The sequence below is a fragment of the Heterodontus francisci genome, chromosome 36, assembly GCF_036365525.1.
Source record: "Heterodontus francisci isolate sHetFra1 chromosome 36, sHetFra1.hap1, whole genome shotgun sequence".
Taxonomy (NCBI): Eukaryota; Metazoa; Chordata; class Chondrichthyes; order Heterodontiformes; family Heterodontidae; genus Heterodontus; species Heterodontus francisci.
Genome location: NC_090406.1, coordinates 55,862,457 through 55,934,545, shown reverse-complemented (window position 1 = coordinate 55,934,545; position 72,089 = coordinate 55,862,457).

The window sequence follows — 72,089 nt, the reverse complement described above, 5'->3', positions numbered from 1 at the left end:
ATCAGTACTGAAGGAACACTGCACTGTGAAATGATCAGTACTGATTGAGCTCTGCAATGTGAAATGATCAGTACTGAAGGAACACTGCACTGTCAAATGATCAGTACTGAAGGAACACTGCACTGTGAAATGATCAGTACTGATGGAGCTCTGCAATGTGAAATGATCAGTTCTGATGGAGCACTGCAATGTGAAATGATCAGTACTGATGGAGCACTGCAATGTCAAATGATCAGTACTGAAGGAGCACTGCACTGTGAAATGATCAGTACTGATGGAGCTCTGCAATGTGAAATGATCAGTTCTGATGGAGCACTGCAATGTGAAATGATCAGCACTAATGGAACACTGCAATGTGAAATGATCAGTAATGAAGGAACACTGCACTGTGAAATGATCAGTACTGAAGGAACACTGCACTGTGAAATGATCAGTACTGATTGAGCTCTGCAATGTGAAATGATCAGTTCTGATGGAGCACTGCAATGTGAAATGATCAGCACTGATGGAACACTGCAATGTGAAATGATCAGTAATGAAGGAACACTGCAATGTGAAATGATCAGTACTAATGGAGCACTGCACTGTGAAAGGATCAGTACTGATGGAGCACTGCATTGTGAAATGATCAGTACTGATGGAGCACTGCAATGTGAAATGATCAGTACTGATGGAGCACTGCAATGTGAAATGATCAGTAATGAAGGAACACTGCAATGTCAAATGATCAGTACTGAAGGAACACTGCACTGTGAAATGATCAGTACAGATGGAGCACTGCGATGTGAAATGATCAGTACTGATGGAGCACTGCAGTGTGAAATGATCAGCACTGATAGAGCACTGCAATGTGAAATGATCAGTAATGAAGGAACACTGCAATGTGAATTGATCAGCACTGATGGAGCACTGCAATGTGAAATGATCAGTACTGATGGAGCACTGCAATGTGAAATGATCAGTACTGATGGAGCACTGCACTGTGAAATGATCAGTACTGAAGGAACACTGCACTGTGAAATGATCAGTACTAATGGAGCTCTGCAATGTGAAATGATCAGTACTGATGGAGCACTGCACTGTGAAATGATCAGTACTGAATGAACACTGCACTGTGAAATGATCAGTACTGATGGAGCTCTGCAATGTGAAATGATCAGTACTGATGGAGCACTGCAATGTGAATTGATCAGTACTGATGGAGCACTGCAATGTGAAATGATAAGTACTGATGGAGCACTGCAATGTGAAATGATCAGTACTGATGGAGCACTGCAATGTGAAATGATCAGTACTGATGGAGCTCTGCAATGTGAAATTATCAGTACTGATGGAGCACTGCAATGTGAAATGATAAGTACTGATGGAGCTCTGCAATGTGAAATTATCAGTACAGATGGAGCACTGCAGTGTGAAATGATCAGTAATGAAGGAACACTGCAATGTGAAATGATCAGTACTGAAGGAACACTGCACTGTGAAATGATCAGTACTGATGGAGCACTGCAATGTGAAATGATCAGTACTGATGGAGCTCTGCAATGTGAAATTATCAGTACAGATGGAGCACTGCAATGTGAAATGATCAGTAATGAAGGAACACTGCAATGTGAAATGATCAGTACTGAAGGAACACTGCACTGTGAAATGATCAGTACTGATGGAGCACTGCAATGTGAAATGATCAGTACTGAAGGAACACTGCACTGTGAAATGATCAGTACTGATGGAGCACTGCAATGTGAAATGATCAGTACTGATGGAGCTCTGCAATGTGAAATTATCAGTACTGATGGAGCACTGCAATGTGAAATGATAAGTACTGATGGAGCACTGCAATGTGAAATGATCAGTACTGATGGAGCTCTGCAATGTGAAATTATCAGTACAGATGGAGCACTGCAATGTGAAATGATCAGTAATGAAGGAACACTGCAATGTGAAATGATCAGTACTGAAGGAACACTGCACTGTGAAATGATCAGTACTGATGGAGCACTGCAATGTGAAATGATCATTACTGATGGAGCACTGCACTGTGAAATGATCAGTACTGAAGGAACACTGCACTGTGAAATGATCAGTACTAATGGAGCTCTGCAATGTGAAATGATCAGTACTGATGGAGCACTGCACTGTGAAATGATCAGTACTGAAGGAGCACTGCAATGTGAAATGATCATTACTGATGGAGCACTGCACTGTGAAATGATCAGTACTGAAGGAACACTGCACTGTGAAATGATCAGTACTAATGGAGCTCTGCAATGTGAAATGATCAGTACTGATGGAGCTCTGCAATGTGAAATGCCCAGTACTGAAGGAGCACTGCAATGTGAAATGATCAGTACTGATGGAGCACTGCAAAGTGAAATGATCAGTACTGATGGAGCACTGCAATGTGAATTGATCAGTACTGATGGAGCACTGCAATGTGAAATGATCAGTACTGATGGAGCTCTGCAATGTGAAATGATCAGTACTGATGGAGCACTGCAATGTGAAATGATCAGTACTGATGGAGCACTGCAATGTGAAATGATCAGTACTGATGGAGCTCTGCAATGTGAAATTATCAGTACTGATGGAGCACTGCAATGTGAAATGATAAGTACTGATGGAGCACTGCAATGTGAAATTATCAGTACAGATGGAGCACTGCAATGTGAAATGATCAGTAATGAAGGAACACTGCAATGTGAAATGATCAGTACTGAAGGAACACTGCACTGTGAAATGATCAGTACTGAAGGAACACTGCACTGTGAAATGATCAGTACTGATGGAGCTCAGCAATGTGAAATGATCAGTACTGATGGAGCACTGCAATGTGAATTGATCAGTACTGATGGAGCACTGCAATGTGAAATGATAAGTACTGATGGAGCACTGCAATGTGAAATGATCAGTACTGATGGAGCACTGCAATGTGAAATGATCAGTACTGATGGAGCTCTGCAATGTGAAATTATCAGTACTGATGGAGCACTGCAATGTGAAATGATAAGTACTGATGGAGCTCTGCAATGTGAAATTATCAGTACAGATGGAGCACTGCAATGTGAAATGATCAGTAATGAAGGAACAATGCAATGTGAAATGATCAGTACTGAAGGAACACTGCACTGTGAAATGATCAGTACTGATGGAGCACTGCAATGTGAAATGATCAGTACTGATGGAGCTCTGCAATGTGAAATTATCAGTACAGATGGAGCACTGCAATGTGAAATGATCAGTAATGAAGGAACACTGCAATGTGAAATGATCAGTACTGAAGGAACACTGCACTGTGAAATGATCAGTACTGATGGAGCACTGCAATGTGAAATGATCAGTACTGATGGAGCTCTGCAATGTGAAATTATCAGTACTGATGGAGCACTGCAATGTGAAATGATAAGTACTGATGGAGCACTGCAATGTGAAATGATCAGTACTGATGGAGCTCTGCAATGTGAAATTATCAGTACAGATGGAGCACTGCAATGTGAAATGATCAGTAATGAAGGAACACTGCAATGTGAAATGATCAGTACTGAAGGAACACTGCACTGTGAAATGATCAGTACTGATGGAGCACTGCAATGTGAAATGATCAGTACTGATGGAGCTCTGCAATGTGAAATGATCAGTACAGATGGAGCACTGCAATGTGAAATGATCAGTACTGATGGAGCTCTGCAATGTGAAATTATCAGTACTGATGGAGCACTGCAATGTGAAATGACAAGTACTGATGGAGCACTGCAATGTGAAATGATCAGTACTGATGGAGCTCTGCAATGTGAAATTATCAGTACAGATGGAGCACTGCAATGTGAAATGATCAGTAATGAAGTAACACTGCAATGTGAAATGATCAGTACTGAAGGAACACTGCAATGTGAAATGATCAGCACTGATGGAGCACTGCACTGTGAAATGATCAGTACTGATGGAGCACTGCAATGTGAAATGATCAGTACTGATGGAGCTCTGCAATGTGAAATGATCAGTACTGATGGAGCTCTGCAATGTGAAATTATCAGTACAGATGGAGCACTGCAATGTGAAATGATCAGTAATGAAGGAACACTGCAATGTGAAATGATCAGTACTGAAGGAACACTGCACTGTGAAATGATCAGTACTGATGGAGCACTGCAATGTGAAATGAAAAGTACTGATGGAGCACTGCAATGTGAAATGATCAGTAATGAAGGAACACTGCAATGTGAAATGATCAGTACTGAAGGAACACTGCACTGTGAAATGATCAGTACTGATGGAGCACTGCAATGTGAAATGATCAGTAATGAAGGAACACTGCACTGTGAAATGATCAGCACTGATGGAGCTCTGCAATGTGAAATGATCAGTACTGACTGAGCTCTGCAATGTGAAATGATCAGTACTGAAGGAACACTGCACTGTCAAATGATCAGTACTGAAGGAACACTGCACTGTGAAATGATCAGTACTGATGGAGCTCTGCAATGTGAAATGATCAGTTCTGATGGAGCACTGCAATGTGAAATGATCAGTACTGATGGAGCACTGCAATGTCAAATGATCAGTACTGAAGGAGCACTGCACTGTGAAATGATCAGTACTGATGGAGCTCTGCAATGTGAAATGATCAGTTCTGATGGAGCACTGCAATGTGAAATGATCAGCACTAATGGAACACTGCAATGTGAAATGATCAGTAATGAAGGAACACTGCACTGTGAAATGATCAGTACTGAAGGAACACTGCACTGTGAAATGATCAGTACTGATTGAGCTCTGCAATGTGAAATGATCAGTTCTGATGGAGCACTGCAATGTGAAATGATCAGCACTGATGGAACACTGCAATGTGAAATGATCAGGAATGAAGGAACACTGCAATGTGAAATGATCAATACTAATGGAGCACTGCACTGTGAAAGGATCAGTACTGATGGAGCACTGCATTGTGAAATGATCAGTACTGATGGAGCACTGCAATGTGAAATGATCAGTACTGATGGAGCACTGCAATGTGAAATGATCAGTAATGAAGGAATACTGCAATGTCAAATGATCAGTACTGAAGGAACACTGCACTGTGAAATGATCAGTACAGATGGAGCACTGCGATGTGAAATGATCAGTACTGATGGAGCACTGCAGTGTGAAATGATCAGCACTGATAGAGCACTGCAATGTGAAATGATCAGTAATGAAGGAACACTGCAATGTGAATTGATCAGCACTGATGGAGCACTGCAATGTGAAATGATCAGTACTGATGGAGCACTGCAATGTGAAATGATCAGTACTGATGGAGCACTGCAATGTGAAATGATCAGTACAGATGGAGCACTGCAATGTGAAATGATCAGTAATGAAGGAACACTGCAATGTGAAATGATCAGTACTGATGGAGCACTGCAATGTCAAATGATCAGTACTGAAGGAACACTGCACTGTCAAATAATCAGAACTGATGGAGCACTGCAAAGTGAAATGATCAGTACTGAAGGAACACTGCACTGTGAAATGATAAGGACTGATGGAGCACTGCAAAGTGAAATGATCAGCACTGATGGAGCACTGCAATGTGAAATGATCAGTACTGATGGAGCACTGCAAAGTGAAATGATCAGTGCTGAAGGAACACTGCACTGTCAAATAATCAGTACTGATGGAGCACTGCAATGTGAAATGATCAGTACTGATGGAGCTCTGCAATGTGAAATGATCAGTACTAAAGGAACACTGCACTGTGAAATGATCAGTAATGAAGGAACACTGCAATGTGAAATGATCAGTACTGAAGGAACACTGCACTGTGAAATGTTCAGCACTGATGGAGCTCTGCACTGTGAAATGATAAGTACTGATGGAGCACTGCAATGTGAAATGATCAGCACTAATGGAACACTGCAATGTGAAATGATCAGTAATGAAGGAACTCTGCACTGTGAAATGATCAGTACTGAAGGAACACTGCACTGTGAAATGATCAGTACTGATTGAGCTCTGCAATGTGAAATGATCAGTACTGAAGGAACACTGCACTGTCAAATGATCAGTACTGAAGGAACACTGCACTGTGAAATGATCAGTACTGATGGAGCTCTGCAATGTGAAATGATCAGTTCTGATGGAGCACTGCAATGTGAAATGATCAGTACTGATGGAGCACTGCAATGTCAAATGATCAGTACTGAAGGAGCACTGCACTGTGAAATGATCAGTACTGATGGAGCTCTGCAATGTGAAATGATCAGTTCTGATGGAGCACTGCAATGTGAAATGATCAGCACTAATGGAACACTGCAATGTGAAATGATCAGTAATGAAGGAACACTGCACTGTGAAATGATCAGTACTGAAGGAACACTGCACTGTGAAATGATCAGTACTGATTGAGCTCTGCAATGTGAAATGATCAGTTCTGATGGAGCACTGCAATGTGAAATGATCAGCACTGATGGAACACTGCAATGTGAAATGATCAGTAATGAAGGAACACTGCAATGTGAAATGATCAGTACTAATGGAGCACTGCACTGTGAAAGGATCAGTACTGATGGAGCACTGCATTGTGAAATGATCAGTACTGATGGAGCACTGCAATGTGAAATGATCAGTACTGATGGAGCACTGCAATGTGAAATGATCAGTAATGAAGGAACACTGCAATGTCAAATGATCAGTACTGAAGGAACACTGCACTGTGAAATGATCAGTACAGATGGAGCACTGCGATGTGAAATGATCAGTACTGATGGAGCACTGCAGTGTGAAATGATCAGCACTGATAGAGCACTGCAATGTGAAATGATCAGTAATGAAGGAACACTGCAATGTGAATTGATCAGCACTGATGGAGCACTGCAATGTGAAATGATCAGTACTGATGGAGCACTGCAATGTGAAATGATCAGTACTGATGGAGCACTGCAATGTGAAATGATCAGTACAGATGGAGCACTGCAATGTGAAATGATCAGTAATGAAGGAACACTGCAATGTGAAATGATCAGTACTGATGGAGCACTGCAATGTGAAATGATCAGCACTGATGGAGCACTGCAATGTCAAATGATCAGTACTGAAGGAACACTGCACTGTCAAATAATCAGAACTGATGGAGCACTGCAAAGTGAAATGATCAGTACTGAAGGAACACTGCACTGTGAAATGATAAGGACTGATGGAGCACTGCAAAGTGAAATGATCAGCACTGATGGAGCACTGCAATGTGAAATGATCAGTACTGATGGAGCACTGCAAAGTGAAATGATCAGTGCTGAAGGAACACTGCACTGTCAAATAATCAGTACTGATGGAGCACTGCAATGTGAAATGATCAGTACTGATGGAGCTCTGCAATGTGAAATGATCAGTACTAAAGGAACACTGCACTGTGAAATGATCAGTAATGAAGGAACACTGCAATGTGAAATGATCAGTAATGAAGGAACACTGCACTGTGAAATGATCAGCACTGATGGAGCTCTGCACTGTGAAATGATAAGTACTGATGGAGCACTGCAATGTGAAATGATCAGTACTGAAGGAACACTGCACTGTGAAATGATCAGTAATGAAGGAACACTGCACTGTGAAATGATCAGTACTGATGGAGCACTGCAATGTGAAATGATAAGTACTGAAGGAACACTGCACTGTGAAATGATAAGTACTGATGGAGCACTGCAATGTGAAATGATAAGTACTGATGGAGCACTGCAATGTGAAATGATCAGTACTGAAGGAACACTGCACTGTGAAATGATCAGTACTGATGGAGCACTGCAATGTGAAATGATAAGTACTGAAGGAACACTGCACTGTGAAATGATCAGTACTGATGGAGCACTGCAATGTGAAATGATAAGTACTGATGGAGCACTGCAATGTGAAATGATCAGTACTGATGGAGCTCTGCAATGTGAAATTATCAGTACAGATGGAGCACTAAAATGTGAAATGATCAGTAATGAAGGAACACTGCAATGTGAAATGATCAGTACTGAAGGAACACTGCACTGTGAAATGATCAGTACTGATGGAGAACTGCAATGTGAAATGATCAGTAATGAAGGAACACTGCACTGTGAAATGATCAGTAATGAAGGAAAACTGCACTGTGAAATGATCAGCACTGATGGAGCACTGCAATGTGAAATGATCAGTAATGAAGGAACACTGCAATGTGAAATGATCAGTACTGATGGAGCACTGCAATGTGAAATGATCAGTAATGAAGGAACACTGCAATGTGAAATGATCAGTACTGATGGAGCACTGCAATGTGAAATCATCAGTAATGACGGAACACTGCAATGTGAAATGATCAGTAATGAAGGAACACTGCACTGTCAAATGATCAGTATTGAAGGAACACTGCACTGTGAAATGATCAGTACTGATGGAGCACTGCACTGTCAAATGATCAGTATTGAAGGAACACTGCACTGTGAAATGATCAGTACTGATGGAGCTCTGCAATGTGAAATGATCAGTTCTGATGGAGCACTGCAATGTGAAATGATCAGTACTGATGGAGCACTGCACTGTCAAATGATCAGTATTGAAGGAACACTGCACTGTGAAATGATCAGTACTGATGGAGCTCTGCAATGTGAAATGATCAGTTCTGATGGAGCACTGCAATGTGAAATGATCAGTACTGATGGAGCTCTGCAATGTGAAATTATCAGTACAGATGGAAAACTGCAATGTGAAATGATCAGTAATCAAGGAACACTGCAATGTGAAATGATCAGTACTGATGGAGCACTGCAATCTGAAATGATCAGTTCTGATGGAGCACTGCAATGTGAAATGATCAGTACTGATGGAGCACTGCAATGTCAAATGATCAGTACTGAAGGAGCACTGCACTGTGAAATGATCAGTACTGATGGAGCTCTGCAATGTGAAATGATCAGTTCTGATGGAGCACTGCAATGTGAAATGATAAGCACTGATGGAACACTGCACTGTGAAATGATCAGTACTGATGGAGCTCTGCAATGTGAAATGATCAGCACTGATGGAGCACTGCAATGTGAAATGATCAGTAATGAAGGAACACTGCACTGTGAAATGATCAGTACTGATGGAGCACTGCAATGTGAAATGATCAGTAATGAAGGAACACTGCAATGTGAAATGATCAGTACTGATGGAGCACTGCAATGTGAAATCATCAGTAATGAAGGAACACTGCAATGTGAAATGATCAGTAATGAAGGAACAATGCACTGTGAAATGATCAGTACTGATGGAGCACTGCACTGTCAAATGATCAGTATTGAAGGAACACTGCACTGTGAAATGATCAGTACTGATGGAGCACTGCACTGTCAAATGATCAGTATTGAAGGAACACTGCACTGTGAAATGATCAGTACTGATGGAGCTCTGCAATGTGAAATGATCAGTTCTGATGGAGCACTGCAATGTGAAATGATCAGTACTGATGGAGCACTGCACTGTCAAATGATCAGTATTGAAGGAACACTGCACTGTGAAATGATCAGTACTGATGGAGCTCTGCAATGTGAAATGATCAGTTCTGATGGAGCACTGCAATGTGAAATGATCAGTACTGATGGAGCTCTGCAATGTGAAATTATCAGTACAGATGGAAAACTGCAATGTGACATGATCAGTAATGAAAGAACACTGCAATGTGAAATGATCAGTACTGATGGAGCACTGCACTGTCAAATGATCAGTATTGAAGGAACACTGCACTGTGAAATGATCAGTACTGATGGAGCTCTGCAATGTGAAATGATCAGTTCTGATGGAGCACTGCAATGTGAAATGATCAGTACTGATGGAGCACTGCAATGTCAAATGATCAGTACTGAAGGAGCACTGCACTGTGAAATGATCAGTACTGATGGAGCTCTGCAATGTGAAATGATCAGTTCTGATGGAGCACTGCAATGTGAAATGATAAGCACTGATGGAACACTGCAATGTGAAATGATCAGTAATGAAGGAACACTGCACTGTGAAATGATCAGTACTGATGGAGCTCTGCAATGTGAAATGATCAGAACTGATGGAGCACTGCAATGTGAAATGATCAGTCCAGATGGAGCTCTGCAATGTGAAATGATCAGCACTGATGGAACACTGCAATGTGAAATGATCAGTAATGAAGGAACACTGCAATGTGAAATGATCAGTACAGATGGAGCACTGCAATGTGAAATGATCAGGACTGATGGAGCACTGCAATGTGAAATGATCAGTACTGATGGAGCACTGCAATGTGAAATGATCAGTACTGATGGAGCACTGCAATGTGAAATGATCAGTACTGATGGAGCACTGCAATGTGAAATGATCAGGACTGATGGAGCACTGCAATGTGAAATGATCAGCACTGATGGAGCACTGCAATGTGAAATGATCAGTACTGATGGAGCACTGCAATGTGAAATGATCAGTACAGATGGAGCACTGCAATGTGAAATGATCAGGACTGATGGAGCACTGCAATGTGAAATGATCAGTACTGATGGAGCACTGCAATGTGAAATGATCAGTACTGATGGAGCACTGCAATGTGAAATGATCAGGACTGATGGAGCACTGCAATGTGAAATGATCAGTACTGATGGAGCACTGCAATGTGAAATGATCAGTACTGATGGAGCACTGCAATGTGAAATGATCAGTACTGATGGAGCACTGCACTGTGAAATGATCAGTACTGATGGAGCACTGCAATGTGAAATGATCAGTACAGATGGAGCACTGCAATGTGAAATGATCAGTACTGATGGAGCACTGCACTGTCAAATGATCAGTATTGAAGGAACACTGCACTGTGAAATGATCAGTACTGATGGAGCTCTGCAATGTGAAATGATCAGTTCTGATGGAGCACTGCAATGTGAAATGATCAGTACTGATGGAGCACTGCACTGTCAAATGATCAGTATTGAAGGAACACTGCACTGTGAAATGATCAGTACTGATGGAGCTCTGCAATGTGAAATGATCAGTTCTGATGGAGCACTGCAATGTGAAATGATCAGTACTGATGGAGCTCTGCAATGTGAAATTATCAGTACAGATGGAAAACTGCAATGTGACATGATCAGTAATGAAAGAACACTGCAATGTGAAATGATCAGTACTGATGGAGCACTGCACTGTCAAATGATCAGTATTGAAGGAACACTGCACTGTGAAATGATCAGTACTGATGGAGCTCTGCAATGTGAAATGATCAGTTCTGATGGAGCACTGCAATGTGAAATGATCAGTACTGATGGAGCACTGCAATGTCAAATGATCAGTACTGAAGGAGCACTGCACTGTGAAATGATCAGTACAGATGGAGCACTGCAATGTGAAATGATCAGTTCTGATGGAGCTCTGCAATGTGAAATGATCAGTTCTGATGGAGCACTGCAATGTGAAATGATAAGCACTGATGGAACACTGCAATGTGAAATGATCAGTAATGAAGGAACACTGCACTGTGAAATGATCAGTACTGATGGAGCTCTGCAATGTGAAATGATCAGAACTGATGGAGCACTGCAATGTGAAATGATCAGTCCAGATGGAGCTCTGCAATGTGAAATGATCAGCACTGATGGAACACTGCAATGTGAAATGATCAGTAATGAAGGAACACTGCAATGTGAAATGATCAGTACAGATGGAGCACTGCAATGTGAAATGATCAGGACTGATGGAGCACTGCAATGTGAAATGATCAGTACTGATGGAGCACTGCAATGTGAAATGATCAGTACTGATGGAGCACTGCAATGTGAAATGATCAGTACTGATGGAGCACTGCAATGTGAAATGATCAGGACTGATGGAGCACTGCAATGTGAAATGATCAGCACTGATGGAGCACTGCAATGTGAAATGATCAGTACTGATGGAGCACTGCAATGTGAAATGATCAGTACAGATGGAGCACTGCAATGTGAAATGATCAGGACTGATGGAGCACTGCAATGTGAAATGATCAGTACTGATGGAGCACTGCAATGTGAAATGATCAGTACTGATGGAGCACTGCAATGTGAAATGATCAGTACTGATGGAGCACTGCAGTGTGAAATGATCAGCACTGATGGAGCACTGCAATGTGAAATGATCAGTACTGATGGAGCACTGCACTGTGAAATGATCAGTACTGATGGAGCACTGCAATGTGAAATGATCATTACAGATGGAGCACTGCAATGTGAAATGATCAGTAATGAAGGAACACTGCAATGTCAAATGATCAGTACTGAAGGAACACTGCACTGTGAAATGATCAGTACAGATGGAGCACTGCAATGTGAAATGATCAGTACTGAAGGAACACTGCACTGTCAAATGATCAGTATTGAAGGAACACTGCACTGTGAAATGATCAGTACTGATGGAGCTCTGCAATGTGAAATGATCAGTTCTGATGGAGCACTGCAATGTGAAATGATCAGTACTGATGGAGCACTGCACTGTCAAATGATCAGTATTGAAGGAACACTGCACTGTGAAATGATCAGTACTGATGGAGCTCTGCAATGTGAAATGATCAGTTCTGATGGAGCACTGCAATGTGAAATGATCAGTACTGATGGAGCTCTGCAATGTGAAATTATCAGTACAGATGGAAAACTGCAATGTGACATGATCAGTAATGAAAGAACACTGCAATGTGAAATGATCAGTACTGATGGAGCACTGCACTGTCAAATGATCAGTATTGAAGGAACACTGCACTGTGAAATGATCAGTACTGATGGAGCTCTGCAATGTGAAATGATCAGTTCTGATGGAGCACTGCAATGTGAAATGATCAGTACTGATGGAGCACTGCAATGTCAAATGATCAGTACTGAAGGAGCACTGCACTGTGAAATGATCAGTACTGATGGAGCTCTGCAATGTGAAATGATCAGTTCTGATGGAGCACTGCAATGTGAAATGATAAGCACTGATGGAACACTGCAATGTGAAATGATCAGTAATGAAGGAACACTGCACTGTGAAATGATCAGTACTGATGGAGCTCTGCAATGTGAAATGATCAGAACTGATGGAGCACTGCAATGTGAAATGATCAGTCCAGATGGAGCTCTGCAATGTGAAATGATCAGCACTGATGGAACACTGCAATGTGAAATGATCAGTAATGAAGGAACACTGCAATGTGAAATGATCAGTACAGATGGAGCACTGCAATGTGAAATGATCAGGACTGATGGAGCACTGCAATGTGAAATGATCAGTACTGATGGAGCACTGCAATGTGAAATGATCAGTACTGATGGAGCACTGCAGTGTGAAATGATCAGCACTGATGGAGCACTGCAATGTGAAATGATCAGTACTGATGGAGCACTGCAATGTGAAATGATCAGTACAGATGGAGCACTGCAATGTGAAATGATCAGGACTGATGGAGCACTGCAATGTGAAATGATCAGTACTGATGGAGCACTGCAATGTGAAATGATCAGTACTGATGGAGCACTGCAATGTGAAATGATCAGTACTGATGGAGCACTGCAGTGTGAAATGATCAGCACTGATGGAGCACTGCAATGTGAAATGATCAGTACTGATGGAGCACTGCACTGTGAAATGATCAGTACTGATGGAGCACTGCAATGTGAAATGATCATTACAGATGGAGCACTGCAATGTGAAATGATCAGTAATGAAGGAACACTGCAATGTCAAATGATCAGTACTGAAGGAACACTGCACTGTGAAATGATCAGTACAGATGGAGCACTGCAATGTGAAATGATCAGTACTGAAGGAACACTGCAATGTCAAATCATCAGTACTGAAGGAACACTGCACTGTGAAATGATCAGTACAGATGGAGCACTGCAATGTGAAATGATCAGTACTGAAGGAACACTGCAATGTCAAATCATCAGTACTGAAGGAACACTGCACTGTGAAATGATCAGTACAGATGGAGCACTGCAATGTGAAATGATCAGTACTGAAGGAACACTGCAATGTCAAATCATCAGTACTGAAGGAACACTGCACTGTGAAATGATCAGTACAGATGGAGCACTGCAATGTGAAATGATCAGTAATGAAGGAACACTGCAATGTCAAATGATCAGTACTGAAGGAACACTGCACTGTGAAATGATCAGTACAGATGGAGCACTGCAATGTGAAATGATCAGTACTGATGGAGCACTGCAGTGCGAAATGATCAGCACTGATGGAGCACTGCAATGTGAAATGATCAGTACTGATGGAGCACTGCAATGTGAAATGATCAGTACTGATGTAGCACTGCACTGTCAAATGATCAGTACTGAAGGAACACTGCACTGTCAAATAATCAGATCTGATGGAGCACTGCAATGTGAAATGATCAGTACTGAAGGAACACTGCACTGTGAAATGATCAGTACTGATGGAGCACTGCAATGTGAAATGATCAGTACTGATGGAGCACTGCAATGTGAAATGATCAGTACAGATGGAGCACTGCAATGTGAAATGATCAGTAATGAAGGAACACTGCAATGTGAAATGATTAGTACTGATGGAGCACTGCAATGTGAAATGATCAGTACAGATGGAGCACTGCAATGTGAAATGATCAGTAATGAAGGAACACTGCACTGTGGAATGATCAGTACTGATGGAGCACAGCAATGTCAAATGATCAGTAATGAAGGAACACTGCAATGTGAAATGATCAGCACTGATGGAGCACTGCAATGTCAAATGATCAGTACTGAAGGAACACTGCACTGTCAAATAATCAGAACTGATGGAGCACTGCACTGTGAAATGATCAGTACTGATGGAGCACTGCAATGTCAAATGATCAGTACTGAAGGAACACTGCACTGTCAAATAATCAGAACTGATGGAGCACTGCAAAGTGAAATGATGAGTACTGAAGGATCACTGCAATGTGAAATTATCGGGACTGATGGAGCTCTGCAATGTGAAATTATCAGTACAGATGGAGCACTGCAATGTGAAATGATCAGTAATGAAGGAACACTGCAATGTGAAATGATCAGTACTGAAGGAACACTGCACTGTGAAATGATCAGTACTGATGGAGCACTGCAATGTGAAATGATCAGTAATGAAGGAACACTGCAATGTGTAATGATCAGTACTGATGGAACACTGCAATGTGAAATGATCAGTAATGAAGGAACACTGCAATGTGAAATGATCAGTACTGAAGGAACACTGCACTGTGAAATGATCAGTACTGATGGAGCTCTGCAATGTGAAATGATCAGTAATGAAGGAGCACTGCAATGTGAAATGATCAGTAATGATGGAACACTGCAATGTGAAATGATCAGTAATGAAGGAACACTGCAATGTGAAATGATAAGTAATGAAGGAACACTGCAATGTGAAATGATCAGTAATGAAGGAACACTGCAATGTGAAATGATTAGTACTGATGGAGCACTGCAATGTGAAATGATCAGTACAGATGGAGCACTGCAATGTGAAATGATCAGTAATGAAGGAACACTGCACTGTGAAATGATCAGTACTGATGGAGCACAGCAATGTCAAATGATCAGTAATGAAGGAACACTGCAATGTGAAATGATCAGCACTGATGGAGCACTGCAATGTCAAATGATCAGTACTGAAGGAACACTGCACTGTCAAATAATCAGAACTGATGGAGCACTGCACTGTGAAATGATCAGTACTGATGGAGCACTGCAATGTCAAATGATCAGTACTGAAGGAACACTGCACTGTCAAATAATCAGAACTGATGGAGCACTGCAAAGTGAAATGATGAGTACTGAAGGATCACTGCAATGTGAAATGATCGGGACTGATGGAGCTCTGCAATGTGAAATTATCAGTACTGATGGAGCACTGCAATGTGAAATGATCAGTAATGAAGGAACACTGCAATGTGAAATGATCAGTACTGAAGGAACACTGCACTGTGAAATGATCAGTACTGATGGAGCACTGCAATGTGAAATGATCAGTAATGAAGGAACACTGCAATGTGAAATGATCAGTACTGATGGAACACTGCAATGTGAAATGCTCAGTAATGAAGGAACACTGCAATGTGAAATGATCAGTACTGAAGGAACACTGCACTGTGAAATGATCAGTACTGATGGAGCTCTGCAATGTGAAATGATCAGTAATGAAGGAACACTGCAATGTGAAATGATCAGTAATGATGGAACACTGCAATGTGAAATGATCAGTAATGAAGGAACACTGCAATGTGAAATGATAAGTAATGAAGGAACACTGCAATGTGAAATGATCAGTAATGATGGAACACTGCAATGTGAAATGATCAGTAATGAAGGAACACTGCAATGTGAAATGATCAGTACTGAAGGAACACTGCACTGTGAAATGATCAGTACTGATGGAGCTCTGCAATGTGAAATGATCAGTACTGATGGAGCTCTGCAATGTGAAATGATCAGTTCTGATGGAGCACTGCAATGTGAAATGATCAGCACTGATGGAACACTGCAATGTGAAATGATCAGTACTGATGGAGTACTGCAAAGTGAAATGATCAGTTCTGATGGAGCACTGCAATGTGAAATGATCAGTTCTGATGGAGCACTGCAATGTGAAATGATCAGTACAGATGGAGCACTGCAATGTGAAATGATCAGTAATGAAGGAACACTGCACTGTGAAATGATCAGTACTGATGGAGCACAGCAATGTCAAATGATCAGTAATGAAGGAACACTGCAATGTGAAATGATCAGCACTGATGGAGCACTGCAATGTCAAAGGATCAGTACTGAAGGAACACTGCACTGTCAAATAATCAGAACTGATGGAGCACTGCACTGTGAAATGATCAGTACTGATGGAGCACTGCAATGTCAAATGATCAGTACTGAAGGAACACTGCACTGTCAAATAATCAGAACTGATGGAGCACTGCAAAGTGAAATGATCAGTACTGAAGGAACACTGCAATGTGAAATGATCAGCACTGATGGAGCACTGCAATGTGAAATGATCAGTACTGATGGAGCACTGCAATGTCAAATGATCAGTACTGATGGAGCACTGCACTGTGAAATGATCAGTACTGATGGAGCACTGCAATGTCAAATGATCAGTACTGAAGGAACACTGCACTGTCAAATAATCAGAACTGATGGAGCACTGCAATGTGAAATGATCAGTACTGAAGGAACACTGCAATGTGAAATGATCGGGACTGATGGAGCACTGCAAAGTGAAATGATCAGCACTGATGGAGCACTGCAAAGTGAAATGATCAGTGCTGAAGGAACACTGCACTGTCAAATAATCAGTACTGATGGAGCTCTGCAATGTGAAATGATCAGTACTGAAGGAACACTGCACTATGAAATGATCAGCACTGATGGAGCACTGCAATGTGAAATGATCAGTACTGATGGAGCACTGCAATGTGAAATGATCAGTACTGATGGAGCACTGCAATGTGAAATGATCAGTACTGATGGAGCACTGCAATGTGAAATGATCAGTACTGATGGAGCACTGCAATGTGAAATGATCAGTACTGATGTAGCACTGCACTGTCAAATGATCAGTAATGAAGGAACACTGCACTGTCAAATAATCAGAACTGATGGAGCACTGCAATGTGAAATGATCAGTACTGAAGGAACACTGCACTATGAAATGATCAGTACTGATGGAGCACTGCAATGTGAAATGATCAGTACTGAAGGAACACTGCACTATGAAATGATCAGTACTGATGGAGCACTGCAATGTGAAATGATCAGTACTGAAGGAACACTGCACTGTGAAATGATCAGTACTGATGGAGCACTGCAATCTGAAATGATAAGTACTGATGGAGCACTCAATGTGAAATGATCAGTACTGATGGAGCTCTGCAATGTGAAATTATCAGTACAGATGGAGCACTGCAATGTGAAATGATCAGTAATGAAGGAACACTGCAATGTGAAATGATCAGTACTGAAGGAACACTGCACTGTGAAATGATCAGTAATGAAGGAACACTGCAATGTGAAATGATCAGTACTGATGGAGCACTGCACAGTCAAATGATCAGTATTGAAGGAACACTGCACTGTGAAATGATCAGTACTGATGGAGCTCTGCAATGTGAAATGATCAGTTCTGATGGAGCACTGCAATGTGAAATGATCAGTACTGATGGAGCTCTGCAATGTGAAATTATCAGTACAGATGGAAAACTGCAATGTGACATGATCAGTAATGAAGGAACACTGCAATGTGAAATGATCAGTACTGATGGAGCACTGCACTGTCAAATGATCAGTATTGAAGGAACACTGCACTGTGAAATGATCAGTACTGATGGAGCTCTGCAATGTGAAATGATCAGTTCTGATGGAGCACTGCAAAGTGAAATGATCAGTACTGATGGAGCACTGCAATGTCAAATGATCAGTACTGAAGGAGCACTGCACTGTGAAATGATCAGTACTGATGGAGCTCTGCAATGTGAAATGATCAGTTCTGATGGAGCACTGCAATGTGAAATGATATGCAATGATGGAACACTGCAATGTGAAATGATCAGTAATGAAGGAACACTGCACTGTGAAATGATCAGTACTGATGGAGCTCTGCAATGTGAAATGATCAGCACTGATGGAGCACTGCAATGTGAAATGATCAGTCCAGATGGAGCTCTGCAATGTGAAATGATCAGCACTGATGGAACACTGCAATGTGAAATGATCAGTCATGAAGGAACACTGCAATGCGAAATGATCAGTACTGATGGAGCACTGCAATGTGAAATGATCAGTACAGATGGAGCACTGCAATGTGAAATGATCAGGACTGATGGAGCACTGCAATGTGAAATGATCAGTACTGATGGAGCACTGCAATGTGAAATGATCAGTACTGATGGAGCACTGCAATGTGAAATGATCAGTACTGATGGAGCACTGCACTGTGAAATGATCAGTACTGATGGAGCACTGCAATGTGAAATGATCAGTACAGATGGAGCACTGCAATGTGAAATGATCAGTAATGAAGGAACACTGCAATGTCAAATGATCAGTACTGAAGGAACACTGCACTGTGAAATGATCAGTACAGATGGAGCACTGCAATGTGAAATGATCATTACTGAAGGAACACTGCAATGTGAAATGATCAGTACTGAAGGAACACTGCAATGTCAAATCATCAGTACTGAAGGAACACTGCACTGTGAAATGATCAGTACAGATGGAGCACTGCAATGTGAAATGATCAGTACTGAAGGAACACTGCAATGTCAAATCATCAGTACTGAAGGAACACTGCACTGTGAAATGATCAGTACAGATGGAGCACTGCAATGTGAAATGATCAGTACTGAAGGAACACTGCAATGTCAAATCATCAGTACTGAAGGAACACTGCACTGTGAAATGATCAGCACAGATGGAGCACTGCAATGTGAAATGATCAGTAATGAAGGAACACTGCAATGTCAAATGATCAGTACTGAAGGAACACTGCACTGTGAAATGATCAGTACAGATGGAGCACTGCAATGTGAAATGATCAGTACTGATGGAGCACTGCAGTGTGAAATGATCAGTACTGAAGGAACACTGCAATGTCAAATCATCAGTACTGAAGGAACACTGCACTGTGAAATGATCAGTACAGATGGAGCACTGCAATGTGAAATGATCAGTACTGAAGGAACACTGCAATGTCAAATCATCAGTACTGAAGGAACACTGCACTGTGAAATGATCAGCACAGATGGAGCACTGCAATGTGAAATGATCAGTACTGAAGGAACACTGCAATGTCAAATCATCAGTACTGAAGGAACACTGCACTGTGAAATGATCAGCACAGATGGAGCACTGCAATGTGAAATGATCAGTACTGAAGGAACACTGCACTATGAAATGATCAGTACTGATGGAGCACTGCAATGTGAAATGATCAGTACTGAAGGAACACTGCACTGTGAAATGATCAGTACTGATGGAGCACTGCAATCTGAAATGATAAGTACTGATGGAGCACTCAATGTGAAATGATCAGTACTGATGGAGCTCTGCAATGTGAAATTATCAGTACAGATGGAGCACTGCAATGTGAAATGATCAGTAATGAAGGAACACTGCAATGTGAAATGATCAGTACTGAAGGAACACTGCACTGTGAAATGATCAGTAATGAAGGAACACTGCAATGTGAAATGATCAGTACTGATGGAGCACTGCACAGTCAAATGATCAGTATTGAAGGAACACTGCACTGTGAAATGATCAGTACTGATGGAGCTCTGCAATGTGAAATGATCAGTTCTGATGGAGCACTGCAATGTGAAATGATCAGTACTGATGGAGCTCTGCAATGTGAAATTATCAGTACAGATGGAAAACTGCAATGTGACATGATCAGTAATGAAGGAACACTGCAATGTGAAATGATCAGTACTGATGGAGCACTGCACTGTCAAATGATCAGTATTGAAGGAACACTGCACTGTGAAATGATCAGTACTGATGGAGCTCTGCAATGTGAAATGATCTGTTCTGATGGAGCACTGCAATGTGAAATGATATGCACTGATGGAACACTGCAATGTGAAATGATCAGTAATGAAGGAACACTGCACTGTGAAATGATCAGTACTGATGGAGCTCTGCAATGTGAAATGATCAGCACTGATGGAGCACTGCAATGTGAAATGATCAGTCCAGATGGAGCTCTGCAATGTGAAATGATCAGCACTGATGGAACACTGCAATGTGAAATGATCAGTCATGAAGGAACACTGCAATGCGAAATGATCAGTACTGATGGAGCACTGCAATGTGAAATGATCAGTAAAGATGGAGCACTGCAATGTGAAATGATCAGGACTGATGGAGCACTGCAATGTGAAATGATCAGTACTGATGGAACACTGCACTGTGAAATGATCAGTACTGATGGAGCACTGCAATGTGAAATGATCAGTACTGATGGAGCACTGCACTGTCAAATGATCAGTACTGAAGGAACACTGCAATGTGAAATGATCAGTACTGATGGAGCTCTGCAATGTGAAATGATCAGTTCTGATGGAGCACTGCAATGTGAAATGATATGCACTGATGGAACACTGCAATGTGAAATGATCAGTAATGAAGGAACACTGCACTGTGAAATGATCAGTACTGATGGAGCTCTGCAATGTGAAATGATCAGCACTGATGGAGCACTGCAATGTGAAATGATCAGTACTGATGGAGCACTGCAATGTGAAATGATCAGTACTGATGGAGCACTGCAATGTGAAATGATCAGTACTGATGGAGCACTGCAATGTGAAATGATCAGTACTGATGGAGCACTGCACTGTGAAATGATCAGTACTGATGGAGCACTGCAATGTGAAATGATCAGTACAGATGGAGCACTGCAATGTGAAATGATCAGTAATGAAGGAACACTGCAATGTCAAATGATCAGTACTGAAGGAACACTGCACTGTGAAATGATCAGTACAGATGGAGCACTGCAATGTGAAATGATCATTACTGAAGGAACACTGCAATGTGAAATGATCAGTACTGAAGGAACACTGCAATGTCAAATCATCAGTACTGAAGGAACACTGCACTGTGAAATGATCAGTACAGATGGAGCACTGCAATGTGAAATGATCAGTACTGAAGGAACACTGCAATGTCAAATCATCAGTACTGAAGGAACACTGCACTGTGAAATGATCAGTACAGATGGAGCACTGCAATGTGAAATGATCAGTACTGAAGGAACACTGCAATGTCAAATCATCAGTACTGAAGGAACACTGCACTGTGAAATGATCAGCACAGATGGAGCACTGCAATGTGAAATGATCAGTAATGAAGGAACACTGCAATGTCAAATGATCAGTACTGAAGGAACACTGCACTGTGAAATGATCAGTACAGATGGAGCACTGCAATGTGAAATGATCAGTACTGATGGAGCACTGCAGTGTGAAATGATCAGTACTGAAGGAACACTGCAATGTCAAATCATCAGTACTGAAGGAACACTGCACTGTGAAATGATCAGTACAGATGGAGCACTGCAATGTGAAATGATCAGTACTGAAGGAACACTGCAATGTCAAATCATCAGTACTGAAGGAACACTGCACTGTGAAATGATCAGCACAGATGGAGCACTGCAATGTGAAATGATCAGTACTGAAGGAACACTGCAATGTCAAATCATCAGTACTGAAGGAACACTGCACTGTGAAATGATCAGCACAGATGGAGCACTGCAATGTGAAATGATCAGTAATGAAGGAACACTGCAATGTCAAATGATCAGTACTGAGGGAACACTGCACTGTGAAATGATCAGTACAGATGGAGCACTGCAATGTGAAATGATCAGTACTGATGGAGCACTGCAGTGTGAAATGATCAGCACTGATGGAGCACTGCAATGTGAAATAATCAGTACTGATGGAGCACTGCAATGTGAAATGATCAGTACTGATGTAGCACTGCACTGTCAAATGATCAGTACTGAAGGAACACTGCACTGTCAAATAATCAGAACTGATGGAGCACTGCAATGTGAAATGATCAGTACTGAAGGAACACTGCAATGTGAAATGATCAGTACTGATGGAGCACTGCAATGTGAAATGATCAGTACTGATGGAGCACTGCAATGTGAAATGATCAGTACAGATGGAGCACTGCAATGTGAAATGATCAGTAATGAAGGAACACTGCAATGTGAAATGATTAGTACGGATGGAGCACTGCAATGTGAAATGATCAGTACAGATGGAGCACTGCAATGTGAAATGATCAGTAATGAAGGAACACTGCACTGTGAAATGATCAGTACTGATGGAGCACAGCAATGTCAAATGATCAGTAATGAAGGAACACTGCAATGTGAAATGATCAGTCCAGATGGAGCTCTGCAATGTGAAATGATCAGCACTGATGGAACACTGCAATGTGAAATGATCAGTCATGAAGGAACACTGCAATGCGAAATGATCAGTACTGATGGAGCACTGCAATGTGAAATGATCAGTACAGATGGAGCACTGCAATGTGAAATGATCAGGACTGATGGAGCACTGCAATGTGAAATGATCAGTACTGATGGAGCACTGCAATGTGAAATGATCAGTACTGATGGAGCACTGCAATGTGAAATGATCAGTACTGATGGAGCACTGCACTGTGAAATGATCAGTACTGATGGAGCACTGCAATGTGAAATGATCAGTACAGATGGAGCACTGCAATGTGAAATGATCAGTAATGAAGGAACACTGCAATGTCAAATGATCAGTACTGAAGGAACACTGCACTGTGAAATGATCAGTACAGATGGAGCACTGCAATGTGAAATGATCATTACTGAAGGAACACTGCAATGTGAAATGATCAGTACTGAAGGAACACTGCAATGTCAAATCATCAGTACTGAAGGAACACTGCACTGTGAAATGATCAGTACAGATGGAGCACTGCAATGTGAAATGATCAGTACTGAAGGAACACTGCAATGTCAAATCATCAGTACTGAAGGAACACTGCACTGTGAAATGATCAGTACAGATGGAGCACTGCAATGTGAAATGATCAGTACTGAAGGAACACTGCAATGTCAAATCATCAGTACTGAAGGAACACTGCACTGTGAAATGATCAGCACAGATGGAGCACTGCAATGTGAAATGATCAGTAATGAAGGAACACTGCAATGTCAAATGATCAGTACTGAAGGAACACTGCACTGTGAAATGATCAGTACAGATGGAGCACTGCAATGTGAAATGATCAGTACTGATGGAGCACTGCAGTGTGAAATGATCAGTACTGAAGGAACACTGCAATGTCAAATCATCAGTACTGAAGGAACACTGCACTGTGAAATGATCAGTACAGATGGAGCACTGCAATGTGAAATGATCAGTACTGAAGGAACACTGCAATGTCAAATCATCAGTACTGAAGGAACACTGCACTGTGAAATGATCAGCACAGATGGAGCACTGCAATGTGAAATGATCAGTACTGAAGGAACACTGCAATGTCAAATCATCAGTACTGAAGGAACACTGCACTGTGAAATGATCAGCACAGATGGAGCACTGCAATGTGAAATGATCAGTACTGAAGGAACACTGCACTATGAAATGATCAGTACTGATGGAGCACTGCAATGTGAAATGATCAGTACTGAAGGAACACTGCACTGTGAAATGATCAGTACTGATGGAGCACTGCAATCTGAAATGATAAGTACTGATGGAGCACTCAATGTGAAATGATCAGTACTGATGGAGCTCTGCAATGTGAAATTATCAGTACAGATGGAGCACTGCAATGTGAAATGATCAGTAATGAAGGAACACTGCAATGTGAAATGATCAGTACTGAAGGAACACTGCACTGTGAAATGATCAGTAATGAAGGAACACTGCAATGTGAAATGATCAGTACTGATGGAGCACTGCACAGTCAAATGATCAGTATTGAAGGAACACTGCACTGTGAAATGATCAGTACTGATGGAGCTCTGCAATGTGAAATGATCAGTTCTGATGGAGCACTGCAATGTGAAATGATCAGTACTGATGGAGCTCTGCAATGTGAAATTATCAGTACAGATGGAAAACTGCAATGTGACATGATCAGTAATGAAGGAACACTGCAATGTGAAATGATCAGTACTGATGGAGCACTGCACTGTCAAATGATCAGTATTGAAGGAACACTGCACTGTGAAATGATCAGTACTGATGGAGCTCTGCAATGTGAAATGATCAGTTCTGATGGAGCACTGCAATGTGAAATGATCAGTACTGATGGAGCACTGCAATGTCAAATGATCAGTACTGAAGGAGCACTGCACTGTGAAATGATCAGTACTGATGGAGCTCTGCAATGTGAAATGATCAGTTCTGATGGAGCACTGCAATGTGAAATGATATGCACTGATGGAACACTGCAATGTGAAATGATCAGTAATGAAGGAACACTGCACTGTGAAATGATCAGTACTGATGGAGCTCTGCAATGTGAAATGATCAGCACTGATGGAGCACTGCAATGTGAAATGATCAGTCCAGATGGAGCTCTGCAATGTGAAATGATCAGCACTGATGGAACACTGCAATGTGAAATGATCAGTCATGAAGGAACACTGCAATGCGAAATGATCAGTACTGATGGAGCACTGCAATGTGAAATGATCAGTACAGATGGAGCACTGCAATGTGAAATGATCAGGACTGATGGAGCACTGCAATGTGAAATGATCAGTACTGATGGAACACTGCACTGTGAAATGATCAGTACTGATGGAGCACTGCAATGTGAAATGATCAGTACTGATGGAGCACTGCACTGTCAAATGATCAGTACTGAAGGAACACTGCAATGTGAAATGATCAGTACTGATGGAGCTCTGCAATGTGAAATGATCAGTTCTGATGGAGCACTGCAATGTGAAATGATATGCACTGATGGAACATTGCAATGTGAAATGATCAGTAATGAAGGAACACTGCACTGTGAAATGATCAGTACTGATGGAGCTCTGCAATGTGAAATGATCAGCACTGATGGAGCACTGCAATGTGAAATGATCAGTACTGATGGAGCACTGCAATGTGAAATGATCAGTACTGATGGAGCACTGCAATGTGAAATGATCAGTACTGATGGAGCACTGCAATGTGAAATGATCAGTACTGATGGAGCACTGCACTGTGAAATGATCAGTACTGATGGAGCACTGCAATGTGAAATGATCAGTACAGATGGAGCACTGCAATGTGAAATGATCAGTAATGAAGGAACACTGCAATGTCAAATGATCAGTACTGAAGGAACACTGCACTGTGAAATGATCAGTACAGATGGAGCACTGCAATGTGAAATGATCATTACTGAAGGAACACTGCAATGTGAAATGATCAGTACTGAAGGAACACTGCAATGTCAAATCATCAGTACTGAAGGAACACTGCACTGTGAAATGATCAGTACAGATGGGGCACTGCAATGTGAAATGATCAGTACTGAAGGAACACTGCAATGTCAAATCATCAGTACTGAAGGAACACTGCACTGTGAAATGATCAGTACAGATGGAGCACTGCAATGTGAAATGATCAGTACTGAAGGAACACTGCAATGTCAAATCATCAGTACTGAAGGAACACTGCACTGTGAAATGATCAGCACAGATGGAGCACTGCAATGTGAAATGATCAGTAATGAAGGAACACTGCAATGTCAAATGATCAGTACTGAAGGAACACTGCACTGTGAAATGATCAGTACAGATGGAGCACTGCAATGTGAAATGATCAGTACTGATGGAGCACTGCAGTGTGAAATGATCAGTACTGAAGGAACACTGCAATGTCAAATCATCAGTACTGAAGGAACACTGCACTGTGAAATGATCAGTACAGATGGAGCACTGCAATGTGAAATGATCAGTACTGAAGGAACACTGCAATGTCAAATCATCAGTACTGAAGGAACACTGCACTGTGAAATGATCAGCACAGATGGAGCACTGCAATGTGAAATGATCAGTACTGAAGGAACACTGCAATGTCAAATCATCAGTACTGAAGGAACACTGCACTGTGAAATGATCAGCACAGATGGAGCACTGCAATGTGAAATGATCAGTAATGAAGGAACACTGCAATGTCAAATGATCAGTACTGAGGGAACACTGCACTGTGAAATGATCAGTACAGATGGAGCACTGCAATGTGAAATGATCAGTACTGATGGAGCACTGCAGTGTGAAATGATCAGCACTGATGGAGCACTGCAATGTGAAATAATCAGTACTGATGGAGCACTGCAATGTGAAATGATCAGTACTGATGTAGCACTGCACTGTCAAATGATCAGTACTGAAGGAACACTGCACTGTCAAATAATCAGAACTGATGGAGCACTGCAATGTGAAATGATCAGTACTGAAGGAACACTGCAATGTGAAATGATCAGTACTGATGGAGCACTGCAATGTGAAATGATCAGTACTGATGGAGCACTGCAATGTGAAATGATCAGTAATGAAGGAACACTGCAATGTGAAATGATTAGTACGGATGGAGCACTGCAATGTGAAATGATCAGTACAGATGGAGCACTGCAATGTGAAATGATCAGTAATGAAGGAACACTGCACTGTGAAATGATCAGTACTGATGGAGCACAGCAATGTCAAATGATCAGTAATGAAGGAACACTGCAATGTGAAATGATCAGTCCAGATGGAGCTCTGCAATGTGAAATGATCAGCACTGATGGAACACTGCAATGTGAAATGATCAGTCATGAAGGAACACTGCAATGCGAAATGATCAGTACTGATGGAGCACTGCAATGTGAAATGATCAGTACAGATGGAGCACTGCAATGTGAAATGATCAGGACTGATGGAGCACTGCAATGTGAAATGATCAGTACTGATGGAGCACTGCAATGTGAAATGATCAGTACTGATGGAGCACTGCAATGTGAAATGATCAGTACTGATGGAGCACTGCACTGTGAAATGATCAGTACTGATGGAGCACTGCAATGTGAAATGATCAGTACAGATGGAGCACTGCAATGTGAAATGATCAGTAATGAAGGAACACTGCAATGTCAAATGATCAGTACTGAAGGAACACTGCACTGTGAAATGATCAGTACAGATGGAGCACTGCAATGTGAAATGATCATTACTGAAGGAACACTGCAATGTGAAATGATCAGTACTGAAGGAACACTGCAATGTCAAATCATCAGTACTGAAGGAACACTGCACTGTGAAATGATCAGTACAGATGGAGCACTGCAATGTGAAATGATCAGTACTGAAGGAACACTGCAATGTCAAATCATCAGTACTGAAGGAACACTGCACTGTGAAATGATCAGTACAGATGGAGCACTGCAATGTGAAATGATCAGTACTGAAGGAACACTGCAATGTCAAATCATCAGTACTGAAGGAACACTGCACTGTGAAATGATCAGCACAGATGGAGCACTGCAATGTGAAATGATCAGTAATGAAGGAACACTGCAATGTCAAATGATCAGTACTGAAGGAACACTGCACTGTGAAATGATCAGTAATGAAGGAATACTGCAATGTGAAATGATCAGTACTGATGGAGCACTGCACTGTCAAATGATCAGTACTGAAGGAACACTGCAATGTGAAATGATCAGTACTGATGGAGCTCTGCAATGTGAAATGATCAGTTCTGATGGAGCACTGCAATGTGAAATGATATGCACTGATGGAACACTGCAATGTGAAATGATCAGTAATGAAGGAACACTGCACTGTGAAATGATCAGTACTGATGGAGCTCTGCAATGTGAAATGATCAGCACTGATGGAGCCCTGCAATGTGAAATGATCAGTCCAGATGGAGCTCTGCAATGTGAAATGATCAGCACTGATGGAACACTGCAATGTGAAATGATCAGTCATGAAGGAACACTGCAATGCGAAATGATCAGTACTGATGGAGCACTGCAATGTGAAATGATCAGTACAGATGGAGCACTGCAATGTGAAATGATCAGGACTGATGGAGCACTGCAATGTGAAATGATCAGTACTGATGGAGCACTGCAATGTGAAATGATCAGTACTGATGGAGCACTGCAATGTGAAATGATCAGTACTGATGGAGCACTGCACTGTGAAATGATCAGTACTGATGGAGCACTGCAATGTGAAATGATCAGTACAGATGGAGCACTGCAATGTGAAATGATCAGTAATGAAGGAACACTGCAATGTCAAATGATCAGTACTGAAGGAACACTGCACTGTGAAATGATCAGTACAGATGGAGCACTGCAATGTGAAATGATCATTACTGAAGGAACACTGCAATGTGAAATGATCAGTACTGAAGGAACACTGCAATGTCAAATCATCAGTACTGAAGGAACACTGCACTGTGAAATGATCAGTACAGATGGAGCACTGCAATGTGAAATGATCAGTACTGAAGGAACACTGCAATGTCAAATCATCAGTACTGAAGGAACACTGCACTGTGAAATGATCAGTACAGATGGAGCACTGCAATGTGAAATGATCAGTACTGAAGGAACACTGCACTGTGAAATGATCAGTACAGATGGAGCACTGCAATGTGAAATGATCAGTACTGATGGAGCACTGCAGTGTGAAATGATCAGTACTGAAGGAACACTGCAATGTCAAATCATCAGTACTGAAGGAACACTGCACTGTGAAATGATCAGTACAGATGGAGCACTGCAATGTGAAATGATCAGTACTGAAGGAACACTGCAATGTCAAATCATCAGTACTGAAGGAACACTGCACTGTGAAATGATCAGCACAGATGGAGCACTGCAATGTGAAATGATCAGTACTGAAGGAACACTGCAATGTCAAATCATCAGTACTGAAGGAACACTGCACTGTGAAATGATCAGCACAGATGGAGCACTGCAATGTGAAATGATCAGTAATGAAGGAACACTGCAATGTCAAATGATCAGTACTGAGGGAACACTGCACTGTGAAATGATCAGTACAGATGGAGCACTGCAATGTGAAATGATCAGTACTGATGGAGCACTGCAGTGTGAAATGATCAGCACTGATGGAGCACTGCAATGTGAAATAATCAGTACTGATGGAGCACTGCAATGTGAAATGATCAGTACTGATGTAGCACTGCACTGTCAAATGATCAGTACTGAAGGAACACTGCACTGTCAAATAATCAGAACTGATGGAGCACTGCAATGTGAAATGATCAGTACTGAAGGAACACTGCAATGTGAAATGATCAGTACTGATGGAGCACTGCAATGTGAAATGATCAGTACTGATGGAGCACTGCAATGTGAAATGATCAGTACAGATGGAGCACTGCAATGTGAAATGATCAGTAATGAAGGAACACTGCAATGTGAAATGATTAGTACGGATGGAGCACTGCAATGTGAAATGATCAGTACAGATGGAGCACTGCAATGTGAAATGATCAGTAATGAAGGAACACTGCACTGTGAAATGATCAGTACTGATGGAGCACAGCAATGTCAAATGATCAGTAATGAAGGAACACTGCAATGTGAAATGATCAGCACTGATGGAGCACTGCAATGTCAAATGATCAGTACTGAAGGAACACTGCACTGTCAAATAATCAGAACTGATGGAGCACTGCACTGTGAAATGATCAGTACTGATGGAGCACTGCAATGTCAAATGATCAGTACTGAAGGAACACTGCACTGTCAAATAATCAGAACTGATGGAGCACTGCAAAGTGAAATGATGAGTACTGAAGGAACACTGCAATGTGAAATGATCGGGACTGATGGAGCTCTGCAATGTGAAATTATCAGTACAGATGGAGCACTGCAATGTGAAATGATCAGTAATGAAGGAACACTGCAATGTGAAATGATCAGTACTGAAGGAACACTGCACTGTGAAATGATCAGTACTGATGGAGCACTGCAATGTGAAATGATCAGTAATGAAGGAACACTGCAATGTGAAATGATCAGTAATGAAGGAACACTGCAATGTGAAATGATCAGTACTGAAGGAACACTGCACTGTGAAATGATCAGTACTGATGGAGCTCTGCAATGTGAAATGATCAGTACTGATGGAGCTCTGCAATGTGAAATGATCAGTTCTGATGGAGCACTGCAATGTGAAATGATCAGCACTGATGGAACACTGCAATGTGAAATGATCAGTACTGATGGAGTACTGCAATGTGAAATGATCAGTTCTGATGGAGCACTGCAATGTGAAATGATCAGTTCTGATGGAGCACTGCAATGTGAAATGATCAGTACAGATGGAGCACTGCAATGTGAAATGATCAGTAATGAAGGAACACTGCACTGTGAAATGATCAGTACTGATGGAGCACAGCAATGTCAAATGATCAGTAATGAAGGAACACTGCAATGTGAAATGATCAGCACTGATGGAGCACTGCAATGTCAAATGATCAGTACTGATGGAGCACAGCAATGTCAAATGATCAGTAATGAAGGAACACTGCAATGTGAAATGATCGGGACTGATGGAGCACTGCAAAGTGAAATGATCAGTACTGAAGGAACACTGCAATGTGAAATGATCGGTACTGATGGAGCACTGCACTGTCAAATGATCAGTACTGATGTAGCACTGCACTGTCAAATGATCAGTACTGATGGTGCACTGCACTGTCAAATGATCGGTACTGATGGAACACTGCACTGTGAAATGATCAGTACTGATGGAACACTGCACTGTCAAATGGTCGATACTGATGTAGCACTGCACTGTCAAATGATCAGTACTGATGGTGCACTGCACTGTCAAATGATCAGTACTGATGTTACACTGCACTGTCAGAGAATCAGTACTGATGTAGCACTGCAATGTCAGAAGATCAGTACAGATGTAGCACTGCACTGTCAAATGACCTGTACTGATGGAGCACTGCACTGTCAAAGGATCAGTACTGATGGAACACTGCACTGTAAAATGATCAGTACTCACGGATTTAAAAGGCTACTGGCAGGTTCCCTTAAACCTGAAGAGCTAAACCTTGAGCTAAAGAGATCTCAGCTTTTGTCACTCCAGATGGCTTATTCCAGTGCCAGCTGATGCCCTTTGGATTAGGAAATGCCACAACCACCTTCCAAAGGCTGATGAACCAGGTAGTGACTGGCCTGCCCAACTGTGTAGTGTACCTGGATGATCTGTTAGTGTACAGTGACACCTGCGGGGTCTACCTAGACCAGTTAGAAGCCTCATCTGAAGGTTACAGTCAGCTGAACTTGTGATAAACCTTGCAAAGAGTGAGTTCACTTAAGTTCAAGTAACCTACCTGGGGTATATTGTGGGTCAAGGACGAGTGCTGCCCACAGCAGCAAAGGTACAGGCACTGATAGACTTTCCTGTCCCCACGACCATATGGGAAACAATGCGATTTTTGGGGAGCAAAGGTAATGTTGTCATCGAGGTGCCAAACAGCTTCGAGAGGCTGAACGCTGTCTTAACCAATGAAGGGGTGCTGGCAGCTCCAAACTTTAACAAACCATTTAAAGCAGGGTTGTCCAACAGACGCCCTGCAGGCCAGGATCCAGCACACCAGAAGTTTCCATCCGGCCCGCAGGTATAAACTGTACCCTTGGCCATTCGCCATCCTCACCAGGGCACCACAGCTGGAGATGAGAAATTTCCCTTAGTCTTCTTCTTGCAGACCGGCCTTTTTAAAAGCATCATGCTGTCAGTTTCACAGCTGACAGTTACTGACAGCAGGAACAGCCGTTTACCCGCTTTGGACAGATTCAGGGGTTTTTAAAAGCCTGCCAGAAAACCCCGAACCTGTCTGAAGTTGAGGAACAGCTGCTCCCGATGTCAGCAACCGTCAGCTGTGAAACTGAGCGCGATGTTTTTTTTAAAAGAAACCAATCAACCTTCTGCTGTTTCCAATCTCTGCAACTGTCTGAGAGAGAGAGAGCAGAAAGAGAGAGAGGGGGGACAAGGAGAGAAAGCGGGAGGGACAGAGAGAGAGAGGGTAACAGAGAGAGAGGAGAGACAGAGAGAGAGGGACAGAGAGAGAGGGGGGACAGAGAGGGGAGACAGAGAGAGAGAGGAGACAGAGAGAGAGGGGAGACAAAGAGAGAGGGGAGACAAAGAGAGAGGGGAGACAAAGAGAGAGGGAGACAGAGAGAGAGAGGAAGACAGAGAGAGAGAGGAAGACAGAGAGAGAGGGAGAGAGAGAGAGGGGGGACAGAGAGAGAGGGGAGACAAAGAGAGAGGGGAGACAAAGAGAGAGGGAGACAGATAGAGAGGGAGACAGAGAGAGAGGAGAGACAGAGAGAGAGGGACAGAGAGAGAGGTGGGACAGAGAGATAGGGGGACAGGGAGAGAGGGGGACAGAGAGAGAGGGGGGCAGAGAGAGAGGAGAGGCAGAGAGAGAGGGAGACAGAGAGAGAGGGGAGACAGAGGGGGGACGGCGAGAGAAGGATGCAGAGCGAGAGGAGAGGCAGAGAGAGAGGGGAGTCAGAGAGAAAGGGGAGACAGAGACAGAGGAGATACAGAGATGGGTGACTGAGAAAGAGGGGGTCAGAGAGGGAGGTGGACATGGAGGGAGGGGTACAGAGAGGGAGGTAAAAGAGAGAGAGGGGTAGAGGGAGGGAGGGGGAGCAACGGACAGAGAGAGAGAGGGATACAGAGAGAGAGGGATAAAAAGTAAGTCAATTAATTAGTCTTGTCATTTAAAGCTTCTTCACAAAAATGTACATTTGATGCTGTTTTGATTAAGAGTAAGATAAATTTTAATGCCTTTATGTTTCTGAAATTATTTCACCGGCAGCCTATGTAAGACAAAAATTGTAATGTTCCCCGCCATGTGAAAAGATTGGACAACCCTGATTTAAAGTGACAGTAGATGATCGTGACCTAGGGGTAGGTGTTGTCCTGCTCCAACATGATGAGGTAGGCATTAAGAGACTAGTTGGACAATTCTCCAAAAAGTTAAACAGACATCAAAGGAGGTACTCGACTGTGGAGAAGGAAACCCTGGGACTGTTGCTGGCTCTCCAGCACTTTGAGGTAGATGTCCAAAATGGATGTAGAGAGACTGTAGCTTGCACTGATCATAATCCTTTGACATTTGTGCAGAAATTCAATACCCAGAATGCAAGGCATTTTTAATGGAGTCTGCTTTTGCCACCTGATCACCTAAAGGTTATTTACATTGCAGGAAAAAACAATGTGATGGCTGATGCTTTATCCAGAGTCTAACTCAGCACAGGATCACTCCAGATGACAAAAAAAACTAAACTAGAGCATGGTTATGACAGGGTGAGACTGATAAGTGAGTGTTTTTGTATGAAGGTGTGCGTATTTTCTTTTTAATTCGCAAACTTATAACGAAATGCTCCTGTGGTCACATTTCATTTTTCCTGGTGTGGAGGTGTCATGCTAACGTGCTCTGTTGAATGATATTTTTTTAATCCCCTGGCTGAAGACCTGAATTTATTTTTATAACAGATAAAAGGTGGCTTTGGTAGCAGCTTAATATGGCCACATAATTTGCAACGCTCTACCCTGAAATTAAGGCCTGTGAGGTGGAGACCAAGAGTCTGGCTCATCCCAGCGAGAACCAGGAACTGGGAAATTTAAGGGAACTGCCTGTTCCCATTAGCAAGGCATCAGACCTATCACTTGACCAATGGGACTCTGGTTGTGAGAAAGGAATCTGCAGACATGGGCTAAGTTGCAAGAAGAAATGCAAACTGCTAACTACCATGACTGTCAGGTGACAAGTCCCCCGCACACCATCTGTGTTTTTTTTAAGCTGATGTCTCTCCGCAGCAGGCTGACAAGCATCTGAACTCTGACAAGTGCAGACTCAAGTAGGGGTCCCTCTATTTCTTCTCCCTCTCTCTCCATTCCAGCTTGTCAGCTTCAAACCCTGCCTGCTAACTGACCATCTCTGCATACTTTGGCTACTGTCAGAAACCTCTTTGGAACAAATAATTCACTTTGATGTCTCCAAGAGATCCACCGAATCAGTCATTTACCTCTTCAAACTAAAAGCCTCAGGACCATTGAATTCGGCTTGAAGACAGCCAAGTTGCCAAACTCCACAGACTATATTTAAAAAAGGAGGTGGAGAGAAAACAGGGAATTATAGACCGGTTAGCCTGACATCAGTAGTGGGGAAAATGCTGCAGTTCATTTTAAAAGATGTAATGGCAGAGCACTTGGAAAACAATGACAGGATCGGACAAAGTCAATATGGATTTACGAAAGGGAAATCATGCTTTACAAATCTACTGGAATTTTTTGAGGATGTAACTAGTAGAATAGATACCCTTATCTATGGGAACCATGGATGTATTTGGACTTTCAGAAGGCTTTCAATAAGGTCCCACATAAGAGACTACCATGCAAAATTGAAGCACATGGAATTGGGGGTAAGGTTTTGACATGGATAGAGAACTGGCAGGCAGACAGGAAACAAAGAGTAAGAATAAACATGTATTTTTTTCTGAGTGGCAGGCAATGACTAGTGGGATACCACAGGGATTGGTGCTAGGACCCCAGCTATTCACAATATATGTTAATGATATAGATGAGGGAATTAAATGTAATATATTCAATTTTGCAGATGACACAAAACTGGGTGGAAGTGCAAGCTGTGAGGAGGATGCAGGGAAGCTCCAGTGTGATTTGGCAAATACATGGCAGAAATACAGATGCAGTATAAGGTGGATAAATGTGAGATTATCAACTTTGGTAGCAAAAACAGAAAGGCAAATTATTATCTGAACGCCGATAGATTGGGAAAGGGTGAGGTGCAGCGAGACCTGGGTGTCCTTGTGCACCAGTGGCTGAAAGTAAGCATGCAGGTGCTGCTGGCAGTTAAGAAGGCAAATGGTATGTTGGCCTTCATAGAGAGAGGATTCGTGTACGCGAGCAAGGATGACTAGCTACAATTATACAAGGCCTTGGTGAGACCACATCTGGAGTATTGGGTGCGGCTTTGTTCTCCTTATCTGAGGAAGGATGTTCTTGTTATGGAGGGAGTGCAGCGAAGGTTCAACAGACTGAATCCTAGGATGGCAGGACTGATGTATGAAGAGAGATTGGGTCTATTAGACTTGCATTTGCTAGAGTTTAGAAGAATGAGAGGGGATCTCATTGAAACCTATAAAATTCTAACAGGAGAGGACAGATTAGATGCAGGAAGGATGTTCCCGATGTCGGGAGAGTCCAGAAGCAAGGGTCGCACTCTAAGGATAAGGGTAAGCCATTTAGGACTGAGTTGAGGAGGGATTTCTTCACCCAGAGAGTAGTGAACCTATGGAATTCTCTACCACAGAAAACAGTTGAGGCCAAATCATTAAATATATTCAAGAAAGAGTTAGATATAGTTCTTAGAGCTAAAGGGATCAAGGGATATGGGGAGAAAGCGGGAACAGGGTGCTGAGTTTGGATGATCAGCCATGATCGTATTGAATGGCGGTGCAGGTTCGAAGGGCCGAATGGTCTACTCCTGCTCCTATTTCTCTATGTTTCTATATACCACATTTTTGTTCCATGGACTGTAACTCAACCAATCTGCCCTTCCCCTCTCTGTAACGTGTGTGTGTTTGTGTGTGTGTGAGTGTATGTGAAGGTTGGAACTTAGTTTATTATTTTACTTAGATTGGTTTAAGTACAATAATTCTAACCTTTTCCTCTGCTAAACTGTCTGATTCATTCTTTCATGATCATTGCATATAAATAATCAATCACTCACTGAATTGGCAAATACATCCACTTAAAAAAAAATAAACCTGTTGTGGTCAAACAAGGAGAGAGAAAAAAATGGAAGCCCTTCGACCCCTCCTCACCTGAACGTAACACTAGAATTTCATGGAATCAGAATAGCTGAAGTGGGAGAACTGTGTTTCTTTTTAAACAGACGGTGCTGCTGCTGTAACAGGCAATAGGAGTGGTGTGGTTGCAGGAATTAGAGTTGTAAAGCCACAGGTAATGGTGACACAATGTATGTTGCATCACCAAGTCCTGGCTTCAAAAAGAATGGAAGCTGAATGACACACTGTGTTAAATCCAGCTGTGACGGCTGTAAACTTTATGAAGTCCAGATCTGTGAATTCACATCTGTTTACAAGGCTGTGTTCAGAAATGGGGGCAGGACATGAAAAATTATTGTTTCACACTGAAATGCATTGGTTATCTCAGGGCAGAATTCTAGAAAGAGTATTTGAACTTTGTAAAGAGCTGCTGAATTTTCATTCTATCTACAAACCTGCATTCGCTGAGAACCTCTCTGACCAATTATGGATAACGAAAAACTTGTGTAACTTGTTCAGATTTGGACTCTATTAATACAAGGGAACAATACAACCATACTCGAAGTGAATGACAGGATTGTAACACTGAGGAAGAAATCTGAGATTTGGGAAACTAGATTAAGAAATGGAGTTTCAGATACAGTCCAGTTACTGACTGAGTTTCTGGATGGAAAGACAATGTCAGGAGAGTGTGTGAAAGAAAGGATCATTGTTCATTTCACAATGTTAACAGAGTAATTCAGTGTTCATTTTGAAAATATAAACAGATAATTACGATTGGGTTTAGGATCTATTTTTAACATTTGCTCGATATCTCATTGTCAATGTGTGAAAAGAGAAAAGGAACTGCTGGAACTGTCCTGTCACTGCTCACTGAGAATTACAATTCAGGAACAAACACCTTCCCAGTTTAACCAGCTGTTCCTGTAGAGAACTCAGAATTGGGAAAAGAAGCAATGAAAGTGTTGCTGCCTTTCCCAACAACAAACATTGTGGAATATCAGTTTCTGCTGTGGAGCATTGAAGACAAAGTACACGTCTGATCTGGAATGGAGAATAATTTACCAGTGTCATCATTAAACATCACACTGAGGACAGACAGAAACTGCTGAGAGAAACAGGGACATCCATCTCACTGATATCTGCTTGGGAATCCCTGTTCATTAAAATCCATTATGAAAACACACTTTACATGCAGCTCTTTCATATTATGAGTATTATACAGTATTATAATTTGGATGGGGGTCCACGATTACCAATCCATTTCAAAAGGGGTCCATCAAACAGTGAAGTTTGCGAGCCAATGATCTACATAACAGGCTCAGGATATGAATGGCCTCCTCTTGTTCCTGTGTAACAGGCTCAAGGGGCTGAATGGCCTCGAGCTTTGTTTGTTAATTCTTTCCTGGGATGTGAGCACCACTGAGAATGCCAGAATTTATTGCCCAATCCTAATGGCCCTTCAGAAGGTGGTGAAGAGCCTCCTTCTTGCACCACTGAGGTCCATGTGATTAAGGTACACAGACAGTGTGTTAGGGATAGAGTTCCAAGTTTTTGACACAGTGACAGTGAAGGAACTGTGTTCCCATATACACTTCTATATGGTAGTTTACAGGTTAGATGGTGCTGTCAAAGGAGATTGGTGAGTTGCTGCACTGCATCTTGTAGATGATACACACTGCTGCCAATTTGCACTGGTGGTGGAGGAAGTGAATGTTGAAGGTCTTTGTTCTAATCAAGCGGGCTGCTTTTCTCTGGATGGTGTTGAGCTTCCTGAGTTTGTTGTAGCCGCACTGTAGCCGCAAGTGGAGAGTATTTCATGACACTCCTGATTTGTGCCTTATTGATGATGGACAAGCATTGGGGAGTCAGGAGGTGAGTTACTGACTGCAGAATCTCCAGCCTCTGACCTGCTCTTGTCACCACAGTATTTATATGGCTGGTCCAGTTCAATTTCTGGTGACCCCAGTGTATTGATAGTGGGGCATTCAGCGATGGTAATGCTGTTGAAAGTCAAGGGCAGGTGGTTAGATTCTCTCTTGTTTGAGATGGTCATTGCCAGGCATTTGTGTGGCATGAATGTTACTTACCACTTATCAGCACAAGCATAAATGTTTTCCGGGTCTTGCTACATCTGGACATGAACTGCTTCAGTATCTGATGAGTTGCGAATGGTGCTGAATATTGTACAATTATCAGCGAACGTCCCCACTTCTGACCTTATGTTGGAGGGAAGATCATTGATGAAGCAGCTGAAGCTGGTTGGTCCTAGGACACTATCCTAAGGAACTCCTCCTGCAATAGCCTGGGACTGAACTAATTGACTTCCAACAACCACAACCATCTTCCTTTGTGCTAGGTATGATTCCAAACAGTGCAGAGTTTTCGCTTGATTCCCGTTGACTCCCGTTTTGCTTGGGATCCTTGATACCACTCTTGGTCAAATGCTGCCTTGATGTCAAGGGCAATCACGCTGACCTTAGCTTTGGAGTTCAGCTCCTTTGTCCATGTTTAGACCAAGGCTGTGATGAGGTTTGGAGCTGAGCGGCCCCGGAATAACCCAAACTGAGCATCAGTGAGTATATTGCTGAGTAATTGCCACTTGATAGCATTGTTGAGGACACCTTCCATCACTTTGCTGATGATTAAGAGTAGACTGATGTGGCAGTAATTGGCTGGGTTGGATTTGTCCTGCTTTTTGTGCACAGGACATACCTGGGCAATTTTCCACATTGCTGGGTAGATGCCAGTGTTGTAGCTGTACTGGAACAGCTTGGCTAAGAACGCAGCTAATTCTGGAGCACAAGACTTCACTAATGCAGCCGATTGACTGACAGCACAAAGAAGGCGGGACCTCCATCACTGGGGTCCTTAATCTCGGGAAGGCCCGCTGCTGTCCACTAAACGATCTAACTAACACCTAATTCAGTGGGCCTTCCCCAGAGGAGGTGACATGGGGCTCTCACTGGTACTTTAGCAGGTGGCTAAGACCCCCATTGCCAAGATAAAATCACAGCCATAGTGTGTGAAATACAACTGTGCAGCACAGGTTCTAGCAGCGTTATGCAGCCTACCTGCACAGCCCACGCGGTGTTAATGAATTGAATGGTGAACGCAGGAACGTCCCCTGTGTGAGCCTAAAGACCTTGAATGGAGGCTATCCTGACATCAGTGACCTGAATGGACGTTTCTTCAGTAAACGTTTTTAAAGCTAAGGTAGATATCTTTTTGAATAATAAAGGAATTAAGGGATACGGTGGGAGCGCGGGTAAGTGGATCTGAGTCCACGAAAAGATCAGCCATGATCTTATTGAATGGCAGAGCAGGCTCGAGGGACCGGACGGCCTGCTCCTGCTCCTACTTCTTATAATACAGCACCAGGATCCCAAATATGGTCAACACATGTGCTGGCAGTGTTTTCATTAATCACTCCTGAAACAACAAGTGATATGAAGCAAGATGGACCCTGTTCTGGGGCTATTTAAAGGGACATTCAACAAGTTCCAGCTGAGGTGTTTTACACTGACTTGTGCTGAGGTAATGTTTGTGGAAGCACTGTGGTGAGTTACTGCAGCAATTTGGAGAGATTTGCTGTACACAGTAAGGGAGGATAGGTATGGGGGCAGTTGGTCTTGTATCGCGTGGTCTGCAAGATGAGCAGGACATGGAGAGGCGGCACAGTGGCGCAGTGGTTAGCACCGCAGCCTCACAGCTCCAGCGACCCGGGTTCAATTCCGGGTACTGCCTGTGTGGAGTTTGCAAGTTCTCCCTGTGTCTGCGTGGGTTTCCTCCCACATGCCAAAGACTTGCAGGTTGATAGGTAAATTGGCCATTAGTGATTGCCCCCAGTATAGGTAGGTGGTAGGGAAAATATAGGGACAGGTGGTGATGTGGTAGGAATATGGGATTAGTGTAGGATTAGTATAAGTGGGTGGTTGATGGTCGGCACAGACTCGGTGGGCCGAAGGGCCTGTTTCAGTGCTGTATCTCTAAAACTAAAACTAAAAAAAAAACTAAAAAAGGAGGACGCAGAGGGGGGAAGCTCTATGAGGAGGGAGCAGGAGGCCTGAACCCCAAATGGTGTTCCGGGATCATCACTCCTACTGAGCCAGGAGTTAGGAGCAGTGCCTGAGGAGACTACGATTCACAAAGGAGGACTTCACTGAGATGTGCCACCTCGTTCACACCGACCTGGAGCCTCACAGCAGGGCGACGATGGCCCTCTCAGTGATACCTCCACACGTGGCCAATGACCCCCTTCCACCATCCCACCATGCAAGTTTGGAGGACCTTCAATGCGAGGCATGGATCATCCCGTCATACAGTGGAACAAGCCCTCAGCCTCCTCAAGCAATGGTTTCACTGCCTCATTGATCAAGGTGAATCTCTGAACCACATGGAACTGGACAGAGTAATAATGATCACATTGTGAGGCTTCACTTCTGTTTATAGGATTTTTCCCACCCGAACATGGACCCACCATTCCCTAACAGTACATCCATAATCAGACTCCCCATCACAAAGTCTCCTGGGCCAACATCATTCCTTAAAGGCCAACAGCAGTGACTGAGTCCAGAGGCTGAAGGAGGAATGCAGGGAGGATGTTTAACTGAGAAACCTGGGCTGGGAGGGAGGAGAGAACAAGGATTTTAATGGAGAAAAGAGTGGAATAAGAGCTCTGATGTCACAGTGGAATGCTCTGATGTCACAATGGAACACTCTGATGTCACAGCAGAGCACTCTGATGTCACAGAAGAACACTCTGATGTCACAGAAGAACACTCTGATGTCACAGAAGAACACTCTGATGTCACAGAAGAACACTCTGATGTCACAGTGAAACGCTCTGATGTCATTATCAACTTCCTGATGACATTAAGAAGCATCTTGAATCCCTTTGGACTTTATTTCCTGTAAACATATAGATAAAAACAGTGGAATCATTTGTTTCGATGGTGATGAACGTACAAACCCACTCAGGAATTATAAACTCATCCTTTCTAGTCCAATGTAAATGGTATCTGACCTGTTCTATATTATTTGAGACAATCCGACTGGAGTAAAGGAACCTTTTAGTTCTTCCATATTACATGGGCTGGAAGTGATGCTTCCCCATTCCAACCCCAGAATGATCTCGTGATTCAAATCTTTCATTTCTGATGTGTTTAAAATTGATTCAAATCATTGAACATCCCAATTTGGGGCAATTCTGCTAGAAATGTCTTTTCTACATTCCCATTTCTACATTTTTTGTCACGTGAGAATCTATGGTTCAGTGGATTCTTTATTAGGAACAAACAGCTGCTCCGTTCAATATGGCTGCCAAGGGTTGTGAATGTTGTCCTGTCTGTATGGTCTGTATCTCAGGTCTGGGTCTTAACACCCACCACCCACCTGAAACTGGCACAAACAACTGGCAGGACTTATATGGGCATATGGCCTAGAGTCACATCATGACTGAGGGGTTATGTAACCTGGGCTCACAGTAAAAGTCATGACAACACAGAAACTGCAGGGGTGGACAAAGTACAGAAAAGTGGAACAAACTGTGCACTTGTGCCTGAGCGAGCAACACAGAGACAGTTTAATGATCAGTACGTTCAGAAAATCTATCAACACTTGCAAGCTCACCGGAGAACAGAAACAATGTGAAAAGGAACCGTTCATTATTGAAGAGAAAGAAATCAGAGAGGTGTGTCAGTCAAGTAGAATCTGATTTCAACTGTGAGTAAGTGAACAAAGACACTCTTTAATTGTTCATCACTCAGAAATGAATTGGTTCAAGCATTTCTACATATTGAAGAGCAGTAGGATTTAGAATCATAGAATTTAGTGTAAGTAACAGGACTGAGCTACAGCGAGTCTCAGACCGTCTAGTGAGAGGGAAGGAACAATGTCTCATCCAGAACTGAGTCATTCTCAACTTCCAGTGAGCTCTGGAAAGACTGATCCAATGTTCCTCAGCATAGAATTCACAGTTCCCCTGGTGAAGAAGATGGCCGAGGAAGATGGAAGTTGTCAGCAGAAAATATCAAAGACCATGCAGACACCGGGGTGTCATTATCCAGAAGTAGTGTTAAGGAGCTGTCATGATGATCTGTGCCCCACCCCACAGAGATGAGGTATCTGGGGCTGAAAACACAGATGTACAATCTGTTTAAAGTCTCCACCAGCAGTTGTGTGGTTCGGCGGAGTCTAATAACCATCTTGTTGTGAAGAAACACAATAAGATCATTTACTGTTTCAGAGTTCTGGCCCCAGTTTACACAGACTCTTTGGTCAAATTCCTCCTCTCCCTGAGTAACAAGTGAGAGTAGGAACACTCAGTGTGCTGAGGTTCCTCATCATATCTCTCTCCTCACACTTTGAGAGGATGAAGACTCAGATTGTGGCTGCCATCGAACAGTGCAAGAGCAGCAATCAGGTGAAGAAACTCATTGTCCAAGTAATGTCATGGCCTGGCAAGGTTACCTTGAACCAGAGGGAGGAAAGGAAATGGTGGAATTCATCATCCAACAGTGTGCTGTATCCATTGACTCAGGGACACTGGGACCAGCAAATCATCAGCTAGAACAGGTAACAGATAAGACTTAGTCCCAGTGTGTGAAACAGTGAATGTGTTTGATAATAACTGCAGTGAAGATGGAGGATGTTCTTTGACCGTTCTTACTGCAGTTTGTCACTCTCACTATCACCAGTGCAGCAAAGATTTAACAATAATGAACAATTGCTTGGCATATCTTGGGTAAAAAGAAACTCCAATTCAGCAGAGAAAGGCTTTTCCTTATTTACGATGAAGATGCCAATCTCCCTAAAGCCCACGCCCTGCAGGACCAACTCCTGACTGGGGGAGGAAGCTGAGGGGCTGTGGCACTGAGGCTAATGGCAGTCCTGAACTTCAATATCCACCCGGCAACAGTGACACGGTTCCTCAACAAACTGTGCTGGCATTGGTCTGTGGAGGGTCATGGACCTTGTCTGCCCAGGGTGGGGGGAGATTCCATTCCCTGGGACAGCCCAGGGTGGGTGAGATTGCACTCCCTGAGACTGCCCAGGGTGGGGGGAGATTCCACTCCGAGACTGCCCAGGGTGGGGGGAGATTCCACTCCCTGAGACTGCCCAGGGTGGGGGGGAGATTCCATTCCCTGGGACAGCCCAGGGTGGGGTGAGATTCCACTCCCTGAGACTGCCCTGGGCGGGGTGAAATTGCACTCCCTGAGACTGCCCAGGGTGGGGGGAGATTACAATCCCTGGGACAGCCCCAGGTGGGGGGAGACTGCACTCCTTGAAACAGCCCAGGGTGAGGGGAGACTCCGTTCCCTGGGACAGCCTAGGTTGGGGTGAGTTTACACTCCCTGAGACTGCCCAGTGTGGGGTGAGATTCCACTCCCTGAGACTGCCCAGGGCGGGAGGAGATTCCATTCCCTGAGATTGCCCAGGGTGGGGTTAGATAGCAGTCCCTGAGACAGCACAGGGTGGGGTGAGATTGCAGTCCCTGAGACTGCATAGTGTGGTGGAAGATTGCACTCCCTGAGACTGCCCAGGGTGGGGGGAGATTGTACTCCGTGAGACAGCCCATGGTGGGGTGAGATTGCACTCCCTGAGACAGCCCAGGGTGGGGTGAGATTGCACTCCCTGAGACTGCCCAGGGTGGGGTGAGATTGCACTCCCTGAGACTGCCCAGGGTGGGGTGAGATTGCACTCCCTGAGACTGCCCAGGGTGGGGTGAGATTGCACTCCCTGAGACTGCCCAGGGTGGGGTGAGATTGCACTCCCTGAGACTGCCCAGGGTGGGGTGAGATTGCACTCCCTGAGACTGCCCAGGGTGGGGTGAGATTGCACTCCCTGAGACTGCCCAGGGTGGGGTGAGATTGCACTCCCTGAGACAGCCCATGGTAGGGTGAGATTGCAGTCCCTGAGACTGCCCAGGGTGGGGTGAGATTGCACTCCCTGAGACTGCCCAGGGTGGGGTGAGATTCCCCTCCCAGACACTGCCCAGGGTGGGGGGAGATTCCACTCCCTGAGACTGCCCAGGGTGGGGGGAGATAGCAGTCCCTGAGACTGCCCAGGGTGGGGTGAGAATGCACGACCTGAGACTGCCCAGGGTGGGGGGAGATTCCCCTCCCAGAGACTGCCCAGGGTGGGGGGAGATTCCACTCCCTGAGACTGCCCAGGGTGGGGTTAGAGAGCAGTCCCCGAGACTGCCCAGGGTGGGGTGAGATTGCACGACCTGAGACTGCCCAGGGTGGGGGGAGATTCCACTCCCTGAGACTGCCCAGGATGGGGTGAGATTCCACTCCCTGAGACTGCCCAGGGTGGGGGGTGATTGTACTCCGTGAGACAGCCCATGGTGGGGTGAGATCGCAGTCCCTGAGACTGCCCATAGTGGGGTGAGATTGCAGCCCCTGAGACTGCCCATGGTGGGGTGAGATTGCAGTCCCTGAGACTGCCCAGGGTGGGGTGAGATTGCAGTCCCTGAGACTGCCCAGGGTGGGGGGAGATTCCACTCCCTGAGACTGCCCAGGGTGGGGTGAGATTGCACTCCCTGAGACTGCCCAGGGTGGGGTGAGATTGCACTCCCTGAGACTGCCCAGGGTGGGGTGAGATTCCCCTCAAAGAGACTGCCCAGGGTGGGGGGAGATTCCACTCCCTGAGACTGCCCAGGGTGGGGTGAGATTGCACTCCCTGAGACTGCCCAGGGTGGGGTGAGATTCCACTCCCTGAGGCGGCCTTGGGTGGGGTGAGATTCCCCTCCCAGAGACTGCCCAGGGTGGGGGGAGATTCCACTCCCTGAGACTGCCCAGGGTGGGGGGAGATTCCACTCCCTGAGACTGCCCAGGGTGGGGGGAGATTCCACTCCCTGAGACTGCCCAGGGTGGGGGGAGATTCCACTCCCTGAGACTGCCCAGGGTGGGGGGAGATTCCACTCCCTGAGACTGCCCAGGGTGGGGTGAGATTGCACGACCTGAGACTGCCCAGGGTGGGGTGAGATTGCACTCCCTGAGACTGCCCAGGGTGGGGTGAGATTCCCCTCAAAGAGACTGCCCAGGGTGGGGGGAGATTCCACTCCCTGAGACTGCCCAGGGTGGGGTGAGATTGCACTCCCTGAGACTGCCCAGGGTGGGGTGAGATTCCACTCCCTGAGGCGGCCTTGGGTGGGGTGAGATTCCCCTCCCAGAGACTGCCCAGGGTGGGGGGAGATTCCACTCCCTGAGACTGCCCAGAGTGGGGTGAGATTGCACGACCTGAGACTGCCCAGGGTGGGGTGAGATTCCATTCCCTGAGATTGCCCAGGGTGGGGTTAGATAGCAGTCCCTGAGACTGCACAGGGTGGGGTGAGATTGCAGTCCCTGAGACTGCATAGTGTGGTGGAAGATTGCACTCCCTGAGACTGCCCAGGGTGGGGGGAGATTGTACTCCGTGAGACAGCCCATGGTGGGGTGAGATTGCACTCCCTGAGACTGCCCAGGGTGGGGTGAGATTCCCCTCCCAGAGACTGCGCAGGGTGGGGTGAGATTCCCCTCCCAGAGACTGCCCAGGGTGGGGGGAGATTCCCCTCCCAGAGACTGCGCAGGGTGGGGTGAGATTCCACTCCCTGAGACTGCCCAGGGTGGGGTTAGATAGCAGTCCCTGAGACTGCCCAGGGTGGGGTGAGAATGCACGACCTGAGACTGCCCAGGGTGGGGGGAGATTCCCCTCCCAGAGACTGCCCAGGGTGGGGGGAGATTCCACTCCCTGAGACTGCCCAGGGTGGGGTTAGATAGCAGTCCCTGAGACTGCCCAGGGTGGGGTGAGATTGCACGACCTGAGACTGCCCAGGGTGGGGGGAGATTCCACTCCCTGAGACTGCCCAGGGTGGGGGGAGATTCCACTCCCTGAGACTGCCCAGGGTGGGGGGAGATTGCAGTCCCTGAGACTGCCCAGGGTGGGGGGAGATTGCAGTCCCTGAGACTGCCCAGGGTGGGCGGAGATTCCACTCCCTGAGACTGCCCAGGGTGGGGGGTGATTGTACTCCGTGAGACAGCCCATGGTGGGGTGAGATCGCAGTCCCTGAGACTGCCCAGGGTGGGGTGAGATCGCAGTCCCTGAGACTGCCCAGGGTGGGGTGAGATTGCAGTCCCTGAGACTGCCCAGGGTGGGGTGAGATTGCAGTCCCTGAGACTGCCCAGGGTGGGGTGAGATTCCACTCCCTGAGACTGCCCAGGGTGGGGGGTGATTGTACTCCGTGAGACAGCCCATGGTGGGGTGAGATCGCAGTCCCTGAGACTGCCCAGGGTGGGGTGAGATTGCACTCCCTGAGACTGCCCAGGGTGGGGTGAGATTGCACTCCCTGAGACTGCCCAGGGTGGGGTGAGATCGCACTCCCTGAGACTGCCCAGGGTGGGGTGAGATCGCACTCCCTGAGACTGCCCAGGGTGGGGTGAGATTGCACTCCCTGAGACTGCCCAGGGTGGGGTGAGATTGCACTCCCTGAGACTGCCCAGGGTGGGGTGAGATTGCACTCCCTGAGACTGCCCAGGGTGGGGTGAGATTGCACTCCCTGAGACTGCCCAGGGTGGGGTGAGATTGCACTCCCTGAGACTGCCCAGGGTGGGGTGAGATTGCACTCCCTGAGACTGCCCTGGGTGGGTTCAGATTCAACTCCCTGAGACTGCCCAGGGTGGGGTGAGATAGCAGTCCCTGAGACTGCCCAGGGTGCGGTGAGATTGCACTCCCTGAGGCTGCCCAGGGTGAGGGGCATTGCCCTCCATAGGACAGCCCAGGGTGGGGAGGTATTGCCCTCCCTGGGACTACCCAGGGTGGGGTGAGATTTCACTCCCTGAGACTGCCCAGGGTGAGGTGAGATTGCACTTCCTGAGAATGCCCAGGGTGAGGGGCATTGCCCTCCCTGAGGCAGCGCAGGATCGTGTGAAATTTCACTGACCGGGACAGCCCAGAGTGGGGTGAGATTTCACTCCATAGGACAGGCCAGGGTGGGGAAGTATTGCCCTCCCTGGGACTGCCCAGTGTGGGGGGAGATTGCAGTCCCTGAGACTGCCCAGGGTGGGGTGAGACTGCAGTACCTAAGACTGCCCAGGGTGGGGGGAGATTCCACTCCCTGAGACTGCCCAGTGTGGGGGGAGATTGCAGTCCCTGAGACTGCCCATGGTGGAGTGAGATTGCACTCCCTGAGACTGCCCAGGGTGGGGTCAGATTGCACTCCCTGAGACTGCCCTGGGTGGGGTGAGATTGCACTCCCTGAGACTGCCCTGGGTGGGGTGAGATTGCACTCCCTGAGACTGCCCTGGGTGGGGTGAAATTGAACTCCCTGAGACTGCCCAGGGTGGGGTGAGATTGCACTCCCTGAGACTGCCCATGGTGGGGTGAGATTGCACTCCCTGAGACTGCCCTGGGTGGGGTGAGATTGCACTCCCTGAGACTGCCCTGGGTGGGGTGAGATTGCACTCCCTGAGACTGCCCAGGGTGGGGTCAGATTGCACTCCCTGAGACTGCCCAGGGTGGGGTCAGATTGCACTCCCTGAGACTGCCCAGGGTGGGGTAAGATTGCACTCCCTGAGACTGCCCAGGGTGGGGTCAGATTGCACTCCCTGAGACTGCCCTGGGTGGGGTGAAATTGAACTCCCTGAGACTGCCCAGGGTGGGGTAAGATTGCACTCCCTGAGACTGCCCAGGGTGGGGTGAGATTGCACTCCCTGAGACTGCCCAGGGTGGGGTGAGATTGCAGTCCCTGAGACTGCCCAGGGTGGGGTGAGATTGCAGTCCCTGAGACTGCCCAGGGTGGGGTGAGATTGCAGTCCCTGAGACTGCCCAGGGTGGGGTCAGATTGCACTCCCTGAGACTGCCCTGGGTGGGGTGAAATTGAACTCCCTGAGACTGCCCAGGGTGGGGTGAGAGTGCACTCCATTAGACAGCCCAGGGTGGGGTGAGATTGCAGTCCCTGAGACTGCCCAGGGTGGGGTGAGATTGCACTCCCTGAGACTGCCCAGGGTGGGGTCAGATTGCACTCCCTGAGACTGCCCTGGGTGGGGTGAAATTGAACTCCCTGAGACTGCCCAGGGTGGGGTGAGAGTGCACTCCATTAGACAGCCCAGGGTGGGGTGAGATTGCATTCCCTGAGGCTGCCCAGGGTGAGGGGCATTGCCCTCCATAGGACAGCCCAGGGTGGGGAGGTATTGCCCTCCCTGGGACTACCCAGGGTGGGGTGAGATTCCACTCCCTGAGACTGCCCAGGGTGGGGTGAGATTCCACTCCCTGAGAATGCCCAGGGTGAGGGGCATTGCCCTCCCTGAGGCAGCGCAGGATCGTGTGAAATTTCGCTGACCGGGACAGCCCAGAGTGGGGTGAGATTGCACTCCCTGAGACTGCCCAGGGTGGGGTGAGATTGCAGTCCCTAAGACTGCCCAGGGTGGGGTGAGATTGCAGTCCCTAAGACTGCCCCGGGTGGGGGGAGATTCCACTCCCTGAGACTGGCCAGTATGGGTGGAGATTGTACTGCGTGAGACAGCCCATGGTGGACTGAGATTGCAGCCCCTGAGACTGCCCAGTGTGGGGTGAGATTGCAGTCCCTGGGAGAGCCCAGGGCGGGGTGAGATTGCAGTCACTGAGACTGCCCAGGGTGGGGGGAGATTGCAGTCCCTGAGACTGCCCATGGTGGGGTGAGATTGCAGTCCCTGGGAGAGCCCAGGGTGGGGTGAGATTGCAGTCACTGAGACTGCCCAGGGTGGGGTGAGATTGCAGTCCCTGAGACTGCCCATGGTGGGGTGAGATTGCACTCCCTGAGACTGCCCAGGGTGGGATTACATTCCATTCCCTGAGATTGCCCAGGGTGGGTGTGATTCCACTCCCTGAGACTGCCCAGGGTGGGGTGAGATTGCAGTACCTGAGATTGCCCAGGGTGGGCGGAGATTCCACTCCCTGAGACAGCCCATGGTGGGGTGAGATAGCAGTCCCCGAGACTGCCCATAGTGGGGTGAGATAGCACTCCCTGAGACTATCCAGGGTGGGGTGAGATTGCAGTCCCTGAGACTGCCCATGGTGGGGTGAGATTGCACTCCCTGAGACTGCCCAGGGCTGGGGGAGATTCCACTCCCTGAGACTGCCCAGTGTGGGGGGAGATTGTACTCCGTGAGACAGCCCATGTTGGGGTCAGATTGTATGTCCCTGAGACTGCCCAGGGTGGGGTGAGATTGCACTCCCTGAGACTGCCCAGGGTGGGGTAAGATTGCAAACCCTGAGACTGCCCTGGGTGGGGTGAGATTGCACTCCCTGAGACTGCCCAGGGTGGGGGGAGATTCCCCTCCCAGAGACTGCCCAGGGTGGGGGGAGATTCCACTCCCTGAGACTGCCCAGGGTGGGGGGAGATTCCACTCCCTGAGACTGCCCAGGGTGGGGGGAGATTCCACTCCCTGAGACTGCCCAGGGTGGGGGGAGATTCCACTCCCTGAGACTGCCCAGGGTGGGGGGAGATTCCACTCCCTGAGACTGCCCAGGGTGGGGGGAGATTCCACTCCCTGAGACTGCCCAGGGTGGGGGGAGATTCCACTCCCTGAGACTGCCCAGGGTGGGGGGAGATTCCACTCCCTGAGACTGCCCAGGGTGGGGGGAGATTCCACTCCCTGAGACTGCCCAGGGTGGGGGGAGATTCCACTCCCTGAGACTGCCCAGGGTGGGGGGAGATTCCACTCCCTGAGACTGCCCAGGGTGGGGGGAGATTCCACTCCCTGAGACTGCCCAGGGTGGGGGGAGATTCCACTCCCTGAGACTGCCCAGGGTGGGGGGAGATTCCACTCCCTGAGACTGTCCAGGGTGGGGTGAGATTATACTCCGTGAGACAGCCCATGGTGGGGTGAGATTGCAGTCCCTGAGACTGCCCTGGGTGGGGGGAGATTCCACTCCCTGAGACTGCCCAGGGTGGGGGGAGATTCCACTCCCTGAGACTGCCCAGGGTGGGGGGAGATTCCACTCCCTGAGACTGCCCAGGGTGGGGGGAGATTCCACTCCCTGAGACTGCCCAGGGTGGGGGGAGATTCCACTCCCTGACACTGCCCAAAGTGGAGTGAGATTCCACTCCCTAAGACTGTCCAGGGTGGGGTGAGATTATACTCCGTGAGACAGCCCATGGTGGGGTGAGATTGCAGTCCCTGAGACTGCCCTGGGTGGGCGGAGATTCCACTCCCTGAGACTGCCCAGGGGAGGGTTAGATTCCACTCCTGAGACAGCCCATGGTGGGGTGAGATTGCAGTCCCTGAGACTGCCCTGGGTGGGCGGAGATTCCACTCCCTGAGACTGCCCAGGGGAGGGTTAGATAGCAGTCCCTGAGACTGCCCAGGGTGGGGGAAGATTCCACTCCTGAGACAGCCCATGGTGGGGTGAGATTCCACTCCCTGAGACTGCCCAGGGTGGGGGGTGATTGTACTCGGTGAGACAGCCCATGGTGGGGTGAGATAGCAGTCCCCGAGACTGCCCATAGTGTGGTGATATAGCACTCCCTGAGACTGCCCAGGGTGGGGTGAGATTGCAGTCCCTGAGACTGCCCATGGTGGGGTGAGATTGCAGTCCCTGAGACAGCCCATGGTGGGGTGAGATTGCAGTCCCTGAGACAGCCCATGATGGGGTGAGATTGCACTCCCTGAAACTGCCCAGTGTGGGGGGAGATTGTACTCCCTGAGACAGCCCAGGGTGGGGTGAGATTGCACTCCCTGAGACAGCCCAGGGTGGGGTCAGATTGCACTCCCTGAGACAGCCCAGGGTGGGGTCAGATTGCACTCCCTGAGACAGCCCAGGGTGGGGTCAGATTGCACTCCCTGAGACAGCCCAGGGTGGGGTCAGATTGCACTCCCTGAGACTGCCCAGGGTGGGGTCAGATTGCACTCCCTGAGACTGCCCAGGGTGGGGGCAGATTGCACTCCCTGAGACTGCCCAGGGTGGGGGCAGATTGCACTCCCTGAGACTGCCCAGGGTGGGTTGAGATTGAACTCCCTGAGACTGCCCAGGGTGGGGTGAGAGTGCACTCCCTGAGGCTGCCCAGGGTGAGGGGCATTGCCCACCATAGGACAGCCAAGCGTGGGGAGGTATTGCCCTCCCTGGGACTACCCAGGGTGGGGTGAGATTCCACTCCCTGATGCTGCCCAGGGTGAGGTGAGATTGCACTTCCTGAGAATGCCCAGGGTGAGGGGCATTGCCCTCCCTGAGGCAGCGCAGGATCGTGTGAAATTTCACTGACCGGGACAGCCCAGAGTGGGGTGAGATTTCACTCCGACTGCCCAGGGTGGGGGGAGATTGCACTCCATAGGACAGGCCAGGGTGGGGAAGTATTGCCCTCCCTGGGACTGCCCAGTGTGGGGGGAGATTGCAGTCCCTGAGACTGCCCAGGGTGGGGTGAGACTGCAGTACCTAAGACTGCCCAGGGTGGGGGGAGATTCCTCTCCCTGAGACGGCCCAGGGTGGCGGGAGATTCCACTCCCTGAGACTGCCCAGGGTGGGGTGAGATTGCAGTCCCTGATACTGCCCAGGGTGGGGTGAGATTGCAGTACCTGAGACTGCCCATGGTGGGGTGAGATAGCAGTCCCCGAGACAGCCCATAGTGGGGTGAGATAGCACTCCCTGAGACTGCCCAGGGTGGGGTGAGATTGCAGTCCCTGAGACTGCCCAGGGTGGGGTGAGATTGCACTCCCTGAGACTGCCCTGGGTGGGGTGAGATTGCACTCCCTGAGACTGCCCTGGGTGGGTTGAGATTGAACACCCTGAGACTGCCCAGGGTGAGGGGCATTGCCCTCCATAGGACATCCCAGGGTGGGGAGGTATTGCCCTCCCTGAGGCAGCGCAGGATCGTGTGAAATTTCACTGACCGGGACAGCCCAGGGTGGGGTGAGATTTCACTCCCTGAGACTGCCCAGGGTGGGGAAGTATTGCCCTCCCTGGGACTGCCCAGTGTGGGGGGAGATTGCAGTCCCTGAGACTGCCCAGGGTGGGGTGAGATTGCAGTCCCTGGGAGAGCCCAGGGTGGGGTGAGATTGCAGTCCCTGAGACTGCCCAGGTTGGGGTGAGATTGCAGTCCATGAGACTGCCCAGGGTGGGGTGAGATTGAACACCCTGGGACTGCCCAGGGTGTGGTGAGATTGAACTCCTTGAGACTGCCCAGTGTGGGGTGAGATTGCACTACCTGAGACTGACCAGGGTGGGGTGAGATTCCACTCCCTGAGACTGCCCAGGGTGGGGTCAGATTCCACTCCCTGAGACTACCCTGGCTGGGGTGAGGTTCCACTCCCTGAGACTGCCCAGGGTGGGGTGAGATTGCTGTCCCTGAGACTGCCCAGGGTGGGGTGAGATTCCACTCCCTGGGATTGCCCAAGGTGGGGTCAGACTGCAGTCCCTGAGACTGCCCAGGGTGGGGTGAAATTGCACTCCCTGATACTGCCCAGGGTGCGGTGAGATTGCACTCCCTGAGACTGCCATGGTTGGGGTGTGAGTGCACTCCATTACACAGCCCAGGGTGGGGAAGTATTGCCCTCCCTGGGACTGCCCAGGGTGGTTGAGATTCCACTCCCTGAGACTGCCGTGGATGGGGGGAGATTGCACTCCATAGGACAGCCAAGGGTGGGGAAGTATTGCCCTCCCTGAGACTGCCCAGGGTGGGGTGAGATTGCAGTACCTAAGACTGCCCAGGGTGGGGGGAGAATCCACTCCCTGAGACTGCCCAGGGTGGGGGGAGATTGCAGTCCCTGGGACAGCCCAGGGTGGGGTGAGATTGCAGTCCCTGAGACTGCCCAGTGTGGGGTGAGATTGCCGTCCCTGAGACTGCCCAGTTTGGGGTGAGATTGTACTCCGTGAGTCAGCCCATGGTGTGGTGAGATTGCATTCCCTAAGACTGCCCAGGGTGGGGTGAGATTCCACTCCCTGAGACTGCCCAGGGTGGGGTGAGATTGAACTCCCTGAGACTGCCCAGGGCTGGTGGAGATTCCACTCCCTGAGACTGCACAGTGTGGAGGGAGATTGTACTCCGTGAGACAGCCCATGGTGGGGTGAGATTGCAGTCCCTGAAACTGCCCAGTGTGGATGAGATTGCACTACCTGAGACTGCCCAGGGTGGGGGGAGATTCCACTCCCTGAGACTGCCCAGGGTGGGGTGAGATTGCAGTCCCTGGGACAGCCCAGGGTGGGGTGAGATTGCAATCCCTGAGACAGCCCAGTGTGGGGTGAGATTGCAGTCCCTGAGACTGCCCAGTGTGGGATGAGATTGCAGTCCCTGAGACTGCCCAGTTTGGGGTGAGATTGTACTCCGTGAGTCAGCCCATGGTGTGGTGAGATTGCATTCCCTAAGACTGCCCAGGGTGGGGTGAGATTCCACTCCCTGAGACTGCCCAGGGTGGGGTGAGATTGCAGTCCCTGAGACTGCCCAGGGTGGGGTGAGACTGAACTCCCTGGGACTGCCCAGGGTGTGGTGAAATTGAACTCCATGAGACTGCCCAGTGTGGGGTGAGATTGCACTACCTGAGACTGCCCAGGGTGGGGTGAGATTGCAGTCCCTGAGACTGCCCAGGGTGGGGTGAGATTCCACTCCCTGAGACTGCCCAGGGTGGGGTGAAATTGCACTCCCTGATACTGCCCAGGGTGGGGTGAAATTGCACTCCCTGATACTGCCCAGGGTGCGGTGAGATTGCCCTCCCTGAGACTGCCCTGGTTGGGGTGAGAGTGCACTCCATTACACAGCCCTGGGTGGGGAAGTATTGCCCTCCCTGGGAGTGCCCAGGGTGGTTGAGATTCCACTCCCTGAGACTGCCGTGGATGGGGGGAGATTGCACTCCATAGGACAGCCAAGGGTGGGGAAGTATTGCCCTCCCTGGGACTGCCCAGTGTGGGGGGAGATTGCAGTCCCTGAGACTGCCCAGGGTGGGGTGAGATTGCAGTACCTAAGACTGCCCAGGGTGGGGTGAGATTCCACTCCCTGAGACTGGCCAGTGTGGGGTGAGATTGCACTACCTGAGACTGCCCAGGGTGGGGGGAGATTCCACTCCCTGAGACTGCCCAGTGTGGGGTGAGATTGCAGTCCCTGGGACAGCCCAGGGTGGGGTGAGATTGCAGTCCCTGAGACTGCCCAGTGTGGGGTGAGATTGCAGTCCCTGAGACTGCCCAGTTTGGGGTGAGATTGTACTCCGTGAGTCAGCCCATGGTGTGGTGAGATTGCATTCCCTAAGACTGCCCAGGGTGGGGTGAGATTCCACTCCCTGGGACTGCCCAGGGTGGGGTCAGATTCCACTCCCTGAGACTACCCTGGGTGGTGTGAGGTACCACTCCCTGGGACTGCCCAGGGTGGGGTGAGATTGCTGTCCCTGAGACTGCCCATGGTGGGGTGAGATTGCCGTCCCTGAGACTGCCCAGGGTGGGGTCAGATTGCACTCCCTGAGACTGCACAGGGTGGGGTCAGATTGCACTCCCTGAGACTGCACAGGGTGGGGTGAGATTGCACTCCCTGAGACTGCACAGGGTGGGGTGAGAGTGCACTCCATTAGACAGCCAAGGGTGGGGTGAGATTGCAGTCCCTGAGACTGCCCAGGGTGGGGTGAGATTGCAGTCCCTGAGACTGCCGAGGGTGAGGGGCATTGCCCTCCATAGGACAGCCCAGCGTGGGGAGGTATTGCCCTCCCTGGGACTACCAAGGGTGGGGTGAGATTCCACTCCCTGAGACTGCCCAGGGTGAGGTGAGATTGCACTTCCTGAGAATGCCCAGGGTGAGGGGCATTGCCCTCCCTGAGGCAGCGCAGGATCGTGTGAAATTTCACTGACCGGGACAGCCCAGAGTGGGTGAGATTTCACTCCCTGAGACTGCCCAGGGTGGGGGGAGATTGCACTCCAGAGGACAGCCAAGGGTGGGGAAGTATTGCCCTCCCTGGGATTGCCCAGTGTGGGGGGAGATTGCAGTCCCTGAGACTGCCCAGGGTGGGGTGAGATTGCAGTACCTAAGACTGCCCAGGGTGGGGGGAGATTCCACTCCCTGAGACTGGCCAGTGTGGGGTGAGATTGCAGTCCCTGAGACTGCCCAGTGTGGATGAGATTGCACTACCTGAGACTGCCCAGGGTGGGGGGAGATTCCACTCCCTGAGACTGCCCAGGGTGGGGTGAGATTGCAGTCCCTGAGACTGCCCAGGGTGGGGTGAGATTGCAATCCCTGAGACTGCCCAGTGTGGGGTGAGATTGCAGTCCCTGAGACTGCCCAGTGTGGGGTGAGATTGCAGTCCCTGAGACTGCCCAGTTTGGGGTGAGATTGTACTCCGTGAGTCAGCCCATGGTGTGGTGAGATTGCATTCCCTAAGACTGCCCAGGGTGGGGTGAGATTCCACTCCCTGGGACTGCCCAGGGTGTGGTGAGATTGAACTCCATGAGACTGCCCAGTGTGGGGTGAGATTGCACTCCCTGAGACTGCCCAGGGTGGGGTCAGACTGCAGTCCCTGAGACTGCCCAGGGTGGGGTGAAATTGCACTCCCTGATACTGCCCAGGGTGCGGTGAGATTGCCCTCCCTGAGACTGCCCTGGTTGGGGTGAGAGTGCACTCCATTACACAGCCCAGGGTGGGGAAGTATTGACCTCCCTGGGACTGCCCAGGGTGGTTGAGATTCCACTCCCTGAGACTGCCGTGGATGGGGGGAGATTGCACTCCATAGGACAGCCAAGGGTGGGGAAGTATTGCCCTCCCTGGGACTGCCCAGTGTGGGGGGAGATTGCAGTCCCTGAGACTGCCCAGGGTGGGGTGAGATTGCAGTACCTAAGACTGCCCAGGGTGGGGGGAGATTCCACTCCCTGAGACTGGCCAGTGTGGGGTGAGATTGCACTACCTGAGACTGCCCAGTGTGGGGGGAGATTCCACTTCCTGAGACTGCCCAGGGTGGGGTGAGATTGCAGTCCATGGGACCGCCCAGGGTGGGGTGAGATTGCAGTCCCTGAGACTGCCCAGTGTGGGGTGAGATTGCACTACCGGAGACTGCCCAGGGTGGGGTGAAATTGCACTACCGGAGACTGCCCAGTGTTGGGTGAGATTGCATCCCTGAGACTGCCCAGTTTGGGGTGAGATTGTACTCCGTGAGTCAGCCCATGGTGTGTTGAGATTGCATTCCCTAAGACTGCCCAGGGTGGGGTGAGATTCCACTCCCTGAGACTGCCCAGGGTGGGGTGAGATTGAACTCCATGAGACTGCCCAGTGTGGGGTGAGATTGCACTACCTGAGACTGCCCAGGGTGGGGTGAGATTGCAGTCCCTGAGACTGCCCAGGGTGGGGTGAGATTGCAGTCCCTGGGACAGCCCAGTGTGGGGTGAGATTGCAGTCCCTGAGACTGCCCAGTGTGGGGTGAGATTGCAGTCCCTGAGACTGCCCAGTGTGGGGTGAGATTGCAGTCCCTGAGACTGCCCAGTGTGGGGTGAGATTGTACTCCGTGAGTCAGCCCATGGTGTGGTGAGATTGCATTCCCTAAGACTGCCCAGGGTGTGGTGAGATTGAACTCCATGAGACTGCCCAGTGTGGGGTGAGATTGCACTACCTGAGACTGCCCAGGGTGGGGTGAGATTCCACTCCCTGAGACTGCCCACGGTGGGGTCAGACTGCAGTCCCTGATACTGCCCAGGGTGGGGTGAAATTGCACTCCCTGATACTGCCCTGGTTGGGGTGAGAGTGCACTCCATTACACAGCCCAGGGTGGGGAAGTATTGCCCTCCCTGGGACTGCCCAGGGTGGTTGAGATTCCACTCCCTGACACTGCCGTGGATGGGGGGAGATTGCACTCCATAGGACAGCCAAGGGTGGGGAAGTATTGCCCTCCCTGGGACTGCCCAGTGTGGGGGGAGATTGCAGTCCCTGAGACTGCCCAGGGTGGGGTGAGATTGCAGTACCTAAGACTGCCCAGGGTGGGGGGAGATTCCACTCCCTGAGACTGCCCAGGGTGGGGTGAGATTGCAGTCCCTGGGTCAGCCCAGGGTGGGGTGAGATTGCAGTCCCTGAGACTGCCCAGTTTGGGGTGAGATTGTACTCCGTGAGTCAGCCCATGGTGTGGTGAGATTGAACTCCATGAGACTGCCGAGTGTGGGGTGAGATTCCACTCCCTGAGACTACCCTGGGTGGTGTGAGGTACCACTCCCTGGGACTGCCCAGGGTGGGGTGAGATTGCTGTCCCTGAGACTGCCCAGGGTGGGGTGAGATTGCTGTCCCTGAGACTGCCCATGGTGGGGTCAGACTGCAGTCCCTGAGACTGCCCAGGGTGGGGTGAGATTGCACTCCCTGATACTGCCCAGGGTCCGGTGAGATTGCACTCCCTGAGACTGCCCTGGTTGGGGTGAGAGTGCACTCCATTGCACAGCCCAGGGTGGGGAAGTATTGCCCTCCCTGGGACTGCCCAGTGTGGTTGAGATTCCACTCCCTGAGACTGCCCTGGTTGGGGTGAGAGTGCACTCCATTGCACAGCCCAGGGTGGGGAAGTATTGCCCTCCCTGGGACTGCCCAGTGTTGTTGAGATTCCACTCCCTGAGACTGCCGTGGATGGGGTGAGATTGCACTCCATAGGACATCCCAGGGTGGGGATGTATTGCCCTCCCTGGGACTGCCCAGGGTTGGGTGAGATTCCACACCCTGAGACTGCCCAGGATGAGGTGAGATTGCACTTCCTGAGAATGCCCAGGGTGAGGGGCATTGCCCTCCCTGAGGCAGCGCAGGATCGTGTGAAATTTCACTGACTGGGACTGCCCAGAGTTGGGTGGGATTTCACTCCCTGAGTCTGCCCAGGGTGGGGGGAGATTGCACTCCATAGGACAGCTCAGGGTGGGGAAGTATTGCCCTCCCTGGGACTGCCCAGTGTGGGGGGAGATTGCACTCCCTGGGACATCCTGGGGTTGGTGTGGGGGAGATTGCAGTCCCTGCACAGTCCAGGGTGGGGGCCATTGCCCTCCTGGAGGCAGCGCAGGATCGTGTGAAATGTCACTGACTGGGACAGCCCAGAGTGGGGCGTAATTGCACTCCCTGAGACACCTCAGGATGTGGTGAGATTTCACTCCCTGGGACAACCCTGAGTTGGGGAAGATTGCACTCCCTCGGACAACCTAGGGTGGGGGTGACTATGAATTAGAAGGAGGAAGGTCGGGAGTGGGTCCTTTCTCAAAGTGGGGAGGGGGGAGAAGGTTCCCAGAGCCACAGAATCCCAGGTTGTTTTTGGGGAGCTTGGAGATGTTTACTTCCCCACAATGACTGAAGGAAATCAGGAATTGACAAATGTCTGTGATCCAATTAAACCACTGGGATCTCAATAGGACCAAGTTGGAGTTTCAGCTGTTTCAAGAGGGGACCACGGTTTTCAGGACTGAGTCAGTGATGATGGAGCAGGATGACGTTTAGGAACATAGAATATAACAACACGAGAAAGAGGAACATCAGTCGGTCACATGGCCCCTCGAGAATGCTCAATATTCAATAAAATCATGGAAAATCTCCGACATTAACTCCACTTTTCCATCCAATCCCCAAATCCCTTGATTCCCATCGAGTGCAAAAATCTATCGCTCTCAGCTTTGAATATACTCAATAACTGACCACCACAGCTCTCTGGGAGAGAGAATTCCAAATATTCACAATCCTCTGAGTGAAAACATTTCTCCTCACCTCAATCCAAAGTGGCTGATCCCTCATGCTGAGATTGTGACCTGGAGAAGTGTGAGGTGATGCATTTGGGGAGGACAAACAAGACAAGGAATACACAGTAAATGGAGGATTCTGAAAAGTGTAGAGGAACAGAGGGACCTTGGAGTGTACATCTACAGATCACTGAAGGTAACAGGACAGGTAGATAAGGTGGTCAAGAAGGCACAAGGGATACTTTCCTTTATTGGCCGAGGCTTAGAGCAGGGATGTTATGCAGGAACTGTATAAAACACGAGTTCGACCACAGCTAGAGTACTGCATACAGTACTAGTCACCACGTTACAGGAAGGATGTGATCACACTGGAGGCGGTACAGAGGAGATTTATGATGATCTTGCCAGGAATGGAGAAATTTTAGTTGTGAGGAAAGCTTGGATAGGCTGGGTTTGCTTTCTTTGGAACAGAGAAGGCTGAGGGGAGATTTAACTGAGATCTAGATAGAGTGGATAGGAAAATCTATTTCCATTAACAGAGAGGTCAAGAATCAGGGACATTGATTTAAAGTAGTTAGTGGAAGGATTAGAGGGGAGTTGAGGAGTATTTTTTTCACCGAGAGGGTGATGGGGATTTGGAATTCAGTGTCTGAAAGGGTGGAAGAGGCAGAAACCCTAATAACATTTAAAATAAATTTGGATAAACACTTGAAGTGCTCTAACTCACAGGGCTACGGGCCAAGAGCTGGGAAGTAGGATTCAACTGGATAGCTCGTTTTCAGTCAGCACGGACATGAAGGCCAAAATGGCCTCTTTCAGGCCAACAATCTTTCTATGTTTCAATGTTTCTCTGACCCCCTAGTTCTAGACTCTCCAATCTGGGGGAACATCCTCCCAGCATATACCCTGCCAAGTCCCTTCAGATTTTTTTTTTATGCTTCATTGAGCTCACCTCTCATTCAATCCTCTAAGAATATTATGGGTGTGAAATTCAGTTCCTCTTACAACATTACGGAGCCTACCTCAGGTTTCCTTGTACACGATGCTCGACTGGTCACTTCCTGCACGGCCCGTGCAGTGTTAAAGAATTGGAATGGAGAACACAGGAACATCCCTTGCGTGAGCCCAAAGGCCTTGAATGGACCCTATCCTGACGTCAGTGACCCGAATGGACTGAGACATCACCAGGATCACAAATATGGTCAACGCATATGCCAGCAGGGTCTTCATTAATCAGTCCTGAAACAACAAGTGTCATGCAGCAAGATGGACCCTGTTCTGGGGCTATTTAAAGGGACATTCAACAAGTTCCAGCTGAGGTGTTTTACACTGACTTGTGCTGAGGTAAAGTTTAGTTTAGTTTAGAGATACAGCACTGAAACAGGCCCTTCGGCCCACCGAGTCTGTGCCGACCATCAACCACCCGTTTACACTAATCCTACATTCCTATCACATCCCCACCTATCCCTATATATTTCCCTACCACCTACCTATGCTAGGGGCAATTTCTAATGGCCAATTTACCTATCAACCTGCAAGTCTTTGGCATGTCTCAGTCCATTCGGGTCACTGACGTCAGGATAGGGTCCATTCAAGGCCTTTGGGCTCACGCAAGGGATGTTCCTGTGTTCTCCATTCCAATTCTTTAACACTGCACGGGCCGTGCAGGTAAAGTTTGTGGAAACGCTGTGGTGAGTTACTGCAGCAATTTGGAGAGATTTGCTGTACAAAATAAGGGTGGAAAGACCAGTGTCTTGCATAGGTATGGGGACAGTTGGTGTTGTACCACTTGGTCTGCTAGATAAGCAGAACATGGCGAGGAGGAGGCAGAGAGGGGAAGCTCTGTGAGGAGGGAAGAGGAGGAGAGCTCCTCATAGTAGGTCCTACCCACAAAGTTCCTGGATCACCACTCCTACTGAGCCAGGAGTCAGGAGCAGTGTCTGAGGAGGTTACGATTCACAAAGGAGATTATCGCTGAAAAGTGTCACCTCCTTGACACCGACCTGGAGCCTCACAGCAGAGCAAGGACGGTCCTCTCAGACGTACCAGCGGATGGCAGCTCGGTGACAAGAGCCCTGCCCTCCATAAGTGGCTGATGACCCCCTTCCATCATCCCACCAGACGAAGTCAGAGGATCTTCACTGAGAGACATGGGGCATCCATCACACCATGGAACAAGCCACCGGCCTCCTCAAAGAAAGGATTCACTGCTGCGATTGCTCGGGGGATTCTCTGCAGTACACACCCGAGAGGGTGTCCATGTTTGTGAAGGTGTGTGGCGTCCAACATAACCTAGAAAATTCTGAGGGTCAGGCACTCTCTCCTGGGATCCAGAGAGCACCTCGGGAGGAAAAAATAAGAGGAAAAGGAGGGAGAGGAGGAGGAGGAGGAGATGGCCACATCCATCATGTGCAACTGGATGGAGGGAGAGGTATCACATTGTGAGGCTTCTCTTCAGTTAAAAGGAATTTCTCCACCCAACCTGGAGCCACCATTCTCTATCAGCACATCCATATCAGACTCCCCATCACAAAGTCCAACATCATTCAATAAAGACCAACAACAAATATCTTCACTCAACAACTTTATCCAGGAACACATCAATAATACAAATAAACTGAACTATTCACCCTTGTCCATCCCCTTATTGCCTGTCCTCTGGGTACCTTTGCCTATCCTGATGCTCCTACACAGTGTTATCCCAGTGGCTGCTGCATGGCTGCTGGAAGGCTGCTGACTTTCACTGGGGGAGACTGCAGATGACCTTGCAGGACACCCTCGAGCAGCTCTGAGCCTTGAGGGCCCGGATTCGGACAGCACCACCTTGGCATGAGTGGCAGCAGTCTGGGCTGGCTGGCTGAAAGGTGGCAGTGGTGGGAGTACGAATGCTGACATCCTGAGAGAGGACAGCAGCTTCATGCTCCATGGAGCCACTGGCATTCCCAGAGGGAGACACTCAGTCATCCGAATAATCTGCTGGAACACAGATTGCTGCCCTGCTGTGTGAGACTGTGTGTCCCTTTGAGCACTGAGATCCACAGCCATGGTGGCAGCAGTCTGAGCCTGCAGGGCAGCAGCCATGGATCTCCTGAGTTTCCACTGCAGCATTGACATAGAAATATAGAGACATAGAAAATTTCCACCACAGGAGGAGACCATTCAGCCCATCCTATCTGTACCAGCCGTGAAAGAGTTATCCAGTCTAATCCCACTTTCCAGCTCTCAGGCTGCAGCAGTCCTCCAGCCCTACCATACATACTTCCTCTGTAAACTCCCCTAGCCCTTAACAGATCCCCTCTCTCCATAACCTCCTCCAGCTGCTAAAAGCCCCCTCTCTCCATAACATCCTCCACTGTAGGTCTGGTGGACGTTACAGGGATAGGGAGGGATGTCCGGATGGAGGAGATTACAGAGGAAGTATGTATGGTACGGCTGGAGGAGGTTACGGAGAGAGGTGGGCTGCTAGGCGCGGAGGATGTTATGGAGAGAGAGGGCTGTTAGGAGCTGGAGGAGGTTTTGGAGAGAGGGGGCTGTTAGGGGCGGAGGAGGTTTTGGAGAGAGCGGGATATTAGGGGCGGAGGAGGTTTTGGAGAGAGGGGGCTGTTAGGGGCGGAGGAGGTTTTGGAGAGAGGGGGCTGTTAGGGGCGGAGGAGGTTTTGGAGAGAGGGGGCTGTTAGGGACGGAGGAGGTTTTGGAGAGAGCGGGATATTAGGGGCGGAGGAGGTTTTGTAGAGAGGGGGCTGTTAGGGGCGGAGGAGGTTTTGGAGAGAGGGGGCTGTTAGGGGCGGAGGAGGTTTTGGAGAGAGGGGATGCTGTTAAAGGCTAGGGGAGCTTACTGAGGAAGTATGTATGTAACCGGTAAGTTATTTTACTTCTCATTGCAATAAAAAGTTTTTAAAGTTAAGTTATGGCAGGTCAACTTTACCAAGTGGTATGCAAATCCTGCGCTATGTGGAAAATCATGGATGCACCACGTGCCCAAGATGAACACATCTGCAGGAAGTGTCACCGGCTGCAGAAGCTTGAGCTCCAGGCTACGGAAATCGAGTGGTGCCTGGAGTCACTGTTGTGCAGATCTGTCCGCGAGGCAGAGTCATAGGGAAATACAGTTATACAGCAAAGAAACAGGCCCTTTGGCCCATCGTGTCTGTGCCGGCCATCAAGCCTATCAATTCTAATCTCATTTTGCAGGACTTGGCCCATAGCATTGTATGCTATGGCATTTCTCTAAATGCTCATCTAAATACTGAGCAACAGACTGGAGAACACGCTATTTTAGACCTAGTAATATGTAATGAGAAAAGACTCACTAATAATCATATTGCAAAAGAACCTTTAGGGATGAATGACCATAATATGATAGAATTTTACAAAATGTATGAAAGTGAGGTAGTTCAATCTGAAACAAGGATGTTAAATCTGAACAAAGGAAATTATGAAGGTATGGAGGCAAATTGGCTGAGGTGGATTGGGAAAATGCATTAAAAGGTATGACAGTACATAGGCATTGGATAGTCTTCAAAGAAATATTACATAGTTTACAGCAACCATACATTCTTTCAAGGCACAAAACCCCCAAAAGTAAAGGCAGTCAACATGGATAACAAAGCAAGTTAAGGATTGTATAAGATTAAAAGAAAATACCTATAAAAATGCCAGAAATTGTAGTAAACCTGAGAATTGGGAGGATTGTACAATACAGTAAAGGGGGACCAAGAAACTGAGAAAGAAACAGAGAATAGAATATGAATGTAAGCTAGCAAAAAATATAAAAACAGACTGTGAAAGCTTCTGCAGGTAGGTAAAAAGGAAATGTTTGGCTAAGACACATGTGGGTCCATTACAGGCAGAGTCAGGAGAATTTATAATGGGGAATAGAGTAATGGCAGAGAAGCTAAATGATTACTTTGAGTCTGTCTTCACTGAGGAAGGTACAAGAAATCTCCCAGTATTAGATATTCAAGGGATTAGGGGGGATGAGGAATTGACGGAAATTAGTATTAGTAATTAGTATTGGAGAAATTTGGGTGGCACAGTGGTGCAGTGGTTAGCAATGCAGCCTCACAGCTCCAGCGACCCGGGTTTAATTCTGGGTACTGCCTGTGCGGAGTTTGCAAGTTCTCCCTGTGTCTGCATGGGTTTCCTCCGGGTGCTCCGGTTTCCTCCCACCACCAAAAGACTTGCAGGTTGATAGGTAAATTGGCCATTATAAATTGTCCCTAGTATAGGTAGGTGATAGGGGAATATAGGAACAGGTGGGGATATGGTAGGAATATGGGATTAGTGTAGGATTAGTATAAATGGGTGGTTGATGGTCAGCACATACTCGGTGGGCTGAAGGGCCTGTTTCAGTGCTGTATCTCTAAATAAATAAATAAAAATGAATGGGGCTGAAGGTTGATACCTCCCCAGGACCTTATATTCTGTATCCCAGAGTGTTGAAAGAGGTATCTATAGAGATAGTGGATGCATTGATGATGATATTCCAAAATTCTATAGATTCTGAAGCGGATCTTGAAGATTGGAACGTAGCAAATGTCACCCCACTATTTAAGAAGGGAGGCAGAGAGAAAACAGGGAATTACAGACGTGTTAGCCTTACATCAGTCGTTGGGAAAATGCTAGATTCTATTCTAAAGGAGGTAATAAATGGACACTTGGATAATAATGATCTGATTGGACATAGTCAACATGGATTTATGAATGGGAAATCATGCTTGTCAGACATGTTGGAGGTTTTTGAGGATGTTACCAGCAGAATTGATAAAGGAGAGTCAGTGGACGTGGTATACTTAGATTTTTCAGAAGACTTTTGATAAAGTCCCCCACAGGAGATAGGTTAGCAAAATTAAAGCAGGGATAAGAGGGACTATACCGGCATGGATTAGGGATTGGTTAACAGACAGACAGCGGGGAGTAGGAATAAATGGCTCATTCTCACATTGTCAGACTGTGACTAGTGGGTTACTGCAGGGATCAGTGCTTGGGCCCCAGCTGTCCACAATATATACCAATGATTTTGATGTGGGGACCAAATGTAGTATTTCCAAGTTTGAGGATGACACAAAACTAGGTGGGAATGTGTTGTGAGAAAGATGCAAAGCGGCTTCAGGGGGTTTTGGACAGAAATAAGTGAGTGGGCAAGAACATGGCAGATGGAATATAATGTGGAAAAATGTGAGGTTATCCACTTTGGTTGGAGAAACAAATCTACAAAGTATTTCTTAAATGGTAAGAGTTAGAAAGTGTAGATGTACAAAGGGACCTGGGTATCCTTGTCAATAAATCACTCAAAGCTAACATGCACGTGCAGTAAGCAATTAGGAAGGCTGATGGTATGTTAGTCTTTATCGCAAGAGGATTTGAGTACAGGAGTAGTGAAGTCTTGCTTCAATTGTATAGAACCTTGGTTAGACCACACTTGGAGTACTGTGTGCAGTTTTGGTCCCCTTACCTTAGGAAGGATTTATTGCCATAGAGGGTGTGCAATGAAGATTCACCAGACTTGTTCCCGGGATGGCAGGACTGTCCTATGAAGAGAGATTGGGGAAACTGGGCCTGTATTCTCTAGAGTTTTGAAGAATAAGGAGTGACCTGATTGAAACCTACAAAATACTTAAAGGGATAGACAGGGTAGATGCAGCAAAGATGTTTCCCCTGGTTTGGGGAGTCTGGAACCAGGGGACATAATTCCAAAATAAGAGGAAAATCATTTAGGACAGAGATGATTTCTTTACTCAGACGGTTGTGAATCTTTGTAATTCTCTACCCCAGAGGGCTGTGGAAGCTCAGTCATTGAGTATGTTTAAAGCAGAGATTGACAGATTTCTAAATACAAATGACACAGGGGATATGGGGATAGTGTGAGGAAAAGGAAGATCAGCCATGATCATATTGAATGGCCGGGCAGGCTCAATGAGCTGAATGGCCTACTCATACTCCTATGTTCCTATATCTGTAACCTCCTCTAGCCCCAACAACACACCCTCTCTCAGTAACCTCCTCCAGCCTCTAAACACACAACATCTGTAAACTCCTCCAGCTCCTACAACGGTCCCCATGTCATTAAGACTCTGCAGACTCCAGCAACACTTGCTATTTCTGAAATCTTCTCTGTTTCCAAGAGGTCTTTATCATTCATTCATGGGATGTGGGTGTTGTTGGCTAAGTCACCATTTAATGCCCATCCCTAATTGCCCTTGAGAAGGTGGTGGTGAGCTGCCTTCTTGAACCGCTGCAGCCCATGTGAGGTCGGTACACCCACATTGCTATTAGGAAGGGAGTTCCAGAATTTTGACCCAGCGACAGTGAAGGAACGGAGATGTAGTTCCAAGTTAGGATGCTGTGTGGCTTGGAGGGGAATTTGCAGGTGGTGGCGTTCCTAGGCATTTGCTGCCCTTATCCTTCTAGTTGGTAGAGGTCCCGGGTTTGGAACGACTGCCTAGCTCTGTAACCTACTCCATCTGTTAAACATCCCTCTCTCTGTAGCCTCCAACCCCTACAAGCATCATTGTCTCTGTAACCACCTCCTGCCTCAACAAGCTCCCTACGTCAGTAAAGTACAAGCAACATACTGCAGTTCCAGGAAATCTAAAATAAAAACAAGAAATGCTGGAAATACTCAGCAGGTCTGGCAGCATCTGTGGAGAGAGAAGCAGAGTTAACGTTTTAGCTCAGTGACCCTTCATCAGAACTGGCAGAGCCAGAAATGTAATAGGTTTTCAGCAAGTAAAGCGGGGGTGGGGCATGAGATAACAAAAGAGATGTTGATAGGACAAGGTCACAGAGAATAACTGACCAGAAGGTCATAGAACAAAAGGAAACGGTATGTTAATGGTGTGGTGAAAGACAAAGCATTCGTACAGAGAGGATATCAATTGACTGTAAAATGAACAGTCCTGGTTCCAAGCAAAACATTAAAAATAAACAGTGGGTTGGCACAGTAGAAACAAACTAAACAAACCAAAATAAAATAAATATATAAAAAAGAGAAAATAAATAAATAACTGAAAATAAAAAGGAGGGCCCGCCATGTTCTGAAATTATTGAACTCAATGTTCAGTCCAGCAGGCTATAGCATGCCTAATTGGTAAATGAGGTGCTGCCCCTCGAGTTTGCTGAGCCCCAACTCTCAGACACTTCTTCCTACTTCCCCCTGAACCATGACCCCACCACCAAATAGCAAGCTACTTTCCAAAGGACTGTCACTGATCTCATCTCCTCTGGATATTTTCGCTCTACAGCTTCCAACCTCACAGACCGCAACCCTGGACAGCCTGCTACTACTCCTTCCCAAAATCCACAAACAGGACTGTCCCGGCAGCCCCATTGTTACAGCCTGTTACTGCCCCACTGAAATTATTTCTTCCTACCTTGACTCTAACTTTTCTCCCCAGGTCCAGTCTCTTCCCACCTGCACCCATGACTCTTTTTTTTTTAGTCTCGAGATACAGCACTGAAACAGGCCCTTCGGCCCACCGAGTCTGTGCCGACCATCAACCACCCATTTTATACTAATCCTACACTAATCACATATTCCTACCACATCCCCACTTGTTCCTAGATTTCCCGACCACCTACCTATACTAGGGGAAATTTATAATGGCCATTTTACCTACCAACCTGCAAGTCTTTTGGCTTGTGGGAGGAAACCGGAGCACCCGGAGAAAACCCACGCAGACACAGGGAGAACTTGCAAACTCCACACAGGCAGTACCCAGAATTGAACCCGGGTCGCTGGAGCTGTGAGGCTGCGGTGCTAACCACTGCGCCACTGTGCCGCCCATCTTCTGATGCCCTATGTCATTTTGACAATTTCCAGTTTCCTGGCCCCAGCCGCCTCCTCTTCATAATGGACATCCAATCTCTCTACACCTCCATCGCCTACCATGATGGTTTGAGGGCTCTCCGCTTCTTCCTCGAACAGAAGCCCAACCAGTCCCCATCCACCACCACCCTCCTCCACCTGGCTGAACTTGTTCTCGCATTGAACAGCTTCTCCTGAACTCCACTCACTTCCTTCAAGGACAAGATGTTGCTATGGGTACCCGCATGGGTCCGAGTTATGCCTGTCTTTTTGTGGAATCTGTCGAACATTCCTTGTTCCAGTCCTTTTCAGGCCCCCTCCCCCAACTCTTTTTCTTGTACATTGATGACTGTATCGGTGCTGTTTCCTGCTCCCGCCCAGAACGCGAAAACTTTATCAACTTTGCTTCTAACTTCCACCCTTCTCTCACCTTTCCATGGTCCATCTCCGACACTTCCCTTCCCTTCCTCGACTTCTCTCTCTCCATCTCTGGGGATAGGCTGTCTACTAATATTCATTATAAGCCCACTGACTCCCTCAGCTACCTCGACTACACTTCTTCACATTCTGCCTCCTGAAAGGACTCCATTCCATTCTCCCAGCTTCTCGTCTCTGACACATCTGCTCTGATGATGCTACCCTCAACGACAGTTCTTCTAATATGTCTTCCTTTTTCCTCAACCGAGGATTCCCCCCCACTGTGGTTGACAGGGCCCTCAACCGTGTCAGGCCCATTTCACGCACCTCTACCCTCACCCCATCCCCTCCCTCCCAGAACCACGAGAGGGTTCCCCTTGTCCTCACTTTCCTCCCCACCAGCCTCCACATCCAAAGGATCATCCTCCGCCTCTTCTGCCACCTCCAGCGTGATGCCACTACCAAACGCATCTTCTCCTCCCTTCCCCTGTCAGTATTCTGAAGGGATCATTCCCTGCACGTCACCCTCGTCCACTCCTCCATCACCCCCACCACCCCGTCCCCTTCCCACAGCACCTTCCCCTGCAATCACAGGAGGTGTAATATCTGCCTATTTACCCCCTCTCTCGTCACTATCCAAGGCCCCAAACACTCCTTTCAGGTGAATCAGCGATTTACTTGCACTTTTTTCTATTTAGTTTACTGTATTCGCTGCTCATAATGTGGTGTCCTCTACATTGGGGAGACCAAATGCAGATTGGGTGACCACTTTGCGGAACACCACTGGTCAGTCTGTAAGCATGACCCCGAGCCTCCGGTTGCTGGCAGTTTCAACACCCCCCTGGTCTCATGCTCACATCTTTGTCTTGGAATTGCTGCAGTTTTCCAGTGAACATCAATGCAAGCTCGAGGAACAGCATCTCATTTACCGATTAGGCACACTACAGCCTGAGTTCAATAATTTCAGAGCATGACTGGCCCCACTTTTCATTTTTAGTTATTTTTTCTTCTCTCTTTTTTATTTGTTTATTTTATTTTAGATTGTTTAGTTTGTTTCTACTGTGCCAACCCACTGTTTTATTTTTTGATGTTTTGCTTGCAGCCAGGGCTGTTCATTTTGTTGTCAATTAACACCCTGTCTGTACTAATGCTTGTCTTTCACCACACCATTAACATACCATTTGCCTTTGCTCCATGACCTTCTGGTCAGTTATTCTCTGTGCCTTGTCCTATCAACACCTTCTCTTTTGTTATCTCTTGCCCCACCCCTGTATTACTTGATCAAAACCTGTCGCATTTCTAATATTTGTCAGTTCTGATGAAGGGTCATTAACCTGAAATGCTAACTCTGCTTCTCTCTCCACAGATGCTGCCAGACTTGCTGAGTATTTCCAGCATTTCTTGTTTTTACTCCCTATGTCAATAACCTACTCTGGCTCTACAAACCTCCCTATCTCTGTTATTTCCTACAATACTCCCAACTTTGTAACTCCATCCAGCCCCGATAACCCTCCCTATCCCTGTAACCTCATTCAATCCCTACAGCCCTCCCTATCTCTGTAACCTCAACCAACTCCTACAACCCTCATTATCTCTAACTTCATGCAGCCCTAACAACTCACCCTATCTCTGTCAGCTCATCCAGATCTGGACTCTCCCTATGTCTGGAACCTCTGTACCCCTACAATTTTCTGGATCTCTCGAACCTCCTCTAGATCCGACAACTGTCTTTATTTCCATAACATCCTCCAGCGCGACAACACTTGCCTTTTCTGAAATCTCCGCCACTTCCCAGAACCATACATATCTCTGCAATGTACTCCATCCCCTAAATCTCCCTCTCTCTGGAGCCTCCAGACCATACAAACTTCCCTATCTCTGTAACCTCCTCCTGGTTCTTCAACCCTCCCTATCTCAGTAACCTCCTCCAGCTCCACAAATCTCCCTATCTCTGTAACTTCATGCAGCCCCTACAACCCTTCCTTGCCCTGTAGCCTCCTCCAGTGCCAACAACCCTCCCTATCTCTAAAACCTCATCCAGCCCTACAACCCTCCCTATCTCTGTAATCTCTTCCTGCCTCTTCAACCCTTCCTATCTCTGTAACCTCATCCAGCCCTACAACCTTCCAAATCTCTGTAACCTCCTCCAGCACCTACAAACCTCCCTATCTCAATAACCTCTTCCAGCCCTACAGATGGGGAGGGGCTGGCGTAGTGGTAATGTCACTCGACTACTCTCCAGAGCCCAGGTCATTGCTCTGGGGACATGGTTTTGACTCCCACCATGGCAGATGGTGAAATTTGAATTCAATTAATAAATCTGGAACTTTTTTTAAAAAGCTAATTAATGTTGACCATGAAATCATTGTCGATCGTGGTAAGAAAAAAAAAATCTGCTCACTAATATCTTTTAAGGAAGGAAATCTGCCATCCTTACCTGCGATGGCCTACATATGACTCTTATCAGGCTATTCACGGGCAATTAGGGATGGGCAATCAATGCTGGCTTTGTCAGCGATGCCCACATACCACAAATGAATTAAGAAAAATGTTCCCCAGCTCTGTATCCTCCTCCTGCCCCGACAATCCTTCCTATCTCTTTCACATGACTCAGATCAACAACCCTCCCTGCCTCTATATCCTCTTCCAGTCCTACAACACTGCCTGTTTAAGTAACATTCAGCAGCCTAACAACCCTTCCTATCTCTATAACCAGATCTAAACTGACAGCCCTCCCTTTCTGTTTACTCCTCCAGCCATAAAACACTCCCTATCTTAGTAAAATGCTCCAGCTTGACAACCTCAATCTCTTTATTCTCCTCAAGCTCTACAACCCTTCCATTCTTTCACCTCATCCAGTCCGATCACCTTACTGCTTTGTGTAACCTCAACATCTGTACAACAATCCCTGTCTCTGTAACCTGCTCCAGCCTCTAACACCCTCCCTATCTTTGTAACCTCCTTCAGCCTCCACCACCCTCCCTATCTCTGTAACCACCTCCAGCCTCTGCCATCCTCCCTATCTCTGTAGTCTCCTCCAGCCTCGACCATCCTCCCTATGTCTGTAACCTCCTCCAGCCTTTACCACCCTCTCTATATCTGAAACCACCTCCACGCCCATCATCCTGCCTATCTCTGAAACCTCCTCCAAGTCCACCACCCTCCCTATCTCAGTTACCTCCTCCAGCCCTACAACACTCTCTAACTTTGTTACCTCTTCCTGCCTATAAAATCCACCCAATCTCTGTAATCTCCTCCATTCCTACAAGTTGCTACCTCTTTAAGCTCCTCCAGCCACTGCATCCCTCCCAATATATATGTACGCTCCTACAGCCACTACAACTCTCTCCATATCTGTAGCATCCTCCAGCCCTACACACCTTCCTTTCTCTGAAATGCCCTCCAGTCCTACTACCCTCTGAGACTTCTCTGTCTTGCCGATGCTGACCTTTTGTGCAGCACCCATGTCCATCGCCCCACAATTGCTGGTCCTGCCTTCAGCTGTTTGCCCTAAGCTCTGGAATTTCATGCCTGAACCTTTGTGCCTCTCTACGAGCTCTTTCCTCCTTAAAAAAAACGACTTCTTTGATCAAGCTATTGGTCACCTGTCCTAAGATCGCCTTTTGTGTCAAATTTCTGTCTGAGTAACATTTCTACATTAATGTCACTGTTTAAATGCAAGTTATTTTTCTTGTTCAAATTCAGGTGCTTTCTCTGTGTAAAGTAATTGCAATCATTGAAAAGCCTTTTCATGTTAAATGTGTTGACTGTTTGTACTGCTGCTGAGAGAGGGCAGACTCTGAATTTAAATGTGAAAGTTGCTTGAGTGAAGATTATATGATTTGCAATGCGTGCTTGGGAAGTTCCCTCAGAAAACGGGTCAC